We start from the raw sequence: 71,941 nt of genomic DNA, 5'->3' as shown, positions 1-71,941 counted from the left end.
GAGCGCCAAGCTGAGGCATGTGCTGCTCCACGGTGTGAGTACCAACAGACAGAGCCAATCAACTGGATTCAATGCGACGGATGTGATAAATGGTTCCACATGCTGTGCGTCCATGTCTGAAAGAAGGAAGCAGACAAGATGCCCACTTACGCGTGTCCTCAGTGCAAGAAACAGCGCTGGGAGAACCGACGAGAAATCGAGTGGCAGACTGCATCGCAGACGTCGCTTGCAGAAGCTGACTAGTGTGACCCTGTGCATGACGAGGCACAACTACGGACGGAACAGGAAAAGGATCCCACCTTGACCAGTCTACCGTCTGATTCCCCCGTTTACCGCCATCAGAATGGAGTTCTCCATCACTATCATCAGGAGAAATGGAAAGTGGTAGTCCCCAAATCCCTACAACGAGCTGTACTGCAGGCATGCCACTGCAAACCAATTGCTGGTCACCTGGGACGCAGTAAGACATTGCAACGCATCAACAGTTTGCGGTTGTGGTGGAACGGAGTTGCCAAGGATGTCCGAAGCTTTGTTCGAGCATGCCAGTCTTGTCGGGAAACGAAGCCAGTTTTTCGAAAGCCTGCTGGTTTCATGTTGTCTACCAGCTCGGAGAGTCCTTGGGAAGTTCTTGGTGTTGACTTGATGGGGCCTCTGCCCCGAAGTTATGCCGGACATGAATATGTCCTTGTTGCAGTTGACCACTACACAAAGTGGGTTGAGGCGATCCCCATTCGCAGAGCTACAGGAAAAGAGGTGGCCAGTGTACTTGTGCAACAGCTGTTTTGTCGGTACGGTGCACTGAAGAAGTTGTTGTCGGATAACGGTGCACAGTTCACCTGTCGGGCGATGGAAGCTGTCTGCACTGAGTGGGGAGTCCAGCAGATTTTCATTTCACCCTATCATCCCCAAAGCAACTGGGTAGAGCGTGTAAACCGCAACCTCAAAGGCATGATCCGCGCACTCATAGGGCGATGACCATCGCTCATGGGATGTCCATCTGGCAGAGTTCGCTTTCGCGATGAATTCGGCTCACCACGAGACGATCGGAGTCGAACCGTCCATGCTAATGCTAGGCAGGAAGATGAGGACTCCACTCATCAACAAGTGGAACACACGCATCCAGGCTGACGCCGCCACAGATTAAGCAGCGCTCAAGACACACGTTCGAAGCATGCAGACAGCGTGCCCAGGCCAAACGTAAAAAACACTACCACAAGCGTCGACGACCTCCAGACATCACTGAGGGCAAACATGTGATGGTTCGCACCCACCCAAAATCGAGTGCTCAGGCCAACTTCAATGCAAAACTGGCACCTTTGTGGCGTGAGCCATTCATAGTGAAGGAGTGTCTTACCCCAGTAAACGTCAAATTGACTGACATAGCAAATCCTTCGAAGGAACTTGTGGCCCACGTAGATCAGCTCAAGCTGTGTTGATTTCACGGACTGAAATATTCCATGATCGCCGTGAACTGTGTGGCTGAGACATTGTCATGTTTTTTTTTCTTGTTAAACTTTGTTGTTCAACTTTTTTGTTACATGTTTGAGAGCAAAAAAGAGTGCTCAAGTTGTTTGCAAAATGCATGAAAACATGTTTTGGAGACACAGCAAAACAGAGAAACAAAACAAAACAAAACAAAAATTAAGTGAAATTCCTAGGATTGCAGAACAGAATTCTTTTAATAATCTGTATAACTTTGATCATTGCAATAATTTTGTACACTTTATTTCTAGATGCAGAAACCTTGCTTAGAAGAACCCAAGCGAAACTTGTTTTATTGTGTCATCTTTAGCCATGAACCATTAACTACATTTAACTACCATTAACTGTCATTAACTACATGTTTATCTTTCTTTTGATAGGAGGAAAACAACTTTCAAGATCTCATAATATATTTTCTTTTTACCCACAGTCTCATTTAGCCGGGGGGAGTGTAACGGGATTACACACTTATCACCAACTGTATGTTATATTTCCTTTATATTGATGAGGTAGGGCTTGAATGGGGCATGCTGGGATATAATCCAAGATGGCTAATGTTATAATGTTTATGTGATTTCCAATCAGTCGTAGAACAGAACCGAATAAACCAGATGATCATTTCCTTGTTAATCCAAAGTCGCCCGATATATCGATGATTTGAACCCTTGATTGTTGTAACTTGGAATCCGGAAGGTTACAAAAGTCATTACCGTAATTTTCGGAATATAAGCCGCCCGGAGTATAAGCCGCAGCACGCAAAAATCTGCAAATTAAGATTTGAAGTCGGCGTATAAGCCGCATCGGCGTATAAGCCGCACCGACCGCAGCGGTTTCAATTTTGAAAGCTATAAAAAGGGCCACAAAAGTTACATCAAATCATTGACAGTCGATACTCTTACAACAAATAGGGAAACTGATCATGAGAAATAAAAAACGGGAATTGCTGCAGGCTGGCCCGTCAGTGCATGGCCCGGTAGCCTGCGCCGGTGAATGATAACATTTTCCCACAGCACGTGAGAGAGTATGCAACCCACCGTGTGTTGTCTGACTGGGGTGCTACAAATCCTGCTTTTCGGCAACAGATGCTGATTTGTTTTGTCCTAAGAATAAACAGGTCCGTTTTTAGAACAAAACGATTCAAATTGTTGCGATTACTAGCGAGTAGCAACATCAAAATTTCAAGTTGCGATCGTAACTTTCTTCAAAAACAGTCAACACGATCCTGAAATTTATATGGACGAATCCATTAATTTCCTAGGGGGTGATTTAACCCCTATTTTGAGTTTTACATCGTTTCTTGAATACATTTCAAGAAAAAAATTATATTGTGACGTTGAACAACCGATTTTCAAATAAAGATATGTTTTGAACTCCATAAAAGGTATTAGTTGTCTTTTTTCTTTTTTTAAACAGCGGAAATATTGGTAATTATTGTTCCCAAGAAAGAACACCCCTTTCTTTCCACAAATGGTGTGGTCCATGGGGAATCCATGTATGCAGCATGCATGCAGCATCACGTACAGCCGGTTGTCGATGTCGAAGAGACAGCTTTCACTAGCCGTACTTTTTACCAAAGATTTTTACCGCTCGGTACCTTTTCGTGGGACGTGCTTTCGGTTTGTTAATGACTTTCTTAATTGATGATTTATTTCAGCAACAGATCTTTTCTTATACCAGTACATTAAATATACATTTGAATACCATTTTTATTCTTCAAGGCTTGGCATATAAGCCGCCCTGTGTATAAGCCGCAGTAAACATTTCCATGGGAAAAATCAACGTAAAGCCGCGGCTTATATTCCAAAAATTACGGTAGTATCACTTACAGTTAACAAGAAGTGAAACTTCGATCTTATCAAGGCTATCTGGTTTGGCTTCGGGTCTTGATTTTATTTCGCTGATACGCTGACATCAAAACCAAATTGCAATATACAAAACTGTTTCTGATTATTTAAAAAGTCGGTATGTTTCTGTTTAATTTTTAAATGTTGCGTTTGAATCCAAGAACTTCATAAGAAACCGCCCAAAGCCAATGATGAAACAACAAATTGGAAAATGTGTTCAAAATCTGTCTCCTCGGTGGATAGTATTTTGTGCGTTCCATAATGATGATATGATGTGGTATGGGAGTCTGTGACACGTGGACATTACAAGCGGCCACTGTAACTGTATTCGCAAAGCGGCATGAACATAAATGTTGCACTGTACGTCATTGCAATTATTTTTCGCAAACTTTTGCTTATATTTTTGAGACTCGAGCCTAATTATCCTTCGCTTGAGTCGATTCGAGTCTTCTGATGAGGACTCGAGTTGAGTCGATTCATTTGCTCGCCGTGACTCCAGTCCAGTCATTTACCCTTAGGGACTTGAGTCGAGTCGAGTCACCAAAAGTTGTGACTCTGCTTTCATATCTAGCCTAGCCACGACAGGACCAGGGTTGTCTGGGCATGTGATGCAGTTGATGCAGAGAGCCACTTACGAACAAAAAGAAACCCAGGCATACAAACAACCTGAAGTGGACTTACTAATTGCTAACTATAGACAGCATTCACACATACTTGTAGTGGAGCGGCATAGCCCCAATAATACCAAGAATTGTGCAATCTGTGATACAATTATGAATTAAACTACGCATGTTGGTTTTTCATGCCTTGAATAACATTTTTTAAATACAAGAGGCATTCATATTTGACTTCTGGTGACCTTTGAGACTTTTAAGTACTAAGTCTAAATGTTATGCTATGAAAAGAAAATATTCATATATATATGTATGTAAGACAATTCATATTTAACCTCTGGTTACCTTTCGAGAGATATTTATAAGATTATCTCGGTAAATGCCACTTTTTTCATGATAAGAGGGCATCATACATGTATCTTGTCAATATCTATCATATTTATTCCATAGTCATGTATTGAATTCAGACTCCATGCACAAACAATTTTGAGGTGACCTCTGAACTCAGTTTTCTTTTCTTTTTTAATTAATGACAGACTCAACATGCCCCAATTGGAATGCAATGGAATATATATAAAAATGTCAAGCAGTATTCATTATTGTGTTCTTATTACACTCTTATCCAGATGGACTTGAGTAACCACATTTTTAACCTTTTTACAGAGTGTGATGCTTGTCCAATGTACCTCTTATATTCTTAAAGCAGGGAAATGGAGATCAGAAGTCATGACAAAATTGTCTTTGGGTCTGAATCATTACACACTATAGAATAATTGTTAAAAAAACACTTCTTTTTCACTATTTAGACTTAGGTAATGAAAAGTGGCATTTGGAAGATTATATAAATAGCGGCAATTAGGGTATACAACGTTCATTGGGAAAAGATGTTGCATCTTGACATCAATTTTTTTCATAATATATCATTTCCAATTTTGTTAAGAAAATACTTTAAAAACTTTCTTGACTCTCCATCGACTTTGTACACAACTGCTGAAGTTGCATGTGGATTCTACATTCTTCCCCTTCTTTGACCCTTCACAAAGGTCACCAGGGGTCAGATATGAAATGCGTCCATTTCTCAAAAATTCTCGTCAAGGCATGAAGACGTGATATGCCAAGTTTAACCACAAAGTGCACAATTCTGTCACTATGCCTCTCAACTATTGCCAATAATTAACAATCCTAACAATCCGGTCCAGGAATGGTCAACACTTGTCACTGTGCAATAGAGACCCTTTAAAAACTGAACTGCAAAATGGCGCTCATTCTGAAATATCCAAGATGGCTGCCATCCATCGGGGATACCTCATCACTAATGTATTTTTTAGATTCCTTGGTATCAAATTAATGGGGTTTGCCACCAAAATGGACTTCATACGAACGTTCAGGTGCAACGTAAGTTAGGCCAAACAAACAAAATGGTGTGTTTACGGTAACCCGACCAACCTGGATTTTTTTCGGCCAAATTGCCGACCTCAAACGTTTTATTGCCATTTTGAAGGTTGATTATTGACAAATTTCAAACATTTCAAGTACTATTAATTATTTGCCAATCACAAAAACCATTTTCCACACTTGAATCTGACCATGATTTGACACAAACATACCTTTGTTAAACGTGCGAAAATCGCGACGATCTGAAAACTTGAAATTTCAAACTACGAAGTACGATTATTTTTGCACAAACGTATCAGGGTGAACCGGTACGCCTAGCTGGCCGACAGACGGCATGATTCTCCCCACGTACAAACGTGCGTGCTGCGTATCGGCGCGATACACTGGAATTGCGGCCAGCCCGATACGCTGACAGAAATGCCGATCACATTTTTTTAGCCCCTGATACACACAATATAATTATCATACACGCCATTAAAATGTACAATTTGATCGTTACATACGCCATTATTTCATCTTGACATGCAAAATCTTGACCAAAGTCCTGTTTTTCTGATGCATGTGTGATCAAAATGCACACGATGACGTGTTCTGTCGACCACCAGCAGCACCCAGCTAACATACAGCATGGTACACTGGTTCCCTTCGCCAGCTAACGGAATCAATGCTATGATGAAGGACCGGAACCAGTGACTACTGCCTCTCTCCGGTCCATACATCGTATCATTCCATACAGCATGATGATGTAGTGGGCCGAAGTTGGATCGTAAAAATATTACCAAACAAACATCGCTGGAGAAAGAGAATTTCTGCGAATTAATTCACAGAACGATCACTTTCTGTGTATGTGTTTTCCATTAAAATGACGAGATTGCAAAGCTCGAACTTGTGGCGAAACATCGTAGCGTGTTTCTGCAGTAGTGCAAGATTTTCAGCCACGTGTGCCGTGAGCACGGCGCGATGTTCGGCCAGCCAGGCGGAATGTTGGTGGTGCCAGCGGCCGTGATGTATGTTAAGCATAAAGTGGAATCACCGACCTCAAATATATTTTTAATTAGGTGAGGCAAGTTTTAATCACTTTTGATAGCCAGTCTTGATAATTTTCGTGGCGCAAATGAAAATAATCCAGGCACAAAATAAACATGATTCCTTGCTCTATGATTAGTACGAATGATGCTCCATTAATCAGCTATCGCTATTTTGAAAGGCATGTAATCGGAAGCAAAAGTTATTTTTTTCTCCACCTTAGTTTCTTAATTTGAAACTTACATGTAAATGTAATTCATACTTTTCTAGTTAGGAAGCAGTGAAACACAGGTTGTAAAATGTTTAAAAAAAATTTAAGTTAACAATTTTGACTTTTTCTTTAATTACGAAAAAATTAGTGACCTACAAGATCTCCTCTGAATTTCAAGGGCAAATCTTAAGATAAAGACCACCAGATTTTCTCTAAAATGCACCAGAAAGCTTCTAAAGTTCAAACATTTTCGGGTTGTTGAATCACAGCAAATCTTCCCCCACATGTTTGAAAAAATTCTGGGGAGAACCCTGGCCGACAATACGAATTAATTAGGATTGAAATGTACCGATTGAATATCTTCAATGCTTGAATAGTGGTTTTGTACAATTTTTTTGCGAAAGAACACGCATGGGCATGAGAACTGAAATATAAAAAAAAAATACAAAATAAAATTATTTCCCTACCTACCTGGATTTTTTTCAGGCCGTTACCGTAAACTCACAATTTTTTTTGTTTGACCTTATTATTAAAATGAAATCTAAGATGGCGGTTATTTTTAAGTGTCCAAGATGGCTGCCATCCATTGGGACTACCCCGTCAAATTTGATTTACTTGGGTTCCTTGCTATCGAAAACATAGGGTTTGCCACGAATGGACTTCATATGACAATCAGGTCCGAAGTTATGATACAAATTATGTCCGAAATGGCGGCCATTTTGAAATATCCAAGATGGCTGCCATCCATTGGGAGTACCCCGTCAACAATGATTTACTTGGATTCCTTGGTATCAAAAACATAGGGTTTACCACCAAAATGGACTTCATATGACAATCAGGTCCGAAGTTATGATACAAATTAGGTCAGAAATGGACACCATTTTGAAATCCAAGATGGCCGCCACATGGTAGATGGACAAAATGTTACCAATGGATTTCTGGCTGAGGAAGGTAAACTCTATCCAAAACTGACAAAAATTCCTTCTATAGCAAAAAAAAATGCAAAGGTCAAAAATACGACATAATATACACGTACTATATACTAAATTGCAAAAACATAATTTTTGACGTCATCCCACGAAAGGGCGCCCTCAAGCGGCACATCAAAACAGTGTAATCTTTCAAATTAAAACCCTCAATCCAAATTTTTATAAAATTAATATATCCCGTGAGCAACCACAAATGAATTTGCAAAATTGTAAGGTTTCATAACTTTTGCCCACAAAAATGACATCTGTTACACTTGATATTGACCTTTTGCTTTCAAATACTGTGACGTCATCAAACCGGAATTTGGGTGTTATTATTACATACACTTCATTTCCATATTTCCATGCGTTATTTTTACTTAATGATAAACAAGTGTCCTCCCTTCCCGTTTTTTTACATGATGACGTCATCAAACCAGAAATAACTTGTACGTGTACCTAAATGTTTACTGAAATTTATCATACCCTAAAAGATTCTTTTTGTACAAAATTATTGGTACTGGAGATGTTAAAGTTCAATTTTATCTGACATGAACATATTCATAACTTAACCGGACAATGTCTAATGAAATAGTTGTCTACCCAACCACTCTGCGTTTGTAACAATAAACACGAACCTCTAGTTGTTTTTATGGTATGGATCCAGATGGCTCCACAATACTCCAGCTTTGAGCGAACTAGCGTCTTTTATGCAGTTTCCTCAACCTTTTTTCTACAGGAATGGATATTTCGTCGCAGAAGCCCAAGCATTTTACATGTATTTGCTTTAGGCCCTATTTGCTGTTTGGTTGATATGACAGGCCCAATTGAGATTGTTGCTGATTTCTACCCCCAGGTATGATTGATGTTGTACTCCCTGCACCCGATTTCACCAAACTCTTCGTAACTTATGATGCATCGCGGCGTCGTATCCCTACGAGGCGTCGCAGCTGCAATCCATTTCACAAAACACGTCGTAAGTGCGACGCGTCATATGTGTATTTATAGCACAACTCGGTGACTGTTTTATGTTTTTAGTCAGTGTACAGTAAACCGTCGTCTGATATTCAACAAAGAGTTGTCCGATCTCAGCTCGAAATTTGTTAAAACGTAAAACAAAATGGCAGTCGTGCATCGCAGTTTTGAAGGAAAACAAGCTCTCAGTGGACTGCAAAGCTACTTTGAAATTTCAACTGCAATATTCCAGTCTAATTCATAATTATTCAATGAATTTTCTATTTACAATTTTACACACATTGCCTCAGTATTCTAATCTTGTTTACATACATGTATGTAATGTTTGTGTCACAAAACTGGCTAAAAACGGACTCTTCTTATTTTGCGACGACTACTAGACACGTCGTAATTTGCGATGTGTTTTAAGCCATTGTCAAGGAACTTACGAAGCGTTCAACACATCACAACTTTCGTGCAATGGATTTATATACGACGCGTCGCGAGTTGAGACGTGTTTCACGTTGTAACTCGAGTTGCGACGCGTCGCATCGCTTCGTGAAATCAGGTGCTGGTGAGTGGGTCGGTTTTGTGAGAAACATGCATGCATGGTGTAGCACTTTGAACTGTTGAACGACATTTGCCATTTGCCTTCTCATTTACAGAGTGAGTCGATGTCTTTTTGAAGTAGCTCACTGTCCTGAGGTGATTTTATCTCTCTATACATGATGCAATCATCCGCGAAGAGTCTTACTTGTGATGAAACTGGTCTGGTCTGGTCTGGAAGGTCATTTATGTAGATTAAAAACAGCAAGGGACCTAGTACGGTTCCCTGGGGTACTCTGGAAGTTAAGTGTGATTCAGATGATGAAGATCATTAAGGAGAACACTCTGCTGCCTGTCAGTAAGGAGAGGTCATCCACCAGTCCTGCAAGCTGTGTATCACAGGATCTCCTTCGTCGAAAACTATGTTGTCGATTTGAAAGAACGTGGTGGGGATCCAGGTGATCCATTATATGATGGTGGTATTATGTGTTCCAGTAGTTTGCATGGGATGGAAGTCGGCGACACAGGCCGGTAATTTGCTGGGTTGGTCCTGTCGTCTTTCTTGTACATAGGGATGATGTTGGCATTACGCCAGTCCCGAGCTAGTGCCCCTGAGTCAATGGATTTCTGGAATAGTTTCTGAAGAACTGGAGCTAAACTTTCAGCACACCTTTGCAAAACGTTGGCATGAATATTATCTGATCCTGTGGCATTTTTAGGTTGAGTATCTGCAAGCAGCTTCTGCACTCCATTCGCTGTGACGAAGTTGCCAATGTCTGGGATGTTGTTTGTTTCCAGTGTTGGCATGTTGTCAGTGTTTTCCTTGGTAAAGACTGAGCACAATTGGACATTCAATGTTTCAACTTTGTCTGCAGTTAGTGATACATTATGTCATCCAGTGGTTAAGATGGAAATTCCAAAAACTTCCTGGTTCTTTGTTTTTATGTAGTTCCAAAATGGCTTGGTGTTCTCACATTTCAGGCCTTCCCGATGACGTCATGAATGTACTGCTGGTGAGCTTTCTTGATCTTTTCGTCTATGGATCGGCTTTGAAAATGTCCCAGACAACCGACAAGCCAGACTTTCTTGCTTTGTTGTACAACCTCTTTTTTTTACGGATGGAACGTCTAATTGATGGATCAACCCATGGAAGATTGTATCTGGTTGAACTCATCTTGGAAGGGATGTGTGAGTTGACCGCTGACTGAAGGACTTCTTGGAACTTCGACCACAACTGTTCGGTGTCTGTCTTAGCAACATAATCCTCGGTCAACTTAGAGTTGAAGTTAGAGATCAGTTCATCAATTGCAAGAAAATTGGCCTTCTTGTATAAAAATATCTTCCTTTTAGGTGGTCTGATCGACTTCGCAGAAATTTTGGCATTTACAATGACGACGTCATGATCACTTATTCCTGCTGTGACATGCTGCTTCTCTACAAGCTGGGTGACTAACGAAGCACAGATCCAAAATCTCTGGTTGGTTTGTTGGTGATTTGAGTAAGATTGTGGTCTTCCATGATCTCTAAAATGATCTTGCTGCTTGCTGGGTACCTTCCTTCGGAACAAAAGGCATTTCTCTTCCAATTATTGAAATCCCCAAGTAGCCAGACGGAAGCAGCTTTTGGAATGTTAGTTAGGGATTGATTCACTTCATGTACATGTAGATATTCCGGAGTTGGAGGGTGGACGGTAAAATGCACCGATGTACATGGGCTTGAGACCCTTAACGTGAATGGTAACCCACAGTATCCCACAGTTTCTGTCCAGATCCTTTTCTTTAGATGCGATGTACGCGTTTTTAATTGCAACGAATACTCCCCCATGGGGATCACGAGAGGGGACAATTTCCCCAGATGCGATATTCTTAAATCTAGCCATGATTCAGTTCCAATCACTACATCAGGGTTTTCCTCAGTTCCAATCACTACATCAGGATTGTTCTCAGTTCCAATCACTACATCAGGGTTTTCCTCGGTTCCAATCACTACATCAGGGTTTTCCTCGGTTCCAATCACTACATCAGGGTTTTCCTTGGTTCCAATCACTACATCAGGGTTTTCCTCAGTTCCAATCACTACATCAGGGTTTTCCTCAGTTCCAATCACTACATCAGGGTTTTCCTCGGTTCCAATCACTACATCAGGATTGTTCTCAGTTCCAATCACTACATCAGGGTTTTCCTCAGTTCCAATCACTACATCAGGGTTTTCCTTGGTTCCAATCACTACATCAGGGTTTTCCTCGGTTCCAATCACTACATCAGGATTGTTCTCAGTTCCAATCACTACATCAGGGTTTTCCTCGGTTCCAATCACTACATCAGGGTTTTCCTCGGTTCCAATCACTACATCAGGGTTTTCCTCGGTTCCAATCACTACATCAGGGTTTTCCTCCGTTCCAATCACTACATCAGGGTTTTCCTCCGTTCCAATCACTACATCAGGGTTTTCCTCTGTTCCAATCACTACATCAGGGTTTTCCTCTGTTCCAATCACTACATCAGGGTTGTCCTCGGTTCCAATCACTACATCAGGATTGTTCTCAGTTCCAATCACTACATCTGGGTTGTCCTCGGTTCCAATCACTACATCAGGATTGTTCTCAGTTCCAATCACTACATCTGGGTTTTCCTCGGTTCCAATCACTACATCAGGGTTTTCCTCGGTTCCAATCACTACATCAGGATTGTTCTCAGTTCCAATCACTACATCAGGGGTTTCCTCTGTTCCAATCACTACATCAGGGTTTTCCTCTGTTCCAATCACTACATCAGGATTGTTCTCAGTTCCAATCACTACATCAGGGTTTTCCTCGGTTCCAATCACTACATCAGGGTTTTCCTCGGTTCCAATCACTACATCAGGGTTTTCCTCGGTTCCAATCACTACATCAGGGTTTTCCTCGGTTCCAATCACTACATCAGGGTTTTCCTCGGTTCCAATCACTACATCAGGGTTTTCCTCGGTTCCAATCACTACATCAGGGTTTTCCTCCTGTAAGAGTGCTTGAAAGTTGGCAAGTTTAGCCATTACGCTCTGACAGTTTAAATTAAGGATTTTCAGAAATTCCTGTCTGTCTGTTTCGGCGAGGGTGGGCTTTTGTTGGCTTGTTACATGTATGTACATGTACTTCTTTTGGTGCTTTCCCTACTACACTTGGGGCTAGACGTTTTAGGGCTAGACTTTTTAGGGCTAATAATATGACTGTGAGCATTGAACAAGAGTGCTGAATGTTCTGATCCAACGTCTGATATGGAGCTAAGTGATTCAAAACTATTGGATAATTCAATACTTGAATTGGCGAAAAATGAGGAGTAAAAATTGGCTAAGCCATATTGACAGCACAACCAAGAATATGATGTATGTTCAACAAGAACAAGACATTGTAGATTTCTTCCTGCATCCCCAAACAGTTCCTGTGAAACCATGCATTACAAGTGTCACAATCTATGGCCTGTTGTCCGTATTTAGCTGCCTTTTTGCAGAACACACAGATATTTAGGCTGACATGGCCCTGGGATAACGGCAATATCATTAGGGTTAACGGCATTTTCATTAGCAAGCAATATAACTAACAGATCATGTGTTGTTGGGCTTGAGCTGAGCACCACTTTCCTTCGGTCCAATGATAGTTACTAAAAGATGAATTAATACTGGCAGAAAATTGGAGCGAACTCACCCAGTCCTCTTGTTCAATCTGGACTGGTGTTGCCAGTGATTGCAGCTCCACAGCTGTGGAACTTCAGGGAGTGGATTACTGAGAGTTTTGTATAACATCAGGACCACTATGCATGTTGTCGAAGTGATGAGCATCCCTCCGTTGTGCATGTGGCGAGTCATGTTGGAAGTCAATATTTCATTGACAATAATCTTTGTTGCAATTTCCGTAAAAATCCAGATATTCGAGTTAAAAAGTACATTCAAAATCTCTGAATGAAGATTGCAGCACCAAATCCACAGTCGCACACATTAAAATGGTTACAGACTGACTAACAAAGGTTGACGATGTAGAAAACACTCGACGAAATACGCTATTTAGAGATGGTCGCTTCCAGGTGTGAAACCGCGGGAAAAGAACATTTTCAGAAAACCTAAAGTTCTATCAAATTTAATTTTTTTAAAAGTGCTCCATGCACTGATCAGCAGTTCCTTAAGTCGATTAAAAAAAACACATAAAATGCAAAAAGAAGAACTAAAATCAAGTAAAAAAAACTAAACACAGGAAAATATCCTGCAAATTTTGGGAGCTAAAAAAGCTACATCCTTCCATACTGACGCCCTCTACTTTTTCAACTGCTGGTGGACATATGATGTGAGTAATTATGTATACTACGATGTTTGCATTGTCTGGAAGGGCTTTCCAATGAGCCATTGTCCTATTTCATGTACCCAATGAATAGAGGTGACAACCCCAGCATTGCTTTGCCCAGATGGCCTGGTTATGTACATAATCCATTGTTTATATGTTGAGGCCCAATAAGCCGCAGTCACAAGCTCCCAACTGCCCAGTACATACATATTGTACAGCATGTGTCAGACCTGGCAGGGCTACAAGCAGCGTTTACAATCACTTTACTTGACCACAAGCATAACCAAAGAGTTATTCTGTTGAGATCCTGAATCTACCAAAGTCCCCCAACAGCTAAATATGTATCCTGAATCCATCAAAATCTTGCAGTTCCCCTAGGGTTACTGTCACAAACGTCAATATATTTGAGAAATTAATTATTTTGTGGGATCTATTTGATTATGATTGTGATTGTATAAGTTTAGTCCTTATAATTGGATAAGAGTGCTTGTTATTGTTGTATAAGATTATTGTTTATGATTATATGAAATTTGGTGAAGAAGTGTTAAAATCATGGTCGTTTAATACACGTAATGAAACTCACTTTAAACTACAAATGTAATGGTTGATTTGACACTAGTTGCCACTTTAAACCATGTGCATTCGCATGTTGAGATATCTATTGTCAACTACCACACAGGGAAAGGTTTACTTGCTTGGGTGTAATACAAAGAACTCTGTTCCTTATTTGGTTTAAACATGCAAATTGCTCAGGTGAACCCCACATTTGTAGAATGTCATATGAAGAATGGTTTAAGAATTTAAGAGCTGCAATGCTGTTGGTCTGTTAGGATCGGGGTGGTTAATCCCAACAAATATTTTTGGAGTGGTATAAAATGAAATGTTTGGAGTGATGCGTCACTTAGTAGCTTACTCACCGGCTCGAGGACACGGGGGTATTGAGGCCCTTGTTTTGCTCTCCAGTTTGGGGAAGGCCGACGGATTGGTGCTCAAATTTGTGTATTGCCGGCCTGATGCCGATGAATTTTGAAGACGCCCGTTTGGCAATGGGTTTGCCGAGTTCGGGGGGCTACTAAGTCACTTACCTCAAAAGCCAGATTTATTCTGTAAGTATTCATGTCATGCCTGTATCATTATTTGAAACTTGAGACAGCAATTTTTGAACTGTAATAGGGCCATGCTAAGGACACAAGTTACTGGTATTTATTTTGTATTAGAATAACTGAGTGAAGCATGAGATTATGATGGGTTTCTGTTTAAAATGTTTGGGAAAGAAAACCTGTGTGAAGTAGAATACAATCATTTAGAGGAAATATTGATAATTGAATTTCAGGGCTTTTGGGGGTTGGAACGGGGACATGCTTTTTCACCTGAATGTTCCATCGATGAGCTACCGGGAGCGCCGCGCCGACGACCAGGATCCCGTGGACTGGACGTCACCCACTGGAGGCCGTCGACACCCGTAACCCGATGTCTCTGTTCGTGTCCGTGCCGGTATTCTTATGTTGGTGGTGGCGATTTATATTGTAATTAAATGTCAATTGTAAATATTGTAATTTATTTTGATTAAGTTAATTGGTTGTTTTAAATTTCTTTATTTCCAAACAATTGGTCAAGTGTCTCGCATTACTTTTGTTGGTGAAGTTCATTTTCCGGAGTTTCTTTTACACTGTATCACCCTCATAATTGTCCCGAATGTGGTGGACCTTGAATCCTGAATCCATCAAAATCCCCCAGTTTGTGCAATATGGAGGTGTAACATGTAAGTACCGGTACACATGTGAGACCCTTGACATATGCAATGTATACTTGTAGGTCAGGCCAGAAGTATGGTCAGACATCAGACCACATCAGACCACCTCCCACTGTCCAATGAGACAGTGTTTCCCCTGCCCATTCTTTTGTGAGGCGGCCCGCCTCGGGACTTTTTGAGGCCGCCTCAGCCTTTTTTGGCCAATGTTGCCGCCTCACGGGTACGAAAAAGGAATAAAAAAATATTATAATCAAATCTGTACATTTTATGTGTGTGTCTTTGTATTTCACCTTCGAATTCTCCGGACTCGGTGTTCTTTGAGATCGCCATTCGTACCGTAAACGAAGACGATGTACGTCTAATTCTCTAGCTAGTATGGAGCCTTTTCAACGTCCGTGTGTATATTACTGGTCGAGTCTGGGTGCATGCCAACTCGAGATTTTCGACTGAGTGACGAAGTGACAATGATCCCATTTATGGATACATTGCGCATCCTAAAAATGAACGCGCAGATCCTCCGTGCTTAACAAGGCAGATAGTCCCAGCATGCTGCGCACGTTCCGGCTGATTTGCAGTGAGCTCCTCATGTGCAATTGGGCAAGTGGTGCGACGATCGTTGGTTGCACAGCATGCGTGCGTACATTACGTATGACCTGGTACCCTGCTCAGCCTGCCAAGCGATCGCGATCGGTGAATGTAATTTTTTCGTTTTCCGAAGGCTACAAAACGGTACCATGTAACGGTTTTCCAATCAAAAATCCTCAAAATACATGCATAAGAAGTCCATGAAATGGGGTTTATTCGGAAGCTTGGACTTTCAGGAGAACACGAAAGTTGTTTTTTTGTCAAAAAATAATGCTGGCCCGTTCCAGCAGCCGACGTTATCGGCATGCCGCAACGCGTGATTACGCGTACATGTGCATGTTCCGTGTTGCCGCGTTGTGTGTACCGTGAATGGAGCTGTATTTTACCGCTGTGTTACGGCGGGCTGTGTGGTCGCATTGCGGTGTGGGCCCAGAGTCAGTCGTACAATTGTGAGGTGCGGTGTTAGTGTTACGGGGCCGGGGGGGGGGGAATCATAACTTTTCTGTAACGAGTGATAAAAAGCTGATTCAAAATTCAAAATATTGTTTATTTTATAAGGATTCTTATGATATGAAACATTTTGATAGATTCGAAAAATTTAGAGAGGTGTTAAAATAATAATATTTTGACACTAAAAATTTCAGAATGTTTTCAATTTCATTGATTTTTTTTTATTTTAACTATTATATCTCCAGAACGCAAGCTCATATGAAACTAATTTAAACGTTATTGATTTTGTCGTGTGATTCTCTTTCCAATTATACCAAATTTTCCAGGGTTGTAACAAAAATCCAAAAAGTGCTTGACTCCCTGGTGGTCAGGGTGGTGGTAGGCCTACATTTTCACAAATAAATAGGGGCCTATGTTGGATTTTTTTGAAAAAAAATCAATAATTTATATCAATATTTTATTCAAGATACTGTCCAAAAAAGTAAGAAGAAAGTGACCTCAAATGCCTCACATTGCACCACAGAGCGTCTAGAATGCAAAATTTTTTGGGGCCCTTAAGCGGGCCCCCAACCCCACGCCGCACGGGCTTCGCGCTTCGCGCTCGCGGGTCTGTTTTCGACCAAATTTATTTTACCACCTCACACCTTCCACCAACCCAGGGGAAACACTGCAATGAGAACCCATTGTAATACGACTCCTTAGGACAACACCCAACATACTGTGCCTGTATGTATTCTTCACTTGGTTGTGAGCACTCAAGAAAACAACACTGAGATCTTAATGCAGTGTCTTAGATCTTACAGGAGGTATCCTGAAATCCACTGAAATCCCATGAAACGGGGGGGGGGGGGGGGTGGATTTTGATGGATTCATGTATTTCAGTATAAGGTTAAACTGTCATTCCCTAACAATCCAGTAAGGTATTTCGTGGATGTTTGCAAATGTTGTATTTTCCCTTTAACGGTGCATTGCTTGATTGATACTGCTGACTGCTGAGTGCTGAGATATGTTGTGTGTGGATATGAATGAAAAATGTGATTTATGGTACGTGTACGTGTACATGTATACAACATGTACATGGTATACAAATTGTGCACAGTTCTCCATGGGCATGTTGATTTCAGAAAATTGCTTCTAATTTTAAAACGGGCACTGATCCTTGCGTAACTTTTTGATTTGATGCTAATTAGTCAAAAGTTTGTTGACCCGTATCTGAAAAACTAGCGAGCCAATTTGCCAACAAAAATTCAGTTTTTGGGGTTTCTCATATAGGCCAATCATCACACCAAATGTTGTTCGGGTACAAAATCGTGTTGCAATTGATTACACAATGTGATGGGGTGGGTACAAGCCTGCTAGGCTGATTCTCCGACCATACAATTCCACAAAGTCTATCAATTGATCTGTTTCATCTTAAATGGGGTCAGGGAACCAGACTATGAGAACAGGATTGGTTTTCTTGGTTTTGAAGCATCTACAAGCTCAAAACGTGCAACAAGTAAGTTTAACAATATTTGCTATAACATACTAATCTTCCAAAGGACAAAATGTTGCAACCTGGCGCTACTTTCGAAACAGACAAAAAGACTTTCGAAACACAAAACAAGTTTTTTGTTTTTGCTTATCTTGTACCTCAGAGAGTAAACTTTCATGTGAGAACTGTACGGAATATGATGAGAAAGTCTTTAAGAGGGATTTGTAGGTGAATGTGTGGCCAACTTAGTGAATTTGTATGTCACACATCGGTTCAGGGCTTCAACATGCAGTGACAAGTAAAAATCCACTAACTTGGCCACACATTCGCAAATCTTTCTTAAAGACTTTGCCAACATATTCCTTACAGTTCTCAAATGAAAGTATACTCTCTGAGGTACAAGGTAAGCCAAAAATATATATTCTTTTTTCAGTTTCGAAAGTGGCGTCGCGTCAGGGTGCAACTTTCTTTCCAAAACAAATGAGGGTCAGTATGAGCTCTACTGAGTGGAGCGCTGGAACTTCAGTACCCTCCGTACAAGCGCTGCAGTGAATCTCATACTTTGACTAAACATTTAAATCACTGACACACGGTATGCATTTTTGTGCATACCCTTGGGGAGAAAAGGCCCCAAAAAAATGGTAAAGAGAATACAAATGAGAAAAACAGTTACCCCGGACAGATCCACACATTCATAACATGCCATAAAACCCTTTAAATTGTTCCCAACAAACATTAATTTTGAAAAAAAAATATAATAGATAAACTTACCACTCACAATTAAATGTGTCTACCAGGTTGTGTCTACCAGGTTTCCAAACCCAGATTCCATACCTCATTTTGTTCAATGGAATGTGGGTTGGGATTAATGTAGCCCGACTGCGTCTGGCCGTACAGTACTATCGCAAGCTCTGTAGTACGGCCAGACGCTCAATGCTTCCACAGAGACTGAATTTTTTTGGCCGCTGATGTAGCGATTTTGCAACAGATTTCGATCAAGATTATCTTTTCATCCAGGACACAAATTTCCAAAGTTAAGGTTCTTAGTCGTAGAGCAACTCATACCTTTTCGAAAACAACGTTCTTTGGTCTCAATATTTTCATCCATCTGGCCAAAAGACGACTTTCAGTCATCATCTTCCACAAATATCGTCCCGAAAATGCTCCCCCACGCGATTTCAAAATGGCGGCCACACTGTAATGTATGCATTATGCGAGTGCGCTTGGGCAAGATAATGAATATGCATCATAGTTTATGACGTTTGTGGGGCGCGCGGGGCGGCTGGCCATACAAACACGAGGTCATGAACTTTGATTTTTTGCCTGTAGCGCCTAGCTAGAACACAAGTTTTAACTGACATTTCACAGAAAGTGAAATTTCATCAAATTCTTAACACTCCCATTCATAAATCGCGAGTTTATCTACCTGTTACAAAGTTAGAAGAAAAATTCATTTTGGCGTGATTTTCCCATTTTATTTTGAAGTGCAATGTGAACCCTTTGAAAATGCCCCGAAAAAATAAGAAACAAAATTTCTGACAAATTTCTGGTTGGAATATTTAAGTAGAGATAATAAAGGTTTATCAGAATCTATCAACTTTACAGGAATTCTTAAATGTCAATTTGGAATTTTCCGAGATTTATTCAAGTGCGCCACGTTAGGGAACACTCCGCTAATTTGTGCCCAATTTCCGGACGCCACCGTTTTTGAATCTCGGATTAAATTCGTGAAACCGAAATTGTTCACAGCGGTTAGAAAGCAAACATTAACAAGGTAAAAGTGCTAGTATTTTACTGCATGAATTTGAGGTATGTCAACAAAGAGGTTTGGCAACACTACACGAGGAAAGTCGGGTGAACGTCGAAGTGCGCCACGTTAGGGAACACTACTATAATATAGTCGTGTTCCCTAACGTGGCGTACTTCGAAGCTTACCCGACTTTCCTCGTGTAGTGTTGCCAAACCTCTTTGTTGACAAACCTCAAATTCATGCAATGAAATACTAGTACTTTTACATTATCAATGCTTGGTATTTTACCTCTGTGAACAATTTCAGTTTCATAAAATTTAATCCGAAATCCAAAAACGGTGTCGGTGGTGTCCGGAAATTGGGCACAAATTGGCAGAGTGATCCCTAACGTGGCGCACTTGACTAAATCTTGGAAAATTCCAAATTAACACTTACGAATTCCTGTAAACTTGATAAATTCTGATAAATAATTAATATCTTTACATACATACATACCCAGCCAAATGTTCGTCAGAAAATTATTTTCTTATTTTTCAGGGCATTTTCAAAGGGTTCACTTTGCACTTGAAAATAAAATCGGAAAATCACGCGCCAAAATAGCTTTTCCTTCTAACTTTGTCACGGGTAAATAAACTCGCGATTTATGAACAGGACCGTTTAGAACTTGATGAAATTTCACTTTCTGTGAAATTCCAGTTTAAAATTTTGCTCTAGGTAGGCGCTACCGGCGAAAAATCCAAGTGCGCCACGTTAGGGGCCGCGCCACGTTAGGGTGCATCAACAATATTCTTTCCGCTAGTGGTACTTTAGTTTAGTCAGTGTTAATATAGTAGGTTTATGTACTTACCCGCAGAAGTAGCATTTGTAAACGGCCAGGTGTTTACGACTAGTGGTAAATACTGGAAGCCGTGTACTTTCGTGTTCGGCATGGCGCCCGAAAATATGCTGAGTGAACATACAACCAAGATGTGAAAGTTGCGAGAATCCATCGTCTGCACTGAAATTAACGATTGACAGTCAATACTCGTAATACTGTACTGCGCGCGCTCGTCACATGGTGTTTTTATTTCCGGTATTTACTATAAAGTTTTAGCGGCTATGGATTGTCAATGCATGTATATCACAACGAAGACAACAGTCGTAGCCATAGCCAATCACTTTTTTAGAACGCAACCTCCTAAGATACAAAAATAACCTCTGACCGATCTAATTACCATAAAACGTATACCACAATTTCTCCGATTCTTTGATGACTTAGCAGTTGTGCTTGTAATGTGTTGTAAAGCATTGTTTTTTGATTTTGGCTGGTGAATTTGGGTGTTCGTGGTTATGGGGTCTAGGCGTACAAGAATGCTCAAGTGTGGTGGCATTTAGATTAAAATAAAAAAAAATTGTTAGTGTACTGCTGCGGCCGAGGCGCGATGACCGGGAGTGTTGAAGGGCGCCATCTATTGATATGCTTGTCCCGGTACATCGTACGTACGGCATTTAGTGCCGACGCTCTCGCTCACTGATGCATTGATCCCATTTTTTGTCTGGATTAATTTTTTCAACAAGATTTTGGGTGAAATATGATCGAGGTGTATGAAAATGCATGATAGAAATATTTTTAAGAATGTATATGTCTCTGTTAATCTGAGAAAGCCGGAGATTTCTTGCTCATCTCTCTCTCCCCTGGTTTCGTTGAGTTGCGGTGGACGCGCAGGAGTCTTTTTTTTTGTTTTCACACCAGGAAACAAAAAAAGGCAAAAATAAATAATAAGAAGAACAATAGCAAACAGTATTTCAAGACGAATAATCCCTTTCCGCGCTATTGTTTTAATATTAATCGTTATCGCTTCTCGGCCTTTTGGCTAAGATCATTGCACATCGGTCTTAGTCTCGGTCAGGAACATCAGGAGGTGGTCCAGACTCGGCATTGCACTTAGCCTTGAGTCTGTAAGGCTCCTCCCCCGAAGTGGTCCCCGGCTTGCGTAGTGACGGTCTTCCGTGTTCTGCCTCGCATGGGTGATTTTGTTTAGGCATGAAGTTGCCTTTGTTCAGGCATGAAGTTGCCTTAGTTTAGGCGTGAAGTCGCCTTTGTATCGGCGTGAAGTCGCCATTTTTTGTGTTATATGTGTAGGCGTGAAGTCGCCTTTGTATGTTGTCTTTGTCCCGGGCAGGAGGGTTCGCAACCCTACTAGCTTGGTCCGACGTGGTCGGCCTGCCCGGTCCCCCAAGCGTGGTCTTGTGGGGGGGCCATAAAAAATAAGTATCTGTTCTTTTCAGCTTAATATCTGAAACGCTGTTCATTGAACAGCCAGTATATTAAACTGATTTTTGGATTTGGGCCGTGGAATAGAGGCTTGCCTCGTCCCGGCCACGGGTTGGCCCGGTATAGCAGTACATCCGGGATTCGGCCCACTCCCTTCGGGGAACATAAATTAATACAAAAACAGGTTCTGACTACGGTGCCCCGTCGTTAAAGGTTCGTTTTCTTTTGACGTTTTGGTGACAGGGCTTTCACATTGAATTACGGTAAATATTAGTAAGTGTGTAAAGTCTTGTTAAATTATGATGTTGGCGTTTCCATTGATTTCCGTTCAAGGTGTAAAAAAAAAAAAAAAAAAAAAAAGGCTTGGCCACGACCCCTCTGTGTCTGGTTATAAATGTATTGTTTGAGTCTCGTTGCAATATGTTTCTAGGCATCTTCTTCCTTTTCTTATTTGTTATCCCTTTTCCCCCTTGTTTTGCTTCTGATTTGTTTGTTTCCCAGGATGAGTGCTCCTGCCACGATTGGTCGCCAGAGGGCGCCGTAACAGTTGATGGCTTCGCATGCTCATATCGCGTCCGCGCATGTCCTATAAGTTGCCTCGCCGGGGCTGGGATGGCCATTGAATCATCTACAACCGACTGAGGAGACACAAACATGTCTGGCCGTGGCAAAGGAGGAAAGGGACTAGGCAAAGGGGGTGCCAAGCGACACCGCAAGGTTCTCCGAGATAACATCCAGGGAATCACTAAACCAGCCATTCGTCGGCTGGCCCGCCGCGGAGGAGTCAAGCGTATCTCCGGGCTCATCTACGAAGAAACCCGCGGAGTCCTCAAGGTTTTCCTGGAGAACGTTATCCGCGATGCAGTCACCTACTGCGAGCACGCCAAGAGGAAGACTGTCACTGCAATGGACGTGGTGTATGCGCTGAAGAGACAGGGACGCACGCTGTACGGCTTCGGCGGCTAGACACCATATTCAAAAATCAAACCGAACGGCTCTTTTCAGAGCCACCACTATTTCAAAAAAGAGATTGAATCTTGATTTTACTCGATTTCACTTGTCCTTGTCATGTGTGTTCTTAGAGTTGCTTTTCCCCTCCCTATTTCCACTGTAAAACATGTCTGGTCTCCATTTTTTGTCAAAGTCGATTAAGTAATAATTACTGGGTGCTCGTCTCAGGATATAGCGGGGAACGTATAGAGGGATCCGTGACATTTTGTTCGCGAATGGGTGTGTGTGATTATTGTCTTTATTACAAAACAAACATAAACAGCAGCCAGGGAAATCCGTATGTTTGTCACTTTTCTTTTAGGGGGTGGGGGAGGGGGTGTTTATTGGGGTTCAATTAATCCCAAGTAGGGGGTGGGAGAAATATTGTAGTCACAACGATCCCAAATGGATTCTGTTGCCGAGGGCTCATAATACTATAGGCTCGGAAAAGCAGCATTTTCGATTGAAATTTAACGTCTATACTTTTTCAACGTACGGAAATCGTGATCACTGAAGCGTCTCCGCTTGGCCCCCGAAGCACCCAATCGGAAGATAGCCCATTGTTAGGCTTCCAACCTAGGATGCTATGCGCCGGCCTTAAGAGGCGGGGTCCGTTCGCTCAATCTGCACTCAGTTGTGATCACCGTTCATCAAACCATACCCTTGACCATGGCGCGCACCAAGCAGACGGCAAGAAAGAGCACCGGGGGGAAAGCCCCCAGGAAGCAGTTGGCCACCAAGGCGGCCCGCAAGAGCGCACCGGCGACTGGCGGTGTCAAGAAACCCCATCGGTACCGACCGGGAACCGTCGCCCTCCGTGAGATTCGCCGCTACCAGAAGAGCACCGAACTGCTGATCCGAAAGCTGCCATTCCAGAGACTTGTGCGTGAAATTGCACAGGATTTCAAAACTGAACTGCGATTCCAGAGTTCTGCCGTCATGGCATTGCAAGAAGCGAGCGAAGCTTACCTCGTCGGCCTCTTCGAAGACACCAACCTGTGCGCCATTCACGCCAAGAGGGTCACCATCATGCCCAAGGACATCCAGTTGGCCCGCCGAATTCGGGGTGAACGAGCTTGAGCACGTTGTGTGCGCAAAAAGAAATAAAACTAACGGCTCTTTTCAGAGCCACTACTTCTTCAAAGAGAGATTAAGTCCAATCCCTGAGTTTTCCTTCAAATAAAGAATAAAGGGCCGTTGATTTTTTTCCGAATTATTATTGTTGATATTCTGTCCAAATACATTCCACTTTTTGGGTTCTATACGTATGCCTCATCCGAAACGTGTTCCAGGCAAAATTGAATTGTTATGGGCATGGTAATAATGATATATATTTCCTATCTGTTTTGACAATTACAGGTACTCGTTCTCTTATTTTCGTCGGTTTTGCGTTACATTGTATGATTCATTATAAATGGATGGTGCATAAGGGGGAAACAACATTTAAAGAAGTATTGGTGCACTACGACATATTAATTCGCCCTCCGCTGGAGATGACTTTATTATTTCCCAGAAATTCAGTAGACAATAATATTTAAGAAGGACACTTATACACGTGTCAGTCTGAGAAAAAGGCTAAAAATACCCTTGCCGGGGAGGGGGGGGGGGGGGGGGGTCGTGCCGTGCGTGCATTGTATAACTATGCACGCATACCGCTTTCTTCACGCATGGGTTAGCGGTCACTGGCGGGAAAGTGGACGATGCATGGGTGGTCAGAATCCAAGCTGTGCACAATAAAAGCCGGCCAAGACGTGCTGGTCTTTCATTCGATCTCACGATCCGATACATTCCAAGTCCTCCAATATGGCTCCCAAAGTTAGCGGAAAAGGTCAGAAGAAGGCCGGAAATACTAAGGGTCCGGTTAGCGCAAACAAAAAGAGGCACCGGCGTCGCAAGGAGAGCTACGGCATCTACATCTACAAAGTGATGAAACAGGTGCACCCCGACACCGGAATCTCGAGCAAGGCAATGAGCATCATGAACAGCTTTGTCAACGACGTGTTTGAGCGCATCGCCAGCGAATCTTCTCGCCTCGCTCTCTACAACAAGAAGTCCACCATCACAAGCCGTGAAGTGCAGACAGCAGTACGCCTACTTCTTCCCGGGGAGCTTGCTAAGCATGCAGTCAGCGAAGGCACCAAGGCCGTCACCAAGTACACGACTTCAAAATAGAAATTTTGAAGGCTTCAAAACCAAACGGCTCTTTTCAGAGCCAACACAGTTTCCAAAAAGAGATTTGCCAGTCAGCTCAGTTCGCCCGATCAGCCCATTTCTTAGGTTTTACAACTAACCTTTTTTTATTCTGTTGTGTCCCTTTCACTCTCTCTCTTTTTTTTTAATATGCTTTTACCCTTCGTGAGGCGAGGGGAGGTAATGCGATTAAAGTTAATCCCTGAGTCTTGTCGTCGTCGTAAACACATAATTTAATTTATGCCACAGCCTTTTTCAATTGGTCATTTCTTTCAATCTCCGGACGAGTGCTTGCATTTTGTTGAGTGGGTTACTATTAAAAAATAAATTAGGATTTCGTCTGTGGGATGTTACAAATATCTAGCAAGAAACCGAGGCCAGTTTTAACCGCCGCGTGAGAGCAACGAATCACTGCCATTGTGCGGAGGCTGGTCGAAAGATCATGGGACTTCTTCGGCGGAATAACAATAAAACGTCTTAAAATGGAGGTAAGAATGTTGCATGTTTCTGTGTTTTATCTAGTGATTCCATTACTTTGAACGACGATGACACAGTTGTAATTTTTTGTTCCCTCGTCCCCCGCGTCCAAAATGGATGCGGTGCACCCAACCGTGCGACGGGCACGCCCGTGTCGCGTGATTGGCTACTTGGCACGCTTCAGCCAATCCACCAGAACGCTATAACTAGTGTTGTGTTTTCCAAGTGGGTTCATTCACACACCACCTTTACTGCAGAGTACATTCATCTTCTGTCACTATACTGTCAAGATGACTGGGCGAGGAAAGAGCGGCAAAGCAAGAAGCAAGGCCAAGAGCAGGTCCTCCAGGGCGGGACTCCAGTTCCCCGTGGGTCGTGTTCACAGATTTCTGCGTAAGGGCAACTACGCCCAGCGTGTCGGTGCCGGTGCACCGGTCTACCTTGCGGCAGTGATGGAGTACCTTACCGCGGAGATCTTGGAACTGGCCGGAAACGCTGCACGAGACAACAAGAAGACGAGAATTAATCCCCGCCATCTGCAGCTTGCTATACGCAACGACGAGGAGTTGAACAAGTTGATGAGCGGAGTTACCATCGCGCAGGGTGGTGTCCTTCCCAACATCCAGCAAGTTCTTCTGCCCAAGAAGACCGCCAAAGTGTCAAAGTAAAGAAAAGAACTTACTTTGCATCCACAAACCCAAAAGGCTCTTTTCAGAGCCACCACAACCTTCAAAAAAGAGATTTGTCGCTGCCTGTCTAACTCCACCTCTACCTTCACTCATAGCCGAAATCAATTTCTCTAATTTTTTTTATAAACAATAGAACACTGTTCCAGATAGAATTCCCACTGTGTCCTTTAACTTAATCATTATGCAAAATTTTACGCACTGCGTATGTGACCGGCCGGCCGGCTGAGTACATTAGCCATACATGTATGTATATGCATTGTCTTAAATGTTGCCTCATGTAGAATGTGAATGACTTATTCACCAAAGGTTACAAAAATGGACAAATAATGGTGCGTTGACATTTGTTTCCCGTTTGTTTCTTTTCTTTCTTTCTCTCTCTTCAATTAACTCCCCGCGGGACCGCATTGATATTGATACATAAGTATTATAAGCGCAAATGAAAACGGTATGACGAATGTTTTCTTTTCTTTCGAATTTTCTTCTTATAACTTCATGACGAAATAAACAATAAATCAATGAAATAAAATAGTAATTATTACAAAAAGGGGAAATAAGTAAGTGAAAAAATAACAAAACAAAACAATAACCAAGCAATTAAAGGAAAGCGGCAGGCTGGGACTCGAACCCACGGTCTATTACTTTCTACATGTGCTCTCTAACCACTCGGCCACGGAGCTTACTGACAAACTGAAGTATTTCCCCGCCCCTAATGTGGGACCCATTGGCAGGCCCTGAGAAATACCCAGATGGGAAACGCCGAGGCGCGATGACCGGGAGTGTTGAAGGGCGCCATCTATTGATATGCTTGTCCCGGTACATCGTACGTACGGCATTTAGTGCCGACGCTCTCGCTCACTGATGCATTGATCCCATTTTTTGTCTGGATTAATTTTTTCAACAAGATTTTGGGTGAAATATGATCGAGGTGTATGAAAATGCATGATAGAAATATTTTTAAGAATGTATATGTCTCTGTTAATCTGAGAAAGCCGGAGATTTCTTGCTCATCTCTCTCTCCCCTGGTTTCGTTGAGTTGCGGTGGACGCGCAGGAGTCTTTTTTTTTGTTTTCACACCAGGAAACAAAAAAAGGCAAAAATAAATAATAAGAAGAACAATAGCAAACAGTATTTCAAGACGAATAATCCCTTTCCGCGCTATTGTTTTAATATTAATCGTTATCGCTTCTCGGCCTTTTGGCTAAGATCATTGCACATCGGTCTTAGTCTCGGTCAGGAACATCAGGAGGTGGTCCAGACTCGGCATTGCACTTAGCCTTGAGTCTGTAAGGCTCCTCCCCCGAAGTGGTCCCCGGCTTGCGTAGTGACGGTCTTCCGTGTTCTGCCTCGCATGGGTGATTTTGTTTAGGCATGAAGTTGCCTTTGTTCAGGCATGAAGTTGCCTTAGTTTAGGCGTGAAGTCGCCTTTGTATCGGCGTGAAGTCGCCATTTTTTGTGTTATATGTGTAGGCGTGAAGTCGCCTTTGTATGTTGTCTTTGTCCCGGGCAGGAGGGTTCGCAACCCTACTAGCTTGGTCCGACGTGGTCGGCCTGCCCGGTCCCCCAAGCGTGGTCTTGTGGGGGGGCCATAAAAAATAAGTATCTGTTCTTTTCAGCTTAATATCTGAAACGCTGTTCATTGAACAGCCAGTATATTAAACTGATTTTTGGATTTGGGCCGTGGAATAGAGGCTTGCCTCGTCCCGGCCACGGGTTGGCCCGGTATAGCAGTACATCCGGGATTCGGCCCACTCCCTTCGGGGAACATAAATTAATACAAAAACAGGTTCTGACTACGGTGCCCCGTCGTTAAAGGTTCGTTTTCTTTTGACGTTTTGGTGACAGGGCTTTCACATTGAATTACGGTAAATATTAGTAAGTGTGTAAAGTCTTGTTAAATTATGATGTTGGCGTTTCCATTGATTTCCGTTCAAGGTGTAAAAAAAAAAAAAAAAAAAAAAAGGCTTGGCCACGACCCCTCTGTGTCTGGTTATAAATGTATTGTTTGAGTCTCGTTGCAATATGTTTCTAGGCATCTTCTTCCTTTTCTTATTTGTTATCCCTTTTCCCCCTTGTTTTGCTTCTGATTTGTTTGTTTCCCAGGATGAGTGCTCCTGCCACGATTGGTCGCCAGAGGGCGCCGTAACAGTTGATGGCTTCGCATGCTCATATCGCGTCCGCGCATGTCCTATAAGTTGCCTCGCCGGGGCTGGGATGGCCATTGAATCATCTACAACCGACTGAGGAGACACAAACATGTCTGGCCGTGGCAAAGGAGGAAAGGGACTAGGCAAAGGGGGTGCCAAGCGACACCGCAAGGTTCTCCGAGATAACATCCAGGGAATCACTAAACCAGCCATTCGTCGGCTGGCCCGCCGCGGAGGAGTCAAGCGTATCTCCGGGCTCATCTACGAAGAAACCCGCGGAGTCCTCAAGGTTTTCCTGGAGAACGTTATCCGCGATGCAGTCACCTACTGCGAGCACGCCAAGAGGAAGACTGTCACTGCAATGGACGTGGTGTATGCGCTGAAGAGACAGGGACGCACGCTGTACGGCTTCGGCGGCTAGACACCATATTCAAAAATCAAACCGAACGGCTCTTTTCAGAGCCACCACTATTTCAAAAAAGAGATTGAATCTTGATTTTACTCGATTTCACTTGTCCTTGTCATGTGTGTTCTTAGAGTTGCTTTTCCCCTCCCTATTTCCACTGTAAAACATGTCTGGTCTCCATTTTTTGTCAAAGTCGATTAAGTAATAATTACTGGGTGCTCGTCTCAGGATATAGCGGGGAACGTATAGAGGGATCCGTGACATTTTGTTCGCGAATGGGTGTGTGTGATTATTGTCTTTATTACAAAACAAACATAAACAGCAGCCAGGGAAATCCGTATGTTTGTCACTTTTCTTTTAGGGGGTGGGGGAGGGGGTGTTTATTGGGGTTCAATTAATCCCAAGTAGGGGGTGGGAGAAATATTGTAGTCACAACGATCCCAAATGGATTCTGTTGCCGAGGGCTCATAATACTATAGGCTCGGAAAAGCAGCATTTTCGATTGAAATTTAACGTCTATACTTTTTCAACGTACGGAAATCGTGATCACTGAAGCGTCTCCGCTTGGCCCCCGAAGCACCCAATCGGAAGATAGCCCATTGTTAGGCTTCCAACCTAGGATGCTATGCGCCGGCCTTAAGAGGCGGGGTCCGTTCGCTCAATCTGCACTCAGTTGTGATCACCGTTCATCAAACCATACCCTTGACCATGGCGCGCACCAAGCAGACGGCAAGAAAGAGCACCGGGGGGAAAGCCCCCAGGAAGCAGTTGGCCACCAAGGCGGCCCGCAAGAGCGCACCGGCGACTGGCGGTGTCAAGAAACCCCATCGGTACCGACCGGGAACCGTCGCCCTCCGTGAGATTCGCCGCTACCAGAAGAGCACCGAACTGCTGATCCGAAAGCTGCCATTCCAGAGACTTGTGCGTGAAATTGCACAGGATTTCAAAACTGAACTGCGATTCCAGAGTTCTGCCGTCATGGCATTGCAAGAAGCGAGCGAAGCTTACCTCGTCGGCCTCTTCGAAGACACCAACCTGTGCGCCATTCACGCCAAGAGGGTCACCATCATGCCCAAGGACATCCAGTTGGCCCGCCGAATTCGGGGTGAACGAGCTTGAGCACGTTGTGTGCGCAAAAAGAAATAAAACTAACGGCTCTTTTCAGAGCCACTACTTCTTCAAAGAGAGATTAAGTCCAATCCCTGAGTTTTCCTTCAAATAAAGAATAAAGGGCCGTTGATTTTTTTCCGAATTATTATTGTTGATATTCTGTCCAAATACATTCCACTTTTTGGGTTCTATACGTATGCCTCATCCGAAACGTGTTCCAGGCAAAATTGAATTGTTATGGGCATGGTAATAATGATATATATTTCCTATCTGTTTTGACAATTACAGGTACTCGTTCTCTTATTTTCGTCGGTTTTGCGTTACATTGTATGATTCATTATAAATGGATGGTGCATAAGGGGGAAACAACATTTAAAGAAGTATTGGTGCACTACGACATATTAATTCGCCCTCCGCTGGAGATGACTTTATTATTTCCCAGAAATTCAGTAGACAATAATATTTAAGAAGGACACTTATACACGTGTCAGTCTGAGAAAAAGGCTAAAAATACCCTTGCCGGGGGGGGGGGGGGGGGGGGGGTCGTGCCGTGCGTGCATTGTATAACTATGCACGCATACCGCTTTCTTCACGCATGGGTTAGCGGTCACTGGCGGGAAAGTGGACGATGCATGGGTGGTCAGAATCCAAGCTGTGCACAATAAAAGCCGGCCAAGACGTGCTGGTCTTTCATTCGATCTCACGATCCGATACATTCCAAGTCCTCCAATATGGCTCCCAAAGTTAGCGGAAAAGGTCAGAAGAAGGCCGGAAATACTAAGGGTCCGGTTAGCGCAAACAAAAAGAGGCACCGGCGTCGCAAGGAGAGCTACGGCATCTACATCTACAAAGTGATGAAACAGGTGCACCCCGACACCGGAATCTCGAGCAAGGCAATGAGCATCATGAACAGCTTTGTCAACGACGTGTTTGAGCGCATCGCCAGCGAATCTTCTCGCCTCGCTCTCTACAACAAGAAGTCCACCATCACAAGCCGTGAAGTGCAGACAGCAGTACGCCTACTTCTTCCCGGGGAGCTTGCTAAGCATGCAGTCAGCGAAGGCACCAAGGCCGTCACCAAGTACACGACTTCAAAATAGAAATTTTGAAGGCTTCAAAACCAAACGGCTCTTTTCAGAGCCAACACAGTTTCCAAAAAGAGATTTGCCAGTCAGCTCAGTTCGCCCGATCAGCCCATTTCTTAGGTTTTACAACTAACCTTTTTTTATTCTGTTGTGTCCCTTTCACTCTCTCTCTTTTTTTTTAATATGCTTTTACCCTTCGTGAGGCGAGGGGAGGTAATGCGATTAAAGTTAATCCCTGAGTCTTGTCGTCGTCGTAAACACATAATTTAATTTATGCCACAGCCTTTTTCAATTGGTCATTTCTTTCAATCTCCGGACGAGTGCTTGCATTTTGTTGAGTGGGTTACTATTAAAAAATAAATTAGGATTTCGTCTGTGGGATGTTACAAATATCTAGCAAGAAACCGAGGCCAGTTTTAACCGCCGCGTGAGAGCAACGAATCACTGCCATTGTGCGGAGGCTGGTCGAAAGATCATGGGACTTCTTCGGCGGAATAACAATAAAACGTCTTAAAATGGAGGTAAGAATGTTGCATGTTTCTGTGTTTTATCTAGTGATTCCATTACTTTGAACGACGATGACACAGTTGTAATTTTTTGTTCCCTCGTCCCCCGCGTCCAAAATGGATGCGGTGCACCCAACCGTGCGACGGGCACGCCCGTGTCGCGTGATTGGCTACTTGGCACGCTTCAGCCAATCCACCAGAACGCTATAACTAGTGTTGTGTTTTCCAAGTGGGTTCATTCACACACCACCTTTACTGCAGAGTACATTCATCTTCTGTCACTATACTGTCAAGATGACTGGGCGAGGAAAGAGCGGCAAAGCAAGAAGCAAGGCCAAGAGCAGGTCCTCCAGGGCGGGACTCCAGTTCCCCGTGGGTCGTGTTCACAGATTTCTGCGTAAGGGCAACTACGCCCAGCGTGTCGGTGCCGGTGCACCGGTCTACCTTGCGGCAGTGATGGAGTACCTTACCGCGGAGATCTTGGAACTGGCCGGAAACGCTGCACGAGACAACAAGAAGACGAGAATTAATCCCCGCCATCTGCAGCTTGCTATACGCAACGACGAGGAGTTGAACAAGTTGATGAGCGGAGTTACCATCGCGCAGGGTGGTGTCCTTCCCAACATCCAGCAAGTTCTTCTGCCCAAGAAGACCGCCAAAGTGTCAAAGTAAAGAAAAGAACTTACTTTGCATCCACAAACCCAAAAGGCTCTTTTCAGAGCCACCACAACCTTCAAAAAAGAGATTTGTCGCTGCCTGTCTAACTCCACCTCTACCTTCACTCATAGCCGAAATCAATTTCTCTAATTTTTTTTATAAACAATAGAACACTGTTCCAGATAGAATTCCCACTGTGTCCTTTAACTTAATCATTATGCAAAATTTTACGCACTGCGTATGTGACCGGCCGGCCGGCTGAGTACATTAGCCATACATGTATGTATATGCATTGTCTTAAATGTTGCCTCATGTAGAATGTGAATGACTTATTCACCAAAGGTTACAAAAATGGACAAATAATGGTGCGTTGACATTTGTTTCCCGTTTGTTTCTTTTCTTTCTTTCTCTCTCTTCAATTAACTCCCCGCGGGACCGCATTGATATTGATACATAAGTATTATAAGCGCAAATGAAAACGGTATGACGAATGTTTTCTTTTCTTTCGAATTTTCTTCTTATAACTTCATGACGAAATAAACAATAAATCAATGAAATAAAATAGTAATTATTACAAAAAGGGGAAATAAGTAAGTGAAAAAATAACAAAACAAAACAATAACCAAGCAATTAAAGGAAAGCGGCAGGCTGGGACTCGAACCCACGGTCTATTACTTTCTACATGTGCTCTCTAACCACTCGGCCACGGAGCTTACTGACAAACTGAAGTATTTCCCCGCCCCTAATGTGGGACCCATTGGCAGGCCCTGAGAAATACCCAGATGGGAAACGCCGAGGCGCGATGACCGGGAGTGTTGAAGGGCGCCATCTATTGATATGCTTGTCCCGGTACATCGTACGTACGGCATTTAGTGCCGACGCTCTCGCTCACTGATGCATTGATCCCATTTTTTGTCTGGATTAATTTTTTCAACAAGATTTTGGGTGAAATATGATCGAGGTGTATGAAAATGCATGATAGAAATATTTTTAAGAATGTATATGTCTCTGTTAATCTGAGAAAGCCGGAGATTTCTTGCTCATCTCTCTCTCCCCTGGTTTCGTTGAGTTGCGGTGGACGCGCAGGAGTCTTTTTTTTTGTTTTCACACCAGGAAACAAAAAAAGGCAAAAATAAATAATAAGAAGAACAATAGCAAACAGTATTTCAAGACGAATAATCCCTTTCCGCGCTATTGTTTTAATATTAATCGTTATCGCTTCTCGGCCTTTTGGCTAAGATCATTGCACATCGGTCTTAGTCTCGGTCAGGAACATCAGGAGGTGGTCCAGACTCGGCATTGCACTTAGCCTTGAGTCTGTAAGGCTCCTCCCCCGAAGTGGTCCCCGGCTTGCGTAGTGACGGTCTTCCGTGTTCTGCCTCGCATGGGTGATTTTGTTTAGGCATGAAGTTGCCTTTGTTCAGGCATGAAGTTGCCTTAGTTTAGGCGTGAAGTCGCCTTTGTATCGGCGTGAAGTCGCCATTTTTTGTGTTATATGTGTAGGCGTGAAGTCGCCTTTGTATGTTGTCTTTGTCCCGGGCAGGAGGGTTCGCAACCCTACTAGCTTGGTCCGACGTGGTCGGCCTGCCCGGTCCCCCAAGCGTGGTCTTGTGGGGGGGCCATAAAAAATAAGTATCTGTTCTTTTCAGCTTAATATCTGAAACGCTGTTCATTGAACAGCCAGTATATTAAACTGATTTTTGGATTTGGGCCGTGGAATAGAGGCTTGCCTCGTCCCGGCCACGGGTTGGCCCGGTATAGCAGTACATCCGGGATTCGGCCCACTCCCTTCGGGGAACATAAATTAATACAAAAACAGGTTCTGACTACGGTGCCCCGTCGTTAAAGGTTCGTTTTCTTTTGACGTTTTGGTGACAGGGCTTTCACATTGAATTACGGTAAATATTAGTAAGTGTGTAAAGTCTTGTTAAATTATGATGTTGGCGTTTCCATTGATTTCCGTTCAAGGTGTAAAAAAAAAAAAAAAAAAAAAAAGGCTTGGCCACGACCCCTCTGTGTCTGGTTATAAATGTATTGTTTGAGTCTCGTTGCAATATGTTTCTAGGCATCTTCTTCCTTTTCTTATTTGTTATCCCTTTTCCCCCTTGTTTTGCTTCTGATTTGTTTGTTTCCCAGGATGAGTGCTCCTGCCACGATTGGTCGCCAGAGGGCGCCGTAACAGTTGATGGCTTCGCATGCTCATATCGCGTCCGCGCATGTCCTATAAGTTGCCTCGCCGGGGCTGGGATGGCCATTGAATCATCTACAACCGACTGAGGAGACACAAACATGTCTGGCCGTGGCAAAGGAGGAAAGGGACTAGGCAAAGGGGGTGCCAAGCGACACCGCAAGGTTCTCCGAGATAACATCCAGGGAATCACTAAACCAGCCATTCGTCGGCTGGCCCGCCGCGGAGGAGTCAAGCGTATCTCCGGGCTCATCTACGAAGAAACCCGCGGAGTCCTCAAGGTTTTCCTGGAGAACGTTATCCGCGATGCAGTCACCTACTGCGAGCACGCCAAGAGGAAGACTGTCACTGCAATGGACGTGGTGTATGCGCTGAAGAGACAGGGACGCACGCTGTACGGCTTCGGCGGCTAGACACCATATTCAAAAATCAAACCGAACGGCTCTTTTCAGAGCCACCACTATTTCAAAAAAGAGATTGAATCTTGATTTTACTCGATTTCACTTGTCCTTGTCATGTGTGTTCTTAGAGTTGCTTTTCCCCTCCCTATTTCCACTGTAAAACATGTCTGGTCTCCATTTTTTGTCAAAGTCGATTAAGTAATAATTACTGGGTGCTCGTCTCAGGATATAGCGGGGAACGTATAGAGGGATCCGTGACATTTTGTTCGCGAATGGGTGTGTGTGATTATTGTCTTTATTACAAAACAAACATAAACAGCAGCCAGGGAAATCCGTATGTTTGTCACTTTTCTTTTAGGGGGTGGGGGAGGGGGTGTTTATTGGGGTTCAATTAATCCCAAGTAGGGGGTGGGAGAAATATTGTAGTCACAACGATCCCAAATGGATTCTGTTGCCGAGGGCTCATAATACTATAGGCTCGGAAAAGCAGCATTTTCGATTGAAATTTAACGTCTATACTTTTTCAACGTACGGAAATCGTGATCACTGAAGCGTCTCCGCTTGGCCCCCGAAGCACCCAATCGGAAGATAGCCCATTGTTAGGCTTCCAACCTAGGATGCTATGCGCCGGCCTTAAGAGGCGGGGTCCGTTCGCTCAATCTGCACTCAGTTGTGATCACCGTTCATCAAACCATACCCTTGACCATGGCGCGCACCAAGCAGACGGCAAGAAAGAGCACCGGGGGGAAAGCCCCCAGGAAGCAGTTGGCCACCAAGGCGGCCCGCAAGAGCGCACCGGCGACTGGCGGTGTCAAGAAACCCCATCGGTACCGACCGGGAACCGTCGCCCTCCGTGAGATTCGCCGCTACCAGAAGAGCACCGAACTGCTGATCCGAAAGCTGCCATTCCAGAGACTTGTGCGTGAAATTGCACAGGATTTCAAAACTGAACTGCGATTCCAGAGTTCTGCCGTCATGGCATTGCAAGAAGCGAGCGAAGCTTACCTCGTCGGCCTCTTCGAAGACACCAACCTGTGCGCCATTCACGCCAAGAGGGTCACCATCATGCCCAAGGACATCCAGTTGGCCCGCCGAATTCGGGGTGAACGAGCTTGAGCACGTTGTGTGCGCAAAAAGAAATAAAACTAACGGCTCTTTTCAGAGCCACTACTTCTTCAAAGAGAGATTAAGTCCAATCCCTGAGTTTTCCTTCAAATAAAGAATAAAGGGCCGTTGATTTTTTTCCGAATTATTATTGTTGATATTCTGTCCAAATACATTCCACTTTTTGGGTTCTATACGTATGCCTCATCCGAAACGTGTTCCAGGCAAAATTGAATTGTTATGGGCATGGTAATAATGATATATATTTCCTATCTGTTTTGACAATTACAGGTACTCGTTCTCTTATTTTCGTCGGTTTTGCGTTACATTGTATGATTCATTATAAATGGATGGTGCATAAGGGGGAAACAACATTTAAAGAAGTATTGGTGCACTACGACATATTAATTCGCCCTCCGCTGGAGATGACTTTATTATTTCCCAGAAATTCAGTAGACAATAATATTTAAGAAGGACACTTATACACGTGTCAGTCTGAGAAAAAGGCTAAAAATACCCTTGCCGGGGAGGGGGGGGGGGGGGGGTCGTGCCGTGCGTGCATTGTATAACTATGCACGCATACCGCTTTCTTCACGCATGGGTTAGCGGTCACTGGCGGGAAAGTGGACGATGCATGGGTGGTCAGAATCCAAGCTGTGCACAATAAAAGCCGGCCAAGACGTGCTGGTCTTTCATTCGATCTCACGATCCGATACATTCCAAGTCCTCCAATATGGCTCCCAAAGTTAGCGGAAAAGGTCAGAAGAAGGCCGGAAATACTAAGGGTCCGGTTAGCGCAAACAAAAAGAGGCACCGGCGTCGCAAGGAGAGCTACGGCATCTACATCTACAAAGTGATGAAACAGGTGCACCCCGACACCGGAATCTCGAGCAAGGCAATGAGCATCATGAACAGCTTTGTCAACGACGTGTTTGAGCGCATCGCCAGCGAATCTTCTCGCCTCGCTCTCTACAACAAGAAGTCCACCATCACAAGCCGTGAAGTGCAGACAGCAGTACGCCTACTTCTTCCCGGGGAGCTTGCTAAGCATGCAGTCAGCGAAGGCACCAAGGCCGTCACCAAGTACACGACTTCAAAATAGAAATTTTGAAGGCTTCAAAACCAAACGGCTCTTTTCAGAGCCAACACAGTTTCCAAAAAGAGATTTGCCAGTCAGCTCAGTTCGCCCGATCAGCCCATTTCTTAGGTTTTACAACTAACCTTTTTTTATTCTGTTGTGTCCCTTTCACTCTCTCTCTTTTTTTTTAATATGCTTTTACCCTTCGTGAGGCGAGGGGAGGTAATGCGATTAAAGTTAATCCCTGAGTCTTGTCGTCGTCGTAAACACATAATTTAATTTATGCCACAGCCTTTTTCAATTGGTCATTTCTTTCAATCTCCGGACGAGTGCTTGCATTTTGTTGAGTGGGTTACTATTAAAAAATAAATTAGGATTTCGTCTGTGGGATGTTACAAATATCTAGCAAGAAACCGAGGCCAGTTTTAACCGCCGCGTGAGAGCAACGAATCACTGCCATTGTGCGGAGGCTGGTCGAAAGATCATGGGACTTCTTCGGCGGAATAACAATAAAACGTCTTAAAATGGAGGTAAGAATGTTGCATGTTTCTGTGTTTTATCTAGTGATTCCATTACTTTGAACGACGATGACACAGTTGTAATTTTTTGTTCCCTCGTCCCCCGCGTCCAAAATGGATGCGGTGCACCCAACCGTGCGACGGGCACGCCCGTGTCGCGTGATTGGCTACTTGGCACGCTTCAGCCAATCCACCAGAACGCTATAACTAGTGTTGTGTTTTCCAAGTGGGTTCATTCACACACCACCTTTACTGCAGAGTACATTCATCTTCTGTCACTATACTGTCAAGATGACTGGGCGAGGAAAGAGCGGCAAAGCAAGAAGCAAGGCCAAGAGCAGGTCCTCCAGGGCGGGACTCCAGTTCCCCGTGGGTCGTGTTCACAGATTTCTGCGTAAGGGCAACTACGCCCAGCGTGTCGGTGCCGGTGCACCGGTCTACCTTGCGGCAGTGATGGAGTACCTTACCGCGGAGATCTTGGAACTGGCCGGAAACGCTGCACGAGACAACAAGAAGACGAGAATTAATCCCCGCCATCTGCAGCTTGCTATACGCAACGACGAGGAGTTGAACAAGTTGATGAGCGGAGTTACCATCGCGCAGGGTGGTGTCCTTCCCAACATCCAGCAAGTTCTTCTGCCCAAGAAGACCGCCAAAGTGTCAAAGTAAAGAAAAGAACTTACTTTGCATCCACAAACCCAAAAGGCTCTTTTCAGAGCCACCACAACCTTCAAAAAAGAGATTTGTCGCTGCCTGTCTAACTCCACCTCTACCTTCACTCATAGCCGAAATCAATTTCTCTAATTTTTTTTATAAACAATAGAACACTGTTCCAGATAGAATTCCCACTGTGTCCTTTAACTTAATCATTATGCAAAATTTTACGCACTGCGTATGTGACCGGCCGGCCGGCTGAGTACATTAGCCATACATGTATGTATATGCATTGTCTTAAATGTTGCCTCATGTAGAATGTGAATGACTTATTCACCAAAGGTTACAAAAATGGACAAATAATGGTGCGTTGACATTTGTTTCCCGTTTGTTTCTTTTCTTTCTTTCTCTCTCTTCAATTAACTCCCCGCGGGACCGCATTGATATTGATACATAAGTATTATAAGCGCAAATGAAAACGGTATGACGAATGTTTTCTTTTCTTTCGAATTTTCTTCTTATAACTTCATGACGAAATAAACAATAAATCAATGAAATAAAATAGTAATTATTACAAAAAGGGGAAATAAGTAAGTGAAAAAATAACAAAACAAAACAATAACCAAGCAATTAAAGGAAAGCGGCAGGCTGGGACTCGAACCCACGGTCTATTACTTTCTACATGTGCTCTCTAACCACTCGGCCACGGAGCTTACTGACAAACTGAAGTATTTCCCCGCCCCTAATGTGGGACCCATTGGCAGGCCCTGAGAAATACCCAGATGGGAAACGCCGAGGCGCGATGACCGGGAGTGTTGAAGGGCGCCATCTATTGATATGCTTGTCCCGGTACATCGTACGTACGGCATTTAGTGCCGACGCTCTCGCTCACTGATGCATTGATCCCATTTTTTGTCTGGATTAATTTTTTCAACAAGATTTTGGGTGAAATATGATCGAGGTGTATGAAAATGCATGATAGAAATATTTTTAAGAATGTATATGTCTCTGTTAATCTGAGAAAGCCGGAGATTTCTTGCTCATCTCTCTCTCCCCTGGTTTCGTTGAGTTGCGGTGGACGCGCAGGAGTCTTTTTTTTTGTTTTCACACCAGGAAACAAAAAAAGGCAAAAATAAATAATAAGAAGAACAATAGCAAACAGTATTTCAAGACGAATAATCCCTTTCCGCGCTATTGTTTTAATATTAATCGTTATCGCTTCTCGGCCTTTTGGCTAAGATCATTGCACATCGGTCTTAGTCTCGGTCAGGAACATCAGGAGGTGGTCCAGACTCGGCATTGCACTTAGCCTTGAGTCTGTAAGGCTCCTCCCCCGAAGTGGTCCCCGGCTTGCGTAGTGACGGTCTTCCGTGTTCTGCCTCGCATGGGTGATTTTGTTTAGGCATGAAGTTGCCTTTGTTCAGGCATGAAGTTGCCTTAGTTTAGGCGTGAAGTCGCCTTTGTATCGGCGTGAAGTCGCCATTTTTTGTGTTATATGTGTAGGCGTGAAGTCGCCTTTGTATGTTGTCTTTGTCCCGGGCAGGAGGGTTCGCAACCCTACTAGCTTGGTCCGACGTGGTCGGCCTGCCCGGTCCCCCAAGCGTGGTCTTGTGGGGGGGCCATAAAAAATAAGTATCTGTTCTTTTCAGCTTAATATCTGAAACGCTGTTCATTGAACAGCCAGTATATTAAACTGATTTTTGGATTTGGGCCGTGGAATAGAGGCTTGCCTCGTCCCGGCCACGGGTTGGCCCGGTATAGCAGTACATCCGGGATTCGGCCCACTCCCTTCGGGGAACATAAATTAATACAAAAACAGGTTCTGACTACGGTGCCCCGTCGTTAAAGGTTCGTTTTCTTTTGACGTTTTGGTGACAGGGCTTTCACATTGAATTACGGTAAATATTAGTAAGTGTGTAAAGTCTTGTTAAATTATGATGTTGGCGTTTCCATTGATTTCCGTTCAAGGTGTAAAAAAAAAAAAAAAAAAAAAAGGCTTGGCCACGACCCCTCTGTGTCTGGTTATAAATGTATTGTTTGAGTCTCGTTGCAATATGTTTCTAGGCATCTTCTTCCTTTTCTTATTTGTTATCCCTTTTCCCCCTTGTTTTGCTTCTGATTTGTTTGTTTCCCAGGATGAGTGCTCCTGCCACGATTGGTCGCCAGAGGGCGCCGTAACAGTTGATGGCTTCGCATGCTCATATCGCGTCCGCGCATGTCCTATAAGTTGCCTCGCCGGGGCTGGGATGGCCATTGAATCATCTACAACCGACTGAGGAGACACAAACATGTCTGGCCGTGGCAAAGGAGGAAAGGGACTAGGCAAAGGGGGTGCCAAGCGACACCGCAAGGTTCTCCGAGATAACATCCAGGGAATCACTAAACCAGCCATTCGTCGGCTGGCCCGCCGCGGAGGAGTCAAGCGTATCTCCGGGCTCATCTACGAAGAAACCCGCGGAGTCCTCAAGGTTTTCCTGGAGAACGTTATCCGCGATGCAGTCACCTACTGCGAGCACGCCAAGAGGAAGACTGTCACTGCAATGGACGTGGTGTATGCGCTGAAGAGACAGGGACGCACGCTGTACGGCTTCGGCGGCTAGACACCATATTCAAAAATCAAACCGAACGGCTCTTTTCAGAGCCACCACTATTTCAAAAAAGAGATTGAATCTTGATTTTACTCGATTTCACTTGTCCTTGTCATGTGTGTTCTTAGAGTTGCTTTTCCCCTCCCTATTTCCACTGTAAAACATGTCTGGTCTCCATTTTTTGTCAAAGTCGATTAAGTAATAATTACTGGGTGCTCGTCTCAGGATATAGCGGGGAACGTATAGAGGGATCCGTGACATTTTGTTCGCGAATGGGTGTGTGTGATTATTGTCTTTATTACAAAACAAACATAAACAGCAGCCAGGGAAATCCGTATGTTTGTCACTTTTCTTTTAGGGGGTGGGGGAGGGGGTGTTTATTGGGGTTCAATTAATCCCAAGTAGGGGGTGGGAGAAATATTGTAGTCACAACGATCCCAAATGGATTCTGTTGCCGAGGGCTCATAATACTATAGGCTCGGAAAAGCAGCATTTTCGATTGAAATTTAACGTCTATACTTTTTCAACGTACGGAAATCGTGATCACTGAAGCGTCTCCGCTTGGCCCCCGAAGCACCCAATCGGAAGATAGCCCATTGTTAGGCTTCCAACCTAGGATGCTATGCGCCGGCCTTAAGAGGCGGGGTCCGTTCGCTCAATCTGCACTCAGTTGTGATCACCGTTCATCAAACCATACCCTTGACCATGGCGCGCACCAAGCAGACGGCAAGAAAGAGCACCGGGGGGAAAGCCCCCAGGAAGCAGTTGGCCACCAAGGCGGCCCGCAAGAGCGCACCGGCGACTGGCGGTGTCAAGAAACCCCATCGGTACCGACCGGGAACCGTCGCCCTCCGTGAGATTCGCCGCTACCAGAAGAGCACCGAACTGCTGATCCGAAAGCTGCCATTCCAGAGACTTGTGCGTGAAATTGCACAGGATTTCAAAACTGAACTGCGATTCCAGAGTTCTGCCGTCATGGCATTGCAAGAAGCGAGCGAAGCTTACCTCGTCGGCCTCTTCGAAGACACCAACCTGTGCGCCATTCACGCCAAGAGGGTCACCATCATGCCCAAGGACATCCAGTTGGCCCGCCGAATTCGGGGTGAACGAGCTTGAGCACGTTGTGTGCGCAAAAAGAAATAAAACTAACGGCTCTTTTCAGAGCCACTACTTCTTCAAAGAGAGATTAAGTCCAATCCCTGAGTTTTCCTTCAAATAAAGAATAAAGGGCCGTTGATTTTTTTCCGAATTATTATTGTTGATATTCTGTCCAAATACATTCCACTTTTTGGGTTCTATACGTATGCCTCATCCGAAACGTGTTCCAGGCAAAATTGAATTGTTATGGGCATGGTAATAATGATATATATTTCCTATCTGTTTTGACAATTACAGGTACTCGTTCTCTTATTTTCGTCGGTTTTGCGTTACATTGTATGATTCATTATAAATGGATGGTGCATAAGGGGGAAACAACATTTAAAGAAGTATTGGTGCACTACGACATATTAATTCGCCCTCCGCTGGAGATGACTTTATTATTTCCCAGAAATTCAGTAGACAATAATATTTAAGAAGGACACTTATACACGTGTCAGTCTGAGAAAAAGGCTAAAAATACCCTTGCCGGGGAGGGGGGGGGGGGGGGGGTCGTGCCGTGCGTGCATTGTATAACTATGCACGCATACCGCTTTCTTCACGCATGGGTTAGCGGTCACTGGCGGGAAAGTGGACGATGCATGGGTGGTCAGAATCCAAGCTGTGCACAATAAAAGCCGGCCAAGACGTGCTGGTCTTTCATTCGATCTCACGATCCGATACATTCCAAGTCCTCCAATATGGCTCCCAAAGTTAGCGGAAAAGGTCAGAAGAAGGCCGGAAATACTAAGGGTCCGGTTAGCGCAAACAAAAAGAGGCACCGGCGTCGCAAGGAGAGCTACGGCATCTACATCTACAAAGTGATGAAACAGGTGCACCCCGACACCGGAATCTCGAGCAAGGCAATGAGCATCATGAACAGCTTTGTCAACGACGTGTTTGAGCGCATCGCCAGCGAATCTTCTCGCCTCGCTCTCTACAACAAGAAGTCCACCATCACAAGCCGTGAAGTGCAGACAGCAGTACGCCTACTTCTTCCCGGGGAGCTTGCTAAGCATGCAGTCAGCGAAGGCACCAAGGCCGTCACCAAGTACACGACTTCAAAATAGAAATTTTGAAGGCTTCAAAACCAAACGGCTCTTTTCAGAGCCAACACAGTTTCCAAAAAGAGATTTGCCAGTCAGCTCAGTTCGCCCGATCAGCCCATTTCTTAGGTTTTACAACTAACCTTTTTTTATTCTGTTGTGTCCCTTTCACTCTCTCTCTTTTTTTTTAATATGCTTTTACCCTTCGTGAGGCGAGGGGAGGTAATGCGATTAAAGTTAATCCCTGAGTCTTGTCGTCGTCGTAAACACATAATTTAATTTATGCCACAGCCTTTTTCAATTGGTCATTTCTTTCAATCTCCGGACGAGTGCTTGCATTTTGTTGAGTGGGTTACTATTAAAAAATAAATTAGGATTTCGTCTGTGGGATGTTACAAATATCTAGCAAGAAACCGAGGCCAGTTTTAACCGCCGCGTGAGAGCAACGAATCACTGCCATTGTGCGGAGGCTGGTCGAAAGATCATGGGACTTCTTCGGCGGAATAACAATAAAACGTCTTAAAATGGAGGTAAGAATGTTGCATGTTTCTGTGTTTTATCTAGTGATTCCATTACTTTGAACGACGATGACACAGTTGTAATTTTTTGTTCCCTCGTCCCCCGCGTCCAAAATGGATGCGGTGCACCCAACCGTGCGACGGGCACGCCCGTGTCGCGTGATTGGCTACTTGGCACGCTTCAGCCAATCCACCAGAACGCTATAACTAGTGTTGTGTTTTCCAAGTGGGTTCATTCACACACCACCTTTACTGCAGAGTACATTCATCTTCTGTCACTATACTGTCAAGATGACTGGGCGAGGAAAGAGCGGCAAAGCAAGAAGCAAGGCCAAGAGCAGGTCCTCCAGGGCGGGACTCCAGTTCCCCGTGGGTCGTGTTCACAGATTTCTGCGTAAGGGCAACTACGCCCAGCGTGTCGGTGCCGGTGCACCGGTCTACCTTGCGGCAGTGATGGAGTACCTTACCGCGGAGATCTTGGAACTGGCCGGAAACGCTGCACGAGACAACAAGAAGACGAGAATTAATCCCCGCCATCTGCAGCTTGCTATACGCAACGACGAGGAGTTGAACAAGTTGATGAGCGGAGTTACCATCGCGCAGGGTGGTGTCCTTCCCAACATCCAGCAAGTTCTTCTGCCCAAGAAGACCGCCAAAGTGTCAAAGTAAAGAAAAGAACTTACTTTGCATCCACAAACCCAAAAGGCTCTTTTCAGAGCCACCACAACCTTCAAAAAAGAGATTTGTCGCTGCCTGTCTAACTCCACCTCTACCTTCACTCATAGCCGAAATCAATTTCTCTAATTTTTTTTATAAACAATAGAACACTGTTCCAGATAGAATTCCCACTGTGTCCTTTAACTTAATCATTATGCAAAATTTTACGCACTGCGTATGTGACCGGCCGGCCGGCTGAGTACATTAGCCATACATGTATGTATATGCATTGTCTTAAATGTTGCCTCATGTAGAATGTGAATGACTTATTCACCAAAGGTTACAAAAATGGACAAATAATGGTGCGTTGACATTTGTTTCCCGTTTGTTTCTTTTCTTTCTTTCTCTCTCTTCAATTAACTCCCCGCGGGACCGCATTGATATTGATACATAAGTATTATAAGCGCAAATGAAAACGGTATGACGAATGTTTTCTTTTCTTTCGAATTTTCTTCTTATAACTTCATGACGAAATAAACAATAAATCAATGAAATAAAATAGTAATTATTACAAAAAGGGGAAATAAGTAAGTGAAAAAATAACAAAACAAAACAATAACCAAGCAATTAAAGGAAAGCGGCAGGCTGGGACTCGAACCCACGGTCTATTACTTTCTACATGTGCTCTCTAACCACTCGGCCACGGAGCTTACTGACAAACTGAAGTATTTCCCCGCCCCTAATGTGGGACCCATTGGCAGGCCCTGAGAAATACCCAGATGGGAAACGCCGAGGCGCGATGACCGGGAGTGTTGAAGGGCGCCATCTATTGATATGCTTGTCCCGGTACATCGTACGTACGGCATTTAGTGCCGACGCTCTCGCTCACTGATGCATTGATCCCATTTTTTGTCTGGATTAATTTTTTCAACAAGATTTTGGGTGAAATATGATCGAGGTGTATGAAAATGCATGATAGAAATATTTTTAAGAATGTATATGTCTCTGTTAATCTGAGAAAGCCGGAGATTTCTTGCTCATCTCTCTCTCCCCTGGTTTCGTTGAGTTGCGGTGGACGCGCAGGAGTCTTTTTTTTTGTTTTCACACCAGGAAACAAAAAAAGGCAAAAATAAATAATAAGAAGAACAATAGCAAACAGTATTTCAAGACGAATAATCCCTTTCCGCGCTATTGTTTTAATATTAATCGTTATCGCTTCTCGGCCTTTTGGCTAAGATCATGTGTAGTATCTGTTCTTTTCAGACAGCCACGCCTCCCCGGAGCTCCGGGTTGTCTGCGACTATATTCAAGTTTTTCGATCGCGTGAGAAGATAATTTTTGTATCTTCCTTTTTGTCTTCGTTTATAGACCAAGTAGGTCTAGTTTTTAGAGATTTTCGTTGCAATTTTGGTGATATTTTGGGTGTTTTTCGTGTTGGTTTTTCGTTGCTGGCTGTGTACGCAGTGCTGTACACGCCAGCCTATTCATTTGTACACGTCTTTTGTTTGGGCCGTGGCAGCGTGCACGGCCCATTCGTTTCTACGTGTTTCTTTGTTTAGGCCGTGGCAGCGTGCACGGCCCTATTCATTTGGGTGGGGCTGTGCGTGTGCATAGCCCCGTGAAGTCCTTTGTTGGGGGAATTTTCTCCTTTCTATAGCGTTTGCGGGGTTGGGACCCGTGTGCTTGTGCTGCGGCTTGTGACCCGTTACGCAGCCGACTACCGCCGTTACACTAGGTGGTGGGTCGGCAGCGGGGAGCGAGCCGTAGCGCGGGTATTGCGGGCCTGTAGGCTCGGGGTTCTCTGCACTACACCGGTGGGGAATTTCGGGTCTGCGGGGCCTGGCCTCCGCGTTCATTTTTTTTCTTAATCACAGGTAGGCAGTTGCTACCTGTGATTTATCTTCTTGTTGAGTGAGTCAGCAGTTGTGACTCACTCTTTTGTATATAATAAATAATTTATTACCGATACAAGTTTGTATCGGTATCTGTATTATATATTTCTGTGGGACTGGTAGGCAGTTTGCTACCATCCCTTAGTTTGGACATCGACACAAGTTAGTTTCGGTGTCCATTCTTTTGTTTTTTCTTTCTTGGTCCTAGTTGGACATCTTATTTTGGGGATCGCTTCAATATGTCTTCCAAGACATACGAAGCTCGGCGCCTCCGCGCCGTTGAAGTCAAATTTGACGGCAAGGGGGCGCCTAGTGACGCGTTTAAGGCGCTCAAAGGCGTGGGGATTTCCCCCGCGGCCCATCTTGAGGCCTTACAGCCGTTGCAGGGTGGCAGATTTGACGTAACGTTCAAATCTGCCGCCCAAGCCAAGCGGTTTTTACCGCATTTAGACCGGCTTGAAGGGTGCCATGTGCTTTCACACGGCACCCTCAAGCTGGTTTCTGTTAAGTTTGTCGAGGTGGATCTGGACGATAACATCGTCCGATCCATCCTCTCTAGATACGGGAGGGTTCATAAGGGTAGGTTTCAGACCTACCCCGAAGAGCCCTCCGTATTTACGGGCACCCGACAATACCTTATGTCGGGTGTCCAAAACATTCCCTCGGTTCTCCGCATCGGGAACCGCAATGCCTGGGTTGGCTACACTGGCCAGCCCGGACTTGCGCCCGTTGCGGGGACCAGGCGCACGTAGCATCGGCCTGTAAGGCCGTTAAATGCTACAAATGTTTAAAGTTGGGGCATCTCTCGTCTGAGTGCCCCAACCGTGTTAAGTGCACGTTTTGCGGGGACGAGGGGCACAACTTTCAGAAGTGCCCCAAGTCTTTCGCTAACAAAGTGAAGCCCACCAAACGGTGGGCTGACGTAGTTGTGCAGGGGAAATCTGCCCCTGCACAACCTAGCCAGTCGGAGCCTCCTTCGCCTCCTACCGCATCCACAGCTGTGGATGTGACGGGGGTGGAGAGCTCCGACTCGGACGAGTTTGAGTCTTCGAAGTCCGACACTTCGGACTCGGAGGCTCCGACTCTAGCCACCTTTGAACTGCCTCGAGCAGCGTGTTTGCGCTGCGCGAGGGTTTGTGGGTCTCTGGAGGCTCCGACCGCGTGGGCATGTTTCCACTGCGGTCGTGAGATCACCAGAGGCACACTCACGAATCGGGTCGGTTGTGCCGACTGTACTGGCGTCAACGGACCACCAGTGGTGGTCTGTGATGACATCGAATGCCAGGCAGCGGCCATCGAGAAGGCAATTCCTTTTTCCCCAGTAGAGGGGAAGAAGCGAAAATTGAAGAAGAAGAGGGCCAGAAGTACTTCTTCTGGTTCGGACTCGGCCTCTTCGTGTGTGGCCCCGAAAAAGAGCACGGGGCCAGGGTTTTCCTCCGGTTCGGAGATGGAGGAGGGTAAGGCTAAGGCCGCACCCTCCTCTAGTGCCGCGCCATCCATCCCGGGTGGGGCGGCATCAGTTAACCTGTCTGAGTCGTCTTCAGACTCAGACAGAGGGAAGAGGGTTGCAAAACCCCCTCCCTCACCTAGCAAAACAAAGGACGGATCCCCTAAGGGTGATCCGCCCGAGTAATTTTTTATACACTCGGCATGGTCGCCATTCTCACACTAAATGTGAATGGGATGCGTGATCCAGTGAAGAGGAGACGGATTTTTAGTCTTTGCCGGGGGTATGACATTTCTTGTCTTCAGGAGTGTCATATTGCCGGCAATGATGACTTAGCTTCTTGGCGGGCAGAGTGGAAGGGGAAGATGTTTGCCAGTTTTGGCACTTCCTCTTCCCGAGGCACCATCATCCTCCTGCCTGCCAGAAGTCCGTTTGTTTTTTCCGATCCTTCCTTTGATTCTGAAGGGAGGGTCGTTTCTGGTATTTTGCGCGCTCCTGGAGGAGGGAGGGGAGTGCGACTTTGCACTGTTTATGCCCCTACCGACCCCAGGACGCGTCGTCTCTTCTTCACGGAAGTTGCATCCCGTCTGACGGGACATCTTCCCGTAATTCTTACGGGAGATTTTAATTGTGTTTTAAATTTGGACCTAGATCGCCGTGGTTCTGATTCCACATCTTGTGGGATTGGGTCCGGCGAGCTGGGCCATCTCATAGACGATTTTTCTTTGAGCGACTGCTGGCGGTCTCTCAATCCGTCAGAAATTTCTTTTACATGGCGCAATGCGGCGAACACGGTGTCGAGCCGGCTGGATCGTATTTACGCGTCCAGTTCGGTCGACGTGGTGTCTTGCCTGCATTCGCCATGCTACTTTAGCGACCATGACGGTGTTGTTTTGCAATTTAATCTCCCGGAGATTGCTGGCGCCGGTCGGGGTTATTGGAAATGTAATGTTTCCATCCTGGCCGACGCTGGCTTTCAAAGGGAATTTAGAGAAGCTTATGCGGGCTGGCGATCTCTCAAGGAGGGGTACGGAAACGAACTCCTCTGGTGGGAGGACGTCAAGTCCCGCATTAGGCGATTTATTTCCATTTTTTCTTATAGACAAGTTAGAAGTAGACGGAGGCGCAGGGAGTCACTTTTGGCTGCCCTGCGCTCCGTCGTTTCAGAACTTAATGCCGGGCACTCCACTCCTGAAGTTCTTGCTCGGCATGAAAATATTAGGAGTGCAATTTCCGAACTGGACGACTTCGAAGCGGAGGGGGCTCGAGTCCGCTCGCGGGTTCGTGACCTCGATGAAGGGGAGAAGCCGTCCAAATACTTCTACCAAAAAGAAACCTCCCAGGCTCGGAAGAAAATCATTTCTTCCGTTTACAGTCCCGGAGGGGACACTGTTTCCTCTCCAGAGGAGATCGCCGCTGTTTATCGAGATTTTTATCTCGATTTGTTTTCAGACGAGCCTGTGGAGGTCGATTTGCAATCTCCTTTTTTAGACTCTTTGTCGGCGTTTCTAGACGAAGAGAGCCGCATCGATTTGGACAGCCAACTTGAGCTGTCGGAACTTGATGCGGCTTTAAGTAGCATGGCCAACGGTAAGACTCCTGGTGGGGACGGCCTGCCCAAGGAATTCTACGTGAAGTTCTGGGATTTGGTCGGTCCCGACCTTCTGGGGGTCTTCCGTTGCGCCTTTTCTGTAAATAGTCTAGGTGATTCTCAGCGATTGGGAATCATCACACTTTTAGAGAAGGGAGGGGATCCGCTTGATCCTAGGAACAAGCGCCCCATATCCCTTCTCAATGTAGATTACAAGATCCTGTCGAAGGCCTTGTGCCTCCGCCTTGGTCGGGTGTTGCCCGACATTGTCGGTCAGTTTCAAACTTGTGGCGTCAAGGGGAGGTCCATCCATGATAATATCAGACTCCTTCGGGATCTGGTAGCATTCGTGGATGGAAAGAACCTTGACTGCCTTGTTATTTCCCTTGACCAGCAGAAGGCCTTTGACAGGGTCAATTGGGATTTTCTTTTTAAGGTCCTTGACCGTTTTGGTTTTGGACCTAATTTCCGGCACTGGATAGAGCTGCTATATACAGACATATCCAGTGCCATTTTTATCAATGGATCTTTGTCGGATCCCTTTTTAGTCACGAGGGGAGTGAGGCAGGGTTGCCCCCTCTCCCCTCTTTTGTATGTGCTTTTTATTGAGCCTTTTGCTCAAACTATTGTTAGAGATTGCCGTCTCACCGGTCTGACAATCCCCGGGGCCAGTGGTCTCGAATGCAGGGTTCTGCAGTACGCAGACGACACTACCTGCATAGTTCGGGATTTCAGATCGGTGAGGCGGTTGTTTGGCATCATCGATGCATTTTCTCGTGCGAGCGGGTCTCGCCTTAACTTCGCCAAGTCCAAAGGCTTGATTTTTGGCTCATGGCCCGACTGCCTTCCCGACGAGGTCCCTATCCAGTGGACCAGAGACCCGATTAAAATCAACGGTGTCTGGGTGGGCGGTGGGGACATGGGCCCTATGAATTGGAGAGAGCGGATCCCCAATCTGCAGTCCACTTTGGACATGTGGAAAGGGAGAATGCTCTCTCTTTTAGGCAAGGTGTTGCTGGTCAACACCTTGATTTTAACTCCGTTGTTTTTCTTGGCCCCGGTTTATCCTCTGCCGGTTTCGGTAGAGAGGGTTATTAACCGGGCCATTTTTTCGTTTATTTGGTCTGGCAAGACTGAACTTGTAAAAAGGTCAGTCCTTGTCCAGACTTTAGCTAATGGTGGCCTTGGGGTCACCAATATTCGTCACAAATGTGACGCTTTCTTTGCCAGTGGGTTTAGGGTTTTGTTGAGTGACGATGGTCCTCCTTGGAGATTTTTTTCTCTGTACTGGGCGGCCTCGTCACTCCTTGGGGTTCTCCCCCGTAACATCTGGAGGAATGATACCCCACACGCCCTCCAACCCACTGGGTTTTACCGTCAATTTTGCAAGCTGGTCTTGCTTATTTCTACCATTACGCCGGACATCGACTGGGGGCCCGTAAGGGTCCGGCAACTTTACGACCTGTTGTCGAGCCGGGAGCCTACCCAGCATCCGGCAATTAATGGGATTGATTTTAAGCATGTTTTTAAACTTTGTCACTCCTCCAATTTGAGTAACCGCTTGCGGGACTTGAATTGGAGGGTAGCATGGGGGGCCTTAAAAACCTCCCAACGTTTAGGCCATTGGGGCATTGGTGATGGCAAGTGTCCTCGGGTAGGCTGTGCCGCTCCCGAGTCACTTAGCCACGTTTTTTGGGACTGCCCTTTCGTTTACATTTTGTGGGCCTGGGTCGAGCACATTGGTTGCAAAGCCCTGGCCCGTTATTTTTCCCTGACCCGTTCCTGCGTTTTGTATGGGTCAGGGCTAGAGACCAGGCCAGACTCTCTTCTGGTCTGGTATTTGATTAGCACGGTGAAGTGGTTGGTTTGGTGTTCGCGCTGTGAGACATTGTATGATGGCTCACGGCCGGATGCCGACCACGTGCTTCACCGTGTCAAGGCTGCGGTCAAGAACCGCTTACATTTAGACTTTGTCCGGCTGGACCGGGCCAAGTTCCGCACCATCTGGTGCGTGCGGGGAGCGGTATGTGTCGTCATTGACGACCATCTTGTCCTCAAGTTCTAAATTTGTTGTTGCATTATTGCAACCTTTTTTCATGTGGGAGATTTTTTTTTCTCCTTGTTTACCTCGGGCCCTTTAGGTCCTTTGTGTGGGAGCTGTTACTCCCTGCTTTTTGGACCCTTTAGGTCTTTTTTGTGGGAGCCTTTTGCTCCTTGTTTTTTGGGACCCTTTAGGTCCCCTTTTTGTGGGAGTCTTTTTGCTCCTGGTTTTGGGGCCCTTTAGGCCTTTTTTTACTAAGCTTAGCTTTGTGCTGGCTTTTGTTGTCTTAGGACCGTTTCGGATCCTAATGTCGGACCTGTGAGCGTTTTCGCTCTGTTGGTTAGGACCCTTTAGGTCCTTTTTATTGAATGTTTGCTCGTATGAGCGTTGTTGCGTCCGGAAGTTCTATGGTATAGTTTTCTGTTTGTTTATTTTTCCTGTCAGCCAGTTAGGGTCGTACCCTACCATGGTAATGCGTGGGTAGCGTGGCTACACTGACTGCATGTCTTGTCTTTGTCAAGTGTCTGTTGGTTTAAATATTAGGTTAAAAGGGTAGGGAGGCTCGTAGCCTCACGTACTAAGGTGTAGTGGGACTACCCTACCCTGGGATCTTCTTTAGGGGGATCCTAAAATGAAAAATTAGTATCTGTTCTTTTCAGACAGCCACGCCTCCCCGGAGCTCCGGGTTGTCTTCGAAGAAAATCAAGTTTTTAGATCGCGTTAGTCGGTAATTTTGATATCTACCTTTTTGTCTTAGTTTATAGACCAAGTGGGTCTAGTTTTTACAGATTTTTGTTTCATTTTTGGTGATATTTTGGGTGTTTTTCGTGTTGGTTTTTCGTTGCTGGCTGTGTACGCAGTGCTGTACACGCCAGCCTATTCATTTGTACACGTCTATTGTTTGGGCCGTGGCAGCGTGCACGGCCCATTCGTTTCTACGTGTTTCTTTGTTTAGGCCGTGGCAGCGTGCACGGCCCTATTCATTTGGGTGGGGCTGTGCGTGTGCATAGCCCCGTGAAGTCCTTTGTTGGGGGAATTTTTCCTTTCTTTAGTGTTTGCGGGGTTGGGACCCGTGTGCTTGTGCTGCGGCTTGTGACCCGTTACGCAGCCGACTACCGCCGTTACACTAGGTGGTGGGTCGGCAGCGGGGAGCGAGCCGTAGCGCGGGTATTGCGGGCCTGTAGGCTCGGGGTTCTCTGCACTACACCGGTGGGGAATTTCGGGTCTGCGGGGCCTGGCCTCCGCGTTCATTTTTCTTTCTTAATCACAGGTAGGCAGTTGCTACCTGTGATTTATCTTCTTGTTGAGTGAGTCAGCAGTTGTGACTCACTCTTCGTTGTATATATTTAATATAGTCAATACCGTTACAAGCTTGTAACGGTATTTTTTATTTTTGTGAAAGAAATCCAAGTCGGATTTTTCCTCTTCTTTTTTCTTTCTCGGCTTAGCATGCCGTCAAACGGTAGCGAAGCCAGGCGTCTCCGAGCCCTCGAACTTAGTTTTGGGGGCAAGGAGACGTCAAGTGATGTGTTCAAGGCCCTCAAGGGGGTCGGGATTATCCCGGCCACTCACCTTGAGGCCTTGCAACCCTACCTGGCGGCCGATTTGACATGACGTTCAAATCGGTCGCACTAGCTCGAAAGTTTGAGCCAGTTTTAGACCGGCTTCCAGGTTGCCGTGTTTCATCATTCGGCCTGAAGCTGGTCACTGTCAAGTACGTTGAGATGGACGTGGACGACAATGTCGTCCGGTCCATCTTGTCTAGGTACGGCAGGGTCCACAAGGGAAGATTCCAAACCTACCCTGAGGAACCTGCCGTATTCACTGGCACCCGACAGTACTTAATGTCGGGTGTCAAATCTATACCGTCGGTTCTCCGCATTGGGAACCGCAACGCCTGGGTCGGCCACTCCGGCCAAACCCGGACGTGCGCCCGGTGCGGGGACCCGACACACTCGGCAAACAAATGTAGTACCGTAAGGTGCTACAAATGTTTGCTTGTAGGCCACCCTTCTGGGGAATGCCCCAACAGGGTGGTTTGTACTTTGTGCGAGGAGGAGGGGCATGGCTTTAAGCTGTGTCCCAAATCCTTCGCCAGGAAAGTTCAGCCCACCAAACGGTGGGCTGATGTAGTAGTGCAGGGGAAGTCTGCTCCGGTACCATCTGTTGGAGCGGAATCCTCTCCTGCCAAATCTAGTGGGTTGGAGTCTTCTCCGTCTTCCCCCGAGTCCACGCCCGTTTTGGACGTGGCGGCGGCGGAGAAGTCCAACCCAGCTGTAACTCCCGGGTCTGATTTGTCAGACTCGGAGAGTTCCGAGTCGTCGATTTTTGAATTGCCTCGAGCATCGTGCATTCAATGCTCGAGGCAGATAGGCCCTCTGAAGTCTCCGGTCGCGTGGGAATGTTTCCATTGCGACCGTGGGATTTCGAGGGCTATGCCCTTTCATGTGGCCGGCTGCGCGGACTGCACGGGTATTAACACCAAGCCCGTGGTGTCTTGCGACGCCATTGACTGCCAGGCGGCTGCAATAGATAGGGCGGTGGGTTTTTTACCCGTTAGAGGGAAGAGGAAGATGAAGAAGAGGGCTCGTCATCCCTCTTCTGGCTCCGATTCTCCCTCTTCGGGTGCAGTCCCCAAAAAAATCTCGGGGAAATGTCTCTCAGACTCATCTGAGTCTGAGATGAAAGTGGATGAGCCTACAAGCTCATCCAAAACTAGTGCTGTCCCCCGCACAACACCTTCGGGGGACACACAAACTAGCCGGTCCGAGCCCCAGGGCCCGGATACGGACAAGCGGGTGGGGGACAGTAGTTCTCCCCCCGCTGCCACTCTAGACTCGGGTGGTAAACCGAAAGGTGATCCACCCGAGTAATATGTTCACTTCAGCACACCATGGTCAATTTGCTTTCATTGAACGTCAATGGAATGCGTGACCCCGTGAAGAGGAGACGCGTTTTTAGTCTTTGTCGGGAGTATGATATTTCCTGTCTTCAGGAGTGTCATATTTCTGGCAATGACGATTTAGTTTCTTGGCAGGCGGAGTGGAGGGGGAAGATTTTTGCCAGTTTTGGCACATCTTCTTCCTGCGGGACCGTCATCCTTCTGCCTGCCAAAAGTCCTTTTGAATTTTCTGATCTTTCCATCGATTCTGATGGAAGGATCGTTTCTGGAATTTTGCGCGGTCCGGGGGGAGGAAAGGGTGTGCGATTGTGCACAGTTTATGCCCCGACTGACCCCAGGTCGCGTCGTCTCTTCTTCACGGAGTTGTCTTTTTTCTTGACGGGTAGTTGTCCTGTTATTTTAACAGGAGACTTCAACTGTGTCCTGGATTTAGAGCTTGACCGCCGTGGTTCGGATTCCACATCTTGTGGGATCGGCGCCGCGGAGCTCGGTCACCTCATTTCCGACTTTTCTTTTAAGGACTGCTGGCGGTCTTTCAACCCGTCCACGCATTCTTTTACATGGCGAAATGCGGCAAACACGATCACTAGCCGGCTGGATCGTATTTACACATCCAGTTCGGTGGGTGTCGTGTCTTGCGGGCATTCGCCATGCTATTTCAGTGACCATGACTGTGTTGATTTGAAATTTAATTTCCCGGAGATTGCCGGCGCCGGTCGGGGTTTTTGGAAATGTAATGTTTCCGTCCTGGCCGACGCTGGCTTTCAAACGGATTTCAGAAAGGCTTATGCGGGCTGGCGGACTCTCAAGGAGGGGTACGGAAACGAACTCCTCTGGTGGGAGGACGTCAAGTCCCGCATTAAGCGATTTATTATTTCCTTTTCTTGCCGGTTGGTAAGAAATAGACGACGGCGCAGGGAGTCACTTGTGGCTGCCCTGCGCTCAGTCGTTTCCGCCCTCAATTCCGGGCAATGTAACCCTGAGGTTCTTGCTCGGCACGAGGAAATTAGAAACGAGCTTGCTAAACTGGACGACTTTGAAGCGGAGGGGGCTCGGATCCGCGCGCGGGTTCGTGACCTCGAGGAAGGGGAGAAGCCGTCCAGGTATTTTTACCAGCTCGAGACCTCTCAGGCTCGGAAGAAAACTATTTCTTCCGTTTATAGTCCTGGAGGGGACATTGTTTCCTCTCCGGAAGAAATCTCGACAGTTTATAGAGATTTTTATCTCGATTTGTTTTCGGCCGAGCCTGTGGAGGTTGAATCGCAGTCTCCGTTTCTGGACTCTCTGTCCAATGTTTTGGACGAAGCTAGCCGCATTGACTTGGACAGCCCACTTGGGCTGCCTGAGCTCGATGTGGCTCTACGTAGTATGGCCAACGGTAAGACTCCTGGTGGGGACGGCCTGCCCAAGGAATTCTACGTGAAGTTCTGGGATTTGGTCGGTCCCGACCTTCTCGGGGTCTTCCGTTGTGCCTTTTCTTTTAATAGTCTAGGTGATTCCCAGCGATTGGGAATCATCACACTTTTAGAGAAGGGTGGGGATCCGCTTGATCCTAGGAACAAGCGTCCTATATCCCTTCTCAATGTTGACTACAAGATCCTGTCGAAGGCCTTGTGCCTCCGCCTTGGTCGGGTGTTGCCCGACATTGTCGGTCAGTTTCAAACTTGTGGCGTCAAGGGGAGGTCCATCCATGATAATATCAGACTCCTTCGGGATCTGGTAGCATTCGTGGATGGGAAGAACCTTGACTGCCTTGTTATTTCCCTAGACCAGCAGAAGGCCTTTGACAGGGTCAATTGGGATTTTCTTTTTAAAGTCCTCGACCGTTTTGGTTTTGGACCTAATTTTAGGCACTGGATAGAGCTGTTGTACACAAACATATCCAGTGCCGTTTTAACTAATGGTTCTCTTTCAGAACCCTTTTTAGTCACGAGGGGAGTGAGGCAGGGTTGCCCCCTCTCCCCTCTTTTATACGTGCTTTTTATCGAGCCTTTTGCTCAGACTGTCATTAAAGATAGCCGTCTTGCCGGTCTGACAATCCCTGGGGCCAGTGGCCTCGAATGCAGGGTTCTGCAGTACGCAGACGATACAACCTGCATAGTTCGGGATTTCAGATCGGTGAGGCGGTTGTTTGGCATCATCGATGCATTTTCTCGTGCGAGCGGGTCTCGCCTTAACTTCGCCAAGTCGAAAGGCTTGGTTTTTGGCTCATGGCCCGACTGCCTTCCCGACGAGGTCCCTATCCAGTGGACCAGAGACCCGATTAAAATCAACGGTGTCTGGGTTGGCGGTGGGGACATGGGCCCTATGAATTGGAGAGAGCGGATCCCCAATCTGCAGTCCACTTTGGACATGTGGAAAGGGAGAATGCTCTCTCTTTTAGGCAAGGTGTTGCTGGTCAACACCTTGATTTTAACTCCGTTGTTTTTCTTGGCCCCGGTTTATCCTCTGCCGGTTTCGGTAGAGAGGGTTATTAACCGGGCCATTTTTTCGTTTATTTGGTCTGGCAAGACTGAACTTGTAAAAAGGTCAGTCCTTGTCCAGACTTTAGCTAATGGTGGCCTTGGGGTCACCAATATTCGTCACAAATGTGACGCTTTCTTTGTCAGTGGGTTTAAGGTTTTGTTGAGTGACGATGGTCCTCCTTGGAGATTTTTTTCTCTGTACTGGGCGGCCTCGTCACTCCTTGGGGTTCTCCCCCGTAACATCTGGAGGAATGATACCCCACACGCCCTCCAACCCACTGGGTTTTATCGCCATTTTTGCAGGCTGGTCCTGCTTGTATCTACAATTTCGCCGGATATTGACTGGGGGCCAATTACGGTCCGACAACTGTATGACCTGTTGTCAGGTCAGCAGCCGGTCCAGTGTCCGGCGGTTAGGTGCGATGATTTTCTTCATCTTTTTAAATTGTGTCACTCCTCCAATTTGAGTAACCGCTTGCGCGACTTGAATTGGAGGGTGATATGGGGGGCCTTGAAAACTTCCCAACGTTTAGGCCATTGGGGCATTGGTGACGGCCAGTGTCCTCGGGTTGGCTGTGCCGCTCCCGAGTCACTGGGCCACGTTTTCTGGGACTGCCCTTTTGTTTACATTTTGTGGGCATGGGTCGAACACATTGGTGGTAAAGCCCTAGCCCGCTATTTTTCCCTGACCCGCTCCTGCGTTTTGTATGGGTCAGGGCTAGAGACCAGGCCAGACTCTCTTCTGGTCTGGTATTTGATTAGCACGGTGAAGTGGTTGGTTTGGTGTTCGCGCTGTGAGACATTGTATGATGGCTCACGGCCGGATGCCGACCACGTGCTTCACCGTGTCAAGGCTGCGGTCAAGAACCGCATTCGTTTAGACTTCGTCCGGCTGGACCGGGCCAAGTTCCGCACCATCTGGTGCGTGCGGGGAGCGGTATGTTTCATCAGAGACGACCAACTTGTCTTTAGGTTGTGATTTTGTTTTTTTGCACTATTACAGCCTTGAGACTTTCGCTCCTTGTTTATCTCGGGCCCCTTAGGTCCTTTTTTTGTGGGAGCCTTTTGCTCCTTGTTTTTGGGACCCTTTAGGTCCCCTTTTTGTGGGAGTTCTTTTGCTCCTGGTTTTGGGGCCCCTTAGGCCTTTTTTTACTAAGCTTGGCTTTTTGCTGGCTTTTGTTGTTTAAGGACCGTTTCGGTTCCTTAGGTCGGACCTGTGAGCGTTTTCGCTCTGTTGGTTAGGACCCTTTAGGTCTTTTTTAGTGCATGTTTGCTCGCATGAGCGTTGTTGAGTCCGGAAGTTTCATGGTATAGTTTTCTGTTTGTATATTTTCCTGCCAGTCAGTTAGGGTCGTACCCTACCATGGTAATGCGTGGGTAGCGTGGCTACACAGACTGCATGTCTTGTCTTTGTCAAGTGTCTGTTTGTTCTTGATAGTAGGTAAAAGGGTAGGGAGGCTCGTAGCCTCACTTACTAAGGTGTAGTGTGACTACCCTATCCTGGGATCTTCTTTAGGAGGATCCCGAAACCAAAAAATTAGTATCTGTTCTTTTCAGCTTAATATCTGAAACGCTGTTCATTGAACAGCCAGTATATTAAACTGATTTTTGGATTTGGGCCGTGGAATAGAGGCTTGCCTCGTCCCGGCCACGGGTTGGCCCGGTATAGCAGTACATCCGGGATTCGGCCCACTCCCTTCGGGGAACATAAATTAATACAAAAACAGGTTCTGACTACGGTGCCCCGTCGTTAAAGGTTCGTTTTCTTTTGACGTTTTGGTGACAGGGCTTTCACATTGAATTACGGTAAATATTAGTAAGTGTGTAAAGTCTTGTTAAATTATGATGTTGGCGTTTCCATTGATTTCCGTTCAAGGTGTAAAAAAAAAAAAAAAAAAAAAAAGGCTTGGCCACGACCCCTCTGTGTCTGGTTATAAATGTATTGTTTGAGTCTCGTTGCAATATGTTTCTAGGCATCTTCTTCCTTTTCTTATTTGTTATCCCTTTTCCCCCTTGTTTTGCTTCTGATTTGTTTGTTTCCCAGGATGAGTGCTCCTGCCACGATTGGTCGCCAGAGGGCGCCGTAACAGTTGATGGCTTCGCATGCTCATATCGCGTCCGCGCATGTCCTATAAGTTGCCTCGCCGGGGCTGGGATGGCCATTGAATCATCTACAACCGACTGAGGAGACACAAACATGTCTGGCCGTGGCAAAGGAGGAAAGGGACTAGGCAAAGGGGGTGCCAAGCGACACCGCAAGGTTCTCCGAGATAACATCCAGGGAATCACTAAACCAGCCATTCGTCGGCTGGCCCGCCGCGGAGGAGTCAAGCGTATCTCCGGGCTCATCTACGAAGAAACCCGCGGAGTCCTCAAGGTTTTCCTGGAGAACGTTATCCGCGATGCAGTCACCTACTGCGAGCACGCCAAGAGGAAGACTGTCACTGCAATGGACGTGGTGTATGCGCTGAAGAGACAGGGACGCACGCTGTACGGCTTCGGCGGCTAGACACCATATTCAAAAATCAAACCGAACGGCTCTTTTCAGAGCCACCACTATTTCAAAAAAGAGATTGAATCTTGATTTTACTCGATTTCACTTGTCCTTGTCATGTGTGTTCTTAGAGTTGCTTTTCCCCTCCCTATTTCCACTGTAAAACATGTCTGGTCTCCATTTTTTGTCAAAGTCGATTAAGTAATAATTACTGGGTGCTCGTCTCAGGATATAGCGGGGAACGTATAGAGGGATCCGTGACATTTTGTTCGCGAATGGGTGTGTGTGATTATTGTCTTTATTACAAAACAAACATAAACAGCAGCCAGGGAAATCCGTATGTTTGTCACTTTTCTTTTAGGGGGTGGGGGAGGGGGTGTTTATTGGGGTTCAATTAATCCCAAGTAGGGGGTGGGAGAAATATTGTAGTCACAACGATCCCAAATGGATTCTGTTGCCGAGGGCTCATAATACTATAGGCTCGGAAAAGCAGCATTTTCGATTGAAATTTAACGTCTATACTTTTTCAACGTACGGAAATCGTGATCACTGAAGCGTCTCCGCTTGGCCCCCGAAGCACCCAATCGGAAGATAGCCCATTGTTAGGCTTCCAACCTAGGATGCTATGCGCCGGCCTTAAGAGGCGGGGTCCGTTCGCTCAATCTGCACTCAGTTGTGATCACCGTTCATCAAACCATACCCTTGACCATGGCGCGCACCAAGCAGACGGCAAGAAAGAGCACCGGGGGGAAAGCCCCCAGGAAGCAGTTGGCCACCAAGGCGGCCCGCAAGAGCGCACCGGCGACTGGCGGTGTCAAGAAACCCCATCGGTACCGACCGGGAACCGTCGCCCTCCGTGAGATTCGCCGCTACCAGAAGAGCACCGAACTGCTGATCCGAAAGCTGCCATTCCAGAGACTTGTGCGTGAAATTGCACAGGATTTCAAAACTGAACTGCGATTCCAGAGTTCTGCCGTCATGGCATTGCAAGAAGCGAGCGAAGCTTACCTCGTCGGCCTCTTCGAAGACACCAACCTGTGCGCCATTCACGCCAAGAGGGTCACCATCATGCCCAAGGACATCCAGTTGGCCCGCCGAATTCGGGGTGAACGAGCTTGAGCACGTTGTGTGCGCAAAAAGAAATAAAACTAACGGCTCTTTTCAGAGCCACTACTTCTTCAAAGAGAGATTAAGTCCAATCCCTGAGTTTTCCTTCAAATAAAGAATAAAGGGCCGTTGATTTTTTTCCGAATTATTATTGTTGATATTCTGTCCAAATACATTCCACTTTTTGGGTTCTATACGTATGCCTCATCCGAAACGTGTTCCAGGCAAAATTGAATTGTTATGGGCATGGTAATAATGATATATATTTCCTATCTGTTTTGACAATTACAGGTACTCGTTCTCTTATTTTCGTCGGTTTTGCGTTACATTGTATGATTCATTATAAATGGATGGTGCATAAGGGGGAAACAACATTTAAAGAAGTATTGGTGCACTACGACATATTAATTCGCCCTCCGCTGGAGATGACTTTATTATTTCCCAGAAATTCAGTAGACAATAATATTTAAGAAGGACACTTATACACGTGTCAGTCTGAGAAAAAGGCTAAAAATACCCTTGCCGGGGAGGGGGGGGGGGGGGGTCGTGCCGTGCGTGCATTGTATAACTATGCACGCATACCGCTTTCTTCACGCATGGGTTAGCGGTCACTGGCGGGAAAGTGGACGATGCATGGGTGGTCAGAATCCAAGCTGTGCACAATAAAAGCCGGCCAAGACGTGCTGGTCTTTCATTCGATCTCACGATCCGATACATTCCAAGTCCTCCAATATGGCTCCCAAAGTTAGCGGAAAAGGTCAGAAGAAGGCCGGAAATACTAAGGGTCCGGTTAGCGCAAACAAAAAGAGGCACCGGCGTCGCAAGGAGAGCTACGGCATCTACATCTACAAAGTGATGAAACAGGTGCACCCCGACACCGGAATCTCGAGCAAGGCAATGAGCATCATGAACAGCTTTGTCAACGACGTGTTTGAGCGCATCGCCAGCGAATCTTCTCGCCTCGCTCTCTACAACAAGAAGTCCACCATCACAAGCCGTGAAGTGCAGACAGCAGTACGCCTACTTCTTCCCGGGGAGCTTGCTAAGCATGCAGTCAGCGAAGGCACCAAGGCCGTCACCAAGTACACGACTTCAAAATAGAAATTTTGAAGGCTTCAAAACCAAACGGCTCTTTTCAGAGCCAACACAGTTTCCAAAAAGAGATTTGCCAGTCAGCTCAGTTCGCCCGATCAGCCCATTTCTTAGGTTTTACAACTAACCTTTTTTTATTCTGTTGTGTCCCTTTCACTCTCTCTCTTTTTTTTTAATATGCTTTTACCCTTCGTGAGGCGAGGGGAGGTAATGCGATTAAAGTTAATCCCTGAGTCTTGTCGTCGTCGTAAACACATAATTTAATTTATGCCACAGCCTTTTTCAATTGGTCATTTCTTTCAATCTCCGGACGAGTGCTTGCATTTTGTTGAGTGGGTTACTATTAAAAAATAAATTAGGATTTCGTCTGTGGGATGTTACAAATATCTAGCAAGAAACCGAGGCCAGTTTTAACCGCCGCGTGAGAGCAACGAATCACTGCCATTGTGCGGAGGCTGGTCGAAAGATCATGGGACTTCTTCGGCGGAATAACAATAAAACGTCTTAAAATGGAGGTAAGAATGTTGCATGTTTCTGTGTTTTATCTAGTGATTCCATTACTTTGAACGACGATGACACAGTTGTAATTTTTTGTTCCCTCGTCCCCCGCGTCCAAAATGGATGCGGTGCACCCAACCGTGCGACGGGCACGCCCGTGTCGCGTGATTGGCTACTTGGCACGCTTCAGCCAATCCACCAGAACGCTATAACTAGTGTTGTGTTTTCCAAGTGGGTTCATTCACACACCACCTTTACTGCAGAGTACATTCATCTTCTGTCACTATACTGTCAAGATGACTGGGCGAGGAAAGAGCGGCAAAGCAAGAAGCAAGGCCAAGAGCAGGTCCTCCAGGGCGGGACTCCAGTTCCCCGTGGGTCGTGTTCACAGATTTCTGCGTAAGGGCAACTACGCCCAGCGTGTCGGTGCCGGTGCACCGGTCTACCTTGCGGCAGTGATGGAGTACCTTACCGCGGAGATCTTGGAACTGGCCGGAAACGCTGCACGAGACAACAAGAAGACGAGAATTAATCCCCGCCATCTGCAGCTTGCTATACGCAACGACGAGGAGTTGAACAAGTTGATGAGCGGAGTTACCATCGCGCAGGGTGGTGTCCTTCCCAACATCCAGCAAGTTCTTCTGCCCAAGAAGACCGCCAAAGTGTCAAAGTAAAGAAAAGAACTTACTTTGCATCCACAAACCCAAAAGGCTCTTTTCAGAGCCACCACAACCTTCAAAAAAGAGATTTGTCGCTGCCTGTCTAACTCCACCTCTACCTTCACTCATAGCCGAAATCAATTTCTCTAATTTTTTTTATAAACAATAGAACACTGTTCCAGATAGAATTCCCACTGTGTCCTTTAACTTAATCATTATGCAAAATTTTACGCACTGCGTATGTGACCGGCCGGCCGGCTGAGTACATTAGCCATACATGTATGTATATGCATTGTCTTAAATGTTGCCTCATGTAGAATGTGAATGACTTATTCACCAAAGGTTACAAAAATGGACAAATAATGGTGCGTTGACATTTGTTTCCCGTTTGTTTCTTTTCTTTCTTTCTCTCTCTTCAATTAACTCCCCGCGGGACCGCATTGATATTGATACATAAGTATTATAAGCGCAAATGAAAACGGTATGACGAATGTTTTCTTTTCTTTCGAATTTTCTTCTTATAACTTCATGACGAAATAAACAATAAATCAATGAAATAAAATAGTAATTATTACAAAAAGGGGAAATAAGTAAGTGAAAAAATAACAAAACAAAACAATAACCAAGCAATTAAAGGAAAGCGGCAGGCTGGGACTCGAACCCACGGTCTATTACTTTCTACATGTGCTCTCTAACCACTCGGCCACGGAGCTTACTGACAAACTGAAGTATTTCCCCGCCCCTAATGTGGGACCCATTGGCAGGCCCTGAGAAATACCCAGATGGGAAACGCCGAGGCGCGATGACCGGGAGTGTTGAAGGGCGCCATCTATTGATATGCTTGTCCCGGTACATCGTACGTACGGCATTTAGTGCCGACGCTCTCGCTCACTGATGCATTGATCCCATTTTTTGTCTGGATTAATTTTTTCAACAAGATTTTGGGTGAAATATGATCGAGGTGTATGAAAATGCATGATAGAAATATTTTTAAGAATGTATATGTCTCTGTTAATCTGAGAAAGCCGGAGATTTCTTGCTCATCTCTCTCTCCCCTGGTTTCGTTGAGTTGCGGTGGACGCGCAGGAGTCTTTTTTTTTGTTTTCACACCAGGAAACAAAAAAAGGCAAAAATAAATAATAAGAAGAACAATAGCAAACAGTATTTCAAGACGAATAATCCCTTTCCGCGCTATTGTTTTAATATTAATCGTTATCGCTTCTCGGCCTTTTGGCTAAGATCATTGCACATCGGTCTTAGTCTCGGTCAGGAACATCAGGAGGTGGTCCAGACTCGGCATTGCACTTAGCCTTGAGTCTGTAAGGCTCCTCCCCCGAAGTGGTCCCCGGCTTGCGTAGTGACGGTCTTCCGTGTTCTGCCTCGCATGGGTGATTTTGTTTAGGCATGAAGTTGCCTTTGTTCAGGCATGAAGTTGCCTTAGTTTAGGCGTGAAGTCGCCTTTGTATCGGCGTGAAGTCGCCATTTTTTGTGTTATATGTGTAGGCGTGAAGTCGCCTTTGTATGTTGTCTTTGTCCCGGGCAGGAGGGTTCGCAACCCTACTAGCTTGGTCCGACGTGGTCGGCCTGCCCGGTCCCCCAAGCGTGGTCTTGTGGGGGGGCCATAAAAAATAAGTATCTGTTCTTTTCAGCTTAATATCTGAAACGCTGTTCATTGAACAGCCAGTATATTAAACTGATTTTTGGATTTGGGCCGTGGAATAGAGGCTTGCCTCGTCCCGGCCACGGGTTGGCCCGGTATAGCAGTACATCCGGGATTCGGCCCACTCCCTTCGGGGAACATAAATTAATACAAAAACAGGTTCTGACTACGGTGCCCCGTCGTTAAAGGTTCGTTTTCTTTTGACGTTTTGGTGACAGGGCTTTCACATTGAATTACGGTAAATATTAGTAAGTGTGTAAAGTCTTGTTAAATTATGATGTTGGCGTTTCCATTGATTTCCGTTCAAGGTGTAAAAAAAAAAAAAAAAAAAAAAAGGCTTGGCCACGACCCCTCTGTGTCTGGTTATAAATGTATTGTTTGAGTCTCGTTGCAATATGTTTCTAGGCATCTTCTTCCTTTTCTTATTTGTTATCCCTTTTCCCCCTTGTTTTGCTTCTGATTTGTTTGTTTCCCAGGATGAGTGCTCCTGCCACGATTGGTCGCCAGAGGGCGCCGTAACAGTTGATGGCTTCGCATGCTCATATCGCGTCCGCGCATGTCCTATAAGTTGCCTCGCCGGGGCTGGGATGGCCATTGAATCATCTACAACCGACTGAGGAGACACAAACATGTCTGGCCGTGGCAAAGGAGGAAAGGGACTAGGCAAAGGGGGTGCCAAGCGACACCGCAAGGTTCTCCGAGATAACATCCAGGGAATCACTAAACCAGCCATTCGTCGGCTGGCCCGCCGCGGAGGAGTCAAGCGTATCTCCGGGCTCATCTACGAAGAAACCCGCGGAGTCCTCAAGGTTTTCCTGGAGAACGTTATCCGCGATGCAGTCACCTACTGCGAGCACGCCAAGAGGAAGACTGTCACTGCAATGGACGTGGTGTATGCGCTGAAGAGACAGGGACGCACGCTGTACGGCTTCGGCGGCTAGACACCATATTCAAAAATCAAACCGAACGGCTCTTTTCAGAGCCACCACTATTTCAAAAAAGAGATTGAATCTTGATTTTACTCGATTTCACTTGTCCTTGTCATGTGTGTTCTTAGAGTTGCTTTTCCCCTCCCTATTTCCACTGTAAAACATGTCTGGTCTCCATTTTTTGTCAAAGTCGATTAAGTAATAATTACTGGGTGCTCGTCTCAGGATATAGCGGGGAACGTATAGAGGGATCCGTGACATTTTGTTCGCGAATGGGTGTGTGTGATTATTGTCTTTATTACAAAACAAACATAAACAGCAGCCAGGGAAATCCGTATGTTTGTCACTTTTCTTTTAGGGGGTGGGGGAGGGGGTGTTTATTGGGGTTCAATTAATCCCAAGTAGGGGGTGGGAGAAATATTGTAGTCACAACGATCCCAAATGGATTCTGTTGCCGAGGGCTCATAATACTATAGGCTCGGAAAAGCAGCATTTTCGATTGAAATTTAACGTCTATACTTTTTCAACGTACGGAAATCGTGATCACTGAAGCGTCTCCGCTTGGCCCCCGAAGCACCCAATCGGAAGATAGCCCATTGTTAGGCTTCCAACCTAGGATGCTATGCGCCGGCCTTAAGAGGCGGGGTCCGTTCGCTCAATCTGCACTCAGTTGTGATCACCGTTCATCAAACCATACCCTTGACCATGGCGCGCACCAAGCAGACGGCAAGAAAGAGCACCGGGGGGAAAGCCCCCAGGAAGCAGTTGGCCACCAAGGCGGCCCGCAAGAGCGCACCGGCGACTGGCGGTGTCAAGAAACCCCATCGGTACCGACCGGGAACCGTCGCCCTCCGTGAGATTCGCCGCTACCAGAAGAGCACCGAACTGCTGATCCGAAAGCTGCCATTCCAGAGACTTGTGCGTGAAATTGCACAGGATTTCAAAACTGAACTGCGATTCCAGAGTTCTGCCGTCATGGCATTGCAAGAAGCGAGCGAAGCTTACCTCGTCGGCCTCTTCGAAGACACCAACCTGTGCGCCATTCACGCCAAGAGGGTCACCATCATGCCCAAGGACATCCAGTTGGCCCGCCGAATTCGGGGTGAACGAGCTTGAGCACGTTGTGTGCGCAAAAAGAAATAAAACTAACGGCTCTTTTCAGAGCCACTACTTCTTCAAAGAGAGATTAAGTCCAATCCCTGAGTTTTCCTTCAAATAAAGAATAAAGGGCCGTTGATTTTTTTCCGAATTATTATTGTTGATATTCTGTCCAAATACATTCCACTTTTTGGGTTCTATACGTATGCCTCATCCGAAACGTGTTCCAGGCAAAATTGAATTGTTATGGGCATGGTAATAATGATATATATTTCCTATCTGTTTTGACAATTACAGGTACTCGTTCTCTTATTTTCGTCGGTTTTGCGTTACATTGTATGATTCATTATAAATGGATGGTGCATAAGGGGGAAACAACATTTAAAGAAGTATTGGTGCACTACGACATATTAATTCGCCCTCCGCTGGAGATGACTTTATTATTTCCCAGAAATTCAGTAGACAATAATATTTAAGAAGGACACTTATACACGTGTCAGTCTGAGAAAAAGGCTAAAAATACCCTTGCCGGGGAGGGGGGGGGGGGGGGTCGTGCCGTGCGTGCATTGTATAACTATGCACGCATACCGCTTTCTTCACGCATGGGTTAGCGGTCACTGGCGGGAAAGTGGACGATGCATGGGTGGTCAGAATCCAAGCTGTGCACAATAAAAGCCGGCCAAGACGTGCTGGTCTTTCATTCGATCTCACGATCCGATACATTCCAAGTCCTCCAATATGGCTCCCAAAGTTAGCGGAAAAGGTCAGAAGAAGGCCGGAAATACTAAGGGTCCGGTTAGCGCAAACAAAAAGAGGCACCGGCGTCGCAAGGAGAGCTACGGCATCTACATCTACAAAGTGATGAAACAGGTGCACCCCGACACCGGAATCTCGAGCAAGGCAATGAGCATCATGAACAGCTTTGTCAACGACGTGTTTGAGCGCATCGCCAGCGAATCTTCTCGCCTCGCTCTCTACAACAAGAAGTCCACCATCACAAGCCGTGAAGTGCAGACAGCAGTACGCCTACTTCTTCCCGGGGAGCTTGCTAAGCATGCAGTCAGCGAAGGCACCAAGGCCGTCACCAAGTACACGACTTCAAAATAGAAATTTTGAAGGCTTCAAAACCAAACGGCTCTTTTCAGAGCCAACACAGTTTCCAAAAAGAGATTTGCCAGTCAGCTCAGTTCGCCCGATCAGCCCATTTCTTAGGTTTTACAACTAACCTTTTTTTATTCTGTTGTGTCCCTTTCACTCTCTCTCTTTTTTTTTAATATGCTTTTACCCTTCGTGAGGCGAGGGGAGGTAATGCGATTAAAGTTAATCCCTGAGTCTTGTCGTCGTCGTAAACACATAATTTAATTTATGCCACAGCCTTTTTCAATTGGTCATTTCTTTCAATCTCCGGACGAGTGCTTGCATTTTGTTGAGTGGGTTACTATTAAAAAATAAATTAGGATTTCGTCTGTGGGATGTTACAAATATCTAGCAAGAAACCGAGGCCAGTTTTAACCGCCGCGTGAGAGCAACGAATCACTGCCATTGTGCGGAGGCTGGTCGAAAGATCATGGGACTTCTTCGGCGGAATAACAATAAAACGTCTTAAAATGGAGGTAAGAATGTTGCATGTTTCTGTGTTTTATCTAGTGATTCCATTACTTTGAACGACGATGACACAGTTGTAATTTTTTGTTCCCTCGTCCCCCGCGTCCAAAATGGATGCGGTGCACCCAACCGTGCGACGGGCACGCCCGTGTCGCGTGATTGGCTACTTGGCACGCTTCAGCCAATCCACCAGAACGCTATAACTAGTGTTGTGTTTTCCAAGTGGGTTCATTCACACACCACCTTTACTGCAGAGTACATTCATCTTCTGTCACTATACTGTCAAGATGACTGGGCGAGGAAAGAGCGGCAAAGCAAGAAGCAAGGCCAAGAGCAGGTCCTCCAGGGCGGGACTCCAGTTCCCCGTGGGTCGTGTTCACAGATTTCTGCGTAAGGGCAACTACGCCCAGCGTGTCGGTGCCGGTGCACCGGTCTACCTTGCGGCAGTGATGGAGTACCTTACCGCGGAGATCTTGGAACTGGCCGGAAACGCTGCACGAGACAACAAGAAGACGAGAATTAATCCCCGCCATCTGCAGCTTGCTATACGCAACGACGAGGAGTTGAACAAGTTGATGAGCGGAGTTACCATCGCGCAGGGTGGTGTCCTTCCCAACATCCAGCAAGTTCTTCTGCCCAAGAAGACCGCCAAAGTGTCAAAGTAAAGAAAAGAACTTACTTTGCATCCACAAACCCAAAAGGCTCTTTTCAGAGCCACCACAACCTTCAAAAAAGAGATTTGTCGCTGCCTGTCTAACTCCACCTCTACCTTCACTCATAGCCGAAATCAATTTCTCTAATTTTTTTTATAAACAATAGAACACTGTTCCAGATAGAATTCCCACTGTGTCCTTTAACTTAATCATTATGCAAAATTTTACGCACTGCGTATGTGACCGGCCGGCCGGCTGAGTACATTAGCCATACATGTATGTATATGCATTGTCTTAAATGTTGCCTCATGTAGAATGTGAATGACTTATTCACCAAAGGTTACAAAAATGGACAAATAATGGTGCGTTGACATTTGTTTCCCGTTTGTTTCTTTTCTTTCTTTCTCTCTCTTCAATTAACTCCCCGCGGGACCGCATTGATATTGATACATAAGTATTATAAGCGCAAATGAAAACGGTATGACGAATGTTTTCTTTTCTTTCGAATTTTCTTCTTATAACTTCATGACGAAATAAACAATAAATCAATGAAATAAAATAGTAATTATTACAAAAAGGGGAAATAAGTAAGTGAAAAAATAACAAAACAAAACAATAACCAAGCAATTAAAGGAAAGCGGCAGGCTGGGACTCGAACCCACGGTCTATTACTTTCTACATGTGCTCTCTAACCACTCGGCCACGGAGCTTACTGACAAACTGAAGTATTTCCCCGCCCCTAATGTGGGACCCATTGGCAGGCCCTGAGAAATACCCAGATGGGAAACGCCGAGGCGCGATGACCGGGAGTGTTGAAGGGCGCCATCTATTGATATGCTTGTCCCGGTACATCGTACGTACGGCATTTAGTGCCGACGCTCTCGCTCACTGATGCATTGATCCCATTTTTTGTCTGGATTAATTTTTTCAACAAGATTTTGGGTGAAATATGATCGAGGTGTATGAAAATGCATGATAGAAATATTTTTAAGAATGTATATGTCTCTGTTAATCTGAGAAAGCCGGAGATTTCTTGCTCATCTCTCTCTCCCCTGGTTTCGTTGAGTTGCGGTGGACGCGCAGGAGTCTTTTTTTTTGTTTTCACACCAGGAAACAAAAAAAGGCAAAAATAAATAATAAGAAGAACAATAGCAAACAGTATTTCAAGACGAATAATCCCTTTCCGCGCTATTGTTTTAATATTAATCGTTATCGCTTCTCGGCCTTTTGGCTAAGATCATTGCACATCGGTCTTAGTCTCGGTCAGGAACATCAGGAGGTGGTCCAGACTCGGCATTGCACTTAGCCTTGAGTCTGTAAGGCTCCTCCCCCGAAGTGGTCCCCGGCTTGCGTAGTGACGGTCTTCCGTGTTCTGCCTTGGGTGGTTTTGTTTAGGCATGAAGTTGCCTTTGTTCAGGCATGAAGTTGCCTAGTTTAGGCGTGAAGTCGCCTTGTGTATCGGCGTGAAGTCGCCATTTTTGTGTTGTATGTGTATGTGAAGTCGCCTTTGTATGTTGTCTTTGTCCCGGGCAGGAGGGTTCGCAACCCTACTAGCTTGGTCCGACGTGGTCGGCCTGCCCGGTCCCCCAAGCGTGGTCTTGTGGGGGGGCCATAAAAAATAAGTATCTGTTCTTTTCAGCTTAATATCTGAAACGCTGTTCATTGAACAGCCAGTATATTAAACTGATTTTTGGATTTGGGCCGTGGAATAGAGGCTTGCCTCGTCCCGGCCACGGGTTGGCCCGGTATAGCAGTACATCCGGGATTCGGCCCACTCCCTTCGGGGAACATAAATTAATACAAAAACAGGTTCTGACTACGGTGCCCCGTCGTTAAAGGTTCGTTTTCTTTTGACGTTTTGGTGACAGGGCTTTCACATTGAATTACGGTAAATATTAGTAAGTGTGTAAAGTCTTGTTAAATTATGATGTTGGCGTTTCCATTGATTTCCGTTCAAGGTGTAAAAAAAAAAAAAAAAAAAAAAAGGCTTGGCCACGACCCCTCTGTGTCTGGTTATAAATGTATTGTTTGAGTCTCGTTGCAATATGTTTCTAGGCATCTTCTTCCTTTTCTTATTTGTTATCCCTTTTCCCCCTTGTTTTGCTTCTGATTTGTTTGTTTCCCAGGATGAGTGCTCCTGCCACGATTGGTCGCCAGAGGGCGCCGTAACAGTTGATGGCTTCGCATGCTCATATCGCGTCCGCGCATGTCCTATAAGTTGCCTCGCCGGGGCTGGGATGGCCATTGAATCATCTACAACCGACTGAGGAGACACAAACATGTCTGGCCGTGGCAAAGGAGGAAAGGGACTAGGCAAAGGGGGTGCCAAGCGACACCGCAAGGTTCTCCGAGATAACATCCAGGGAATCACTAAACCAGCCATTCGTCGGCTGGCCCGCCGCGGAGGAGTCAAGCGTATCTCCGGGCTCATCTACGAAGAAACCCGCGGAGTCCTCAAGGTTTTCCTGGAGAACGTTATCCGCGATGCAGTCACCTACTGCGAGCACGCCAAGAGGAAGACTGTCACTGCAATGGACGTGGTGTATGCGCTGAAGAGACAGGGACGCACGCTGTACGGCTTCGGCGGCTAGACACCATATTCAAAAATCAAACCGAACGGCTCTTTTCAGAGCCACCACTATTTCAAAAAAGAGATTGAATCTTGATTTTACTCGATTTCACTTGTCCTTGTCATGTGTGTTCTTAGAGTTGCTTTTCCCCTCCCTATTTCCACTGTAAAACATGTCTGGTCTCCATTTTTTGTCAAAGTCGATTAAGTAATAATTACTGGGTGCTCGTCTCAGGATATAGCGGGGAACGTATAGAGGGATCCGTGACATTTTGTTCGCGAATGGGTGTGTGTGATTATTGTCTTTATTACAAAACAAACATAAACAGCAGCCAGGGAAATCCGTATGTTTGTCACTTTTCTTTTAGGGGGTGGGGGAGGGGGTGTTTATTGGGGTTCAATTAATCCCAAGTAGGGGGTGGGAGAAATATTGTAGTCACAACGATCCCAAATGGATTCTGTTGCCGAGGGCTCATAATACTATAGGCTCGGAAAAGCAGCATTTTCGATTGAAATTTAACGTCTATACTTTTTCAACGTACGGAAATCGTGATCACTGAAGCGTCTCCGCTTGGCCCCCGAAGCACCCAATCGGAAGATAGCCCATTGTTAGGCTTCCAACCTAGGATGCTATGCGCCGGCCTTAAGAGGCGGGGTCCGTTCGCTCAATCTGCACTCAGTTGTGATCACCGTTCATCAAACCATACCCTTGACCATGGCGCGCACCAAGCAGACGGCAAGAAAGAGCACCGGGGGGAAAGCCCCCAGGAAGCAGTTGGCCACCAAGGCGGCCCGCAAGAGCGCACCGGCGACTGGCGGTGTCAAGAAACCCCATCGGTACCGACCGGGAACCGTCGCCCTCCGTGAGATTCGCCGCTACCAGAAGAGCACCGAACTGCTGATCCGAAAGCTGCCATTCCAGAGACTTGTGCGTGAAATTGCACAGGATTTCAAAACTGAACTGCGATTCCAGAGTTCTGCCGTCATGGCATTGCAAGAAGCGAGCGAAGCTTACCTCGTCGGCCTCTTCGAAGACACCAACCTGTGCGCCATTCACGCCAAGAGGGTCACCATCATGCCCAAGGACATCCAGTTGGCCCGCCGAATTCGGGGTGAACGAGCTTGAGCACGTTGTGTGCGCAAAAAGAAATAAAACTAACGGCTCTTTTCAGAGCCACTACTTCTTCAAAGAGAGATTAAGTCCAATCCCTGAGTTTTCCTTCAAATAAAGAATAAAGGGCCGTTGATTTTTTTCCGAATTATTATTGTTGATATTCTGTCCAAATACATTCCACTTTTTGGGTTCTATACGTATGCCTCATCCGAAACGTGTTCCAGGCAAAATTGAATTGTTATGGGCATGGTAATAATGATATATATTTCCTATCTGTTTTGACAATTACAGGTACTCGTTCTCTTATTTTCGTCGGTTTTGCGTTACATTGTATGATTCATTATAAATGGATGGTGCATAAGGGGGA

General features: G+C 45.7%; 7 non-coding genes and 1 pseudogene across 7 annotated transcripts; all 8 read left to right on the top strand.

Moving 5' to 3' along the window:
• Positions 1-21,585: 21,585 nt before the first annotated feature.
• On the top strand, positions 21,586-21,770 carry LOC119733507. Its single transcript, XR_005271874.1, has one exon. It is a non-coding gene; the product is annotated as a U2 spliceosomal RNA (small nuclear RNA).
• Positions 21,771-27,530: 5,760 nt separating this feature from the next.
• On the top strand, positions 27,531-27,715 carry LOC119733505. The gene has a single exon (XR_005271873.1). It is a non-coding gene; the product is annotated as a U2 spliceosomal RNA (small nuclear RNA).
• Positions 27,716-33,474: 5,759 nt separating this feature from the next.
• Positions 33,475-33,659, top strand: LOC119733504. The gene has a single exon (XR_005271872.1). It is a non-coding gene; the product is annotated as a U2 spliceosomal RNA (small nuclear RNA).
• Positions 33,660-39,417: 5,758 nt separating this feature from the next.
• LOC119733503 lies at positions 39,418-39,602 on the top strand. Its single transcript, XR_005271871.1, has one exon. It is a non-coding gene; the product is annotated as a U2 spliceosomal RNA (small nuclear RNA).
• Positions 39,603-44,969: 5,367 nt separating this feature from the next.
• On the top strand, positions 44,970-45,188 carry LOC119733534 (annotated as a pseudogene).
• A 12,413-nt stretch (positions 45,189-57,601) lies between these two features.
• Positions 57,602-57,794, top strand: LOC119733598. Its single transcript, XR_005271936.1, has one exon. It is a non-coding gene; the product is annotated as a U2 spliceosomal RNA (small nuclear RNA).
• A 5,757-nt stretch (positions 57,795-63,551) lies between these two features.
• On the top strand, positions 63,552-63,736 carry LOC119733502. Its single transcript, XR_005271870.1, has one exon. It is a non-coding gene; the product is annotated as a U2 spliceosomal RNA (small nuclear RNA).
• Positions 63,737-69,486: 5,750 nt separating this feature from the next.
• LOC119733501 lies at positions 69,487-69,671 on the top strand. Its single transcript, XR_005271869.1, has one exon. It is a non-coding gene; the product is annotated as a U2 spliceosomal RNA (small nuclear RNA).
• The last annotated feature ends 2,270 nt before the right edge of the window (positions 69,672-71,941 follow it).

This window comes from Patiria miniata, unplaced genomic scaffold (genome assembly GCF_015706575.1).
Source record: "Patiria miniata isolate m_02_andy unplaced genomic scaffold, ASM1570657v1 HiC_scaffold_25, whole genome shotgun sequence".
Classification (NCBI taxonomy): Eukaryota; Metazoa; Echinodermata; class Asteroidea; order Valvatida; family Asterinidae; genus Patiria; species Patiria miniata.
Note: the sequence above shows the minus strand (reverse complement) of the source record. Positions and strands in the feature narration are given on the sequence as shown.